A 70551-nucleotide genomic window follows, 5' to 3' on the forward strand; every position below is an offset into this window, starting at 1 on the left:
TGGCTAGTACTTGTCGAAGGCATGAATTGAGATTTTTTCTTTTCTTTTTTTTTTTTTTTTGAGGAAAAGCCAACTTTTAATAGCCACTGAAGTAGTATTTTATAGGACGACAAACACTGCAATCATGTTTGCATTATGACTTCATTTCATGTATAATTTTGCGTAATATTTTATAGACCGACAAGCACTACAATTATGTTTGCATTATGACTTCATTTCATGTATTACTTTGCATAGTGTAAGAAGTGTTTGAGAAACAATTTCAATGTAAATTTGTCTATCTGTGTTTGTTGGTTTTTGGTAAAAAATAATTATGTGCGCCTATTCTTTATATATATATATATATATATATATATATATATATATATAACATTTAATGGATTGCTGGAAATCGTCTAGTACGATTGATATACATTGTTGCCCTAATGAACGATAAAACATGCACTAAAATCATAGATTTCAACATGCACTAAAATTGTAGATCTGCAATTTAACATATACAAAAGACCTGAAAAATTAAGAACAGATTTAAAAAGTACCATCAATTTTAAAATCATCTCCTCGTAGAATAAATCGTTGCAGCTCACTCTGTGCATGCTGCAATTGTCAGATCTGCTAATCAACAGTTATAAGCTCCAATAAATATGGTGAGATCTGCCGACATAAATCTAAATCTGAAATAAATTCAAAATTAAACAACAAAATAAAGAAAAAATAACACAAAATCTCATTAGGAACTCCTATTCTTTTAACCATGGAGAAGTGAACTAGAATAACAGAAATTCTTAATACTTGGCTAATCTAGCCCCACTATATTCACCTCACTAGGTACTTTCTCTTCCATACGTATATTACAGGTATTCCAAGATGCCTCATTTCTCGTTTACATTTTGAAGTATAAAGGAAGGATTAATCTTTTATATACTGATAGTATATACACCATCACCATTAAATGCATAATAATTCATCTGAATTTAAAATTTAAATTCAAATTTGCTCATGTGTCATGCATCTAACCATGATATGGCCATTCTGATTTTATAATGGGATCGGTATCAGGGAATCACTAAGCATCAGATGGTCAGCTGTAATTAAGCCAAATAAAGCCCATAAGTCCAGCATTCTTGATAAAATTCCTTTTCTCCTCCACATTATGTCCAGCGTTTTGTACGAAAAAGCTTTTGTCATTGTCGCAGAGCTAATGACACATGATGATATTAAAATGGAGTAAAAATTAGTAAAGCAGAAATAAACAAAGAATTTCCATCCAAAGAAAATTCAAAAGGAACAAAAAGAAGATAGTACAGGACTCGAATAATCTTTTTTATGTTGTTAATAGTTTTTTTGTCTTTATTAAGGTATTACCCCAGTTTATATTTTGTAATTTGGCCTAATCTGTTTAAAATCATTAATCCTCACAAAAAAAGTGATTATTTAATTTCGTGAGAGAATTTAATTGATTCATCATTCCATGCAAAAGAAGAATTAGAAAGGAAATACATTCTTTTTTTTGGGTTAGGAGTCCTAATATCTTGTGATCACATTGGGTCTCGACTAATTCAGAATCGAGTATTGTAAATATATTATTGATTCATTGGTCAAAGAGCCAAACTTTATCCATAGTTCCAAACAAATAAGACAATGGTCTTTATCAAGAGCAGCCAACATATGTATAAAGAAGAAGAAGAAGAAGAAAAATAAAAGACTGCGTATTCATAAAGTTTAGGCTTGTGTCATTTTTGATCATCAATTGACACGTATACGGAATTAAGAGCATAAACCGTTGTCAGATCAATCGTTCTATAACGATATTATAACACCGCCTAAACAAGATATATTGCTTGCTTTTGTTTTGACAAAACTAGAAAAATATATATATATTGTTGATTCATTCGAACATCTTGACTGCATTTACGTATGTTTCACGGGTCAGATGTCTGCCACCAATCTTTGCCGCATTAACTCTAATAATTTTAGTTCCAAAAAAGAGAGAAAAAGAAGGAAGAAAACTCTCTGTTATTTGCATGAATGTGAAATCTTCCCATCAGAGCCTTCCTTGTAAAGGAGTGAAAGGTTGTCTCGCCAATCACGATAAGATTGAGTTTCATTCGACTGGAAATCTTGAGTAGTGACAGACATTCTTGTATACTAAAACGGGCAGCATTTCACGGATTAATTTTTCCTGTACTAACAGTGCATACGTTAGATAAATGATAATTATGTAAAATTTAAATTTGAAATTTAACTTTTACACACATATCATGAATCAAATGGTGATAGTGTATATATTGTCAGTGATAAAGATTTATTCTTAACTTATTCACCACGTTGTTAAGGTACACTATTTTACTGTTAGTAGCTTTTCATTTAAACAAGAACGTGACATTTTATTTGCTAATTAACTTATAGATTTTTCTAAAAATGTAACTAAATTGTACCTATCTTAGCATGTAAATAGTATCCAATTTATGATGTGAATACGTACAATCATAATTATTATACCCCTGCATTTTAAAACTTTTTCGAATTAATTACATTTTTCAAAAGACTTACACTTAAAATCCTTTTTAACGAGTATTCATTGAACACTCTGTTAGTCAATTTATTAAATCAATTACGATAACTTGTTGAATCATCAAGACAGAGGGACTTTCTATGTTGCCACTATAAATTTGATGGTTCATATTATGAATTTGAAATTAAATGCACGAGATTGATAGTAAAACACAATTTTTACAGTTTGTCTAATGGGGCACTCGTTAAGACATATTTCAAGTATTATATTTTTAAAAATATAAGATTAATTAAGAAAAGTAAATAAATATAAGGGAGAGTAGACGAGATTAAATAGAAAAAATATATAAATAATAATTATTAATATGCGTATATATCTGTCAAGTTAATTGAACGCTAAGTGTGTTAATGCATGTTGTACATGCACCCGTTCGAAAAATCCAAATTTTAATGTACCTTTCCACATTGGTGCCTTAATGGACATTTATTGCAATAGTGCTTAGACTGCATGAGGCACTGTACCCTTGTAAGTTGCAGATCCAAATAGCGGCGGCTGAAGAATCATGGCGAATTTGTAAGAGGCTTTAACTCCAAAGTGGCCTTTTCATTTCGTCTAAAATTTTCTGTTATCTACATAAATTGCTTTCATTTTCAAGATAATTAAGGTGGATCTTTCAGCTTAAATATAAAATAGAAGAATCATCCGAGAACGAAGAGAAAGGAAAGATGAATTAAAGCGATATACAAGTCATCAAAATTTTATTCATGAAGGATATTTTGAAACAGCATAATAATATTGTCACAAACCTATTTTCTCATGAGTCGATTGCCCATGTCAAATTATGAACTAAATAAAGTAATTGCAGTGCTCCATTCTTAATCTCTCTTTACATCAAAGTTTTCGAAGTAACCTTGCAATCATATGACATATAAACTCACAAACAACAAAAAGTTCAATTTATAAATATGAATATTTCACTTGAAAAGAATTTTGGAGTAATTTGAAGATACTTGGTTTAATCGTTTCTATGTGACATTTTTTTTGTTCATTAGACAATTGATTAAAGTAAAGTATCACTGTCCATCAATTTGCTAGGCATAATTTCAGAAACCTCCTCCCCTGAGGTTTCTGATTATTTCATTGGCTTCTCTCTAAAATTTGAAAATTACATTAACTTCCCTTGAAATTTATTATTTTATAACATCTAGATTCAACCAATAATTAAAAAAGTGATATTAGAAGGCAGAAGATAATGTAATTCACCATTACCCCTCATCTACTAAATTATTTAATTAATCTAATACCAACCCAAACATTAAAAAAAATATTAGAATTTGTTGTTTATCATCAGAGATTAAATCACATATGGCATCAAAATAGCATATCATTATATATATTTAACTTAATATAAGATCCAAATTACTCTTTTCAGTTACAAACCCTTCGTCAAACATGATCAACAACAGATAGTCAACAAAATCTATAACCAAAAAATTATAAAGACCAAACATTAATACCAAAAAAATCTTAGCAACTAATCTTAATATGTTAACAAAAATATTTGTGATGTTAAAGTTTGTTCTTTGTAATATTTTGGTTGCAAATTTTTTGATTATTTATTGTTGATCATGTTGACGATGAATATGTAACTGAAAAGCATAATTTGAATCTTGTATTAAGTGAAAAAAATAAAATAATATACTATTTTTTGATATTATATGTGATTTGATCCCTAATGATAAAAGGCAAGTTTTAGTATATTTTTCTTTAATGTGTGTGGTAATTAATTCAATAACATGGCAGATGAAGGGTAATGATGAAATCATATTATTTTCTCTCTACTGATATCACTTTTTAATTATTGATTGGGTCTAAATGTTACAAAATAATTAACCTCAAGAAAGATTAGTGTAATTTTCAAAACTTAGAGGGAGGCCTGTGAAATTATCAGATACCTGAGGAGGGGTTTCTAAAATTATCCTAGTTTGCTAAGATAAAGTATTGGCACAAGATTTATACATCAAAAAAAAAAAAAAAAGTTTTGGCACAAGATGGATCAAATCGAGTTGACGCAGTCAAAGTCAGGTCAAATTCAAGATTCGAATTTTTCTTTGCAATTTTACAAATGCTTTGTTGACTACTCATATTAAATATTTTCGCATTGTCATTTTTCACTTTTACAAGTGTTTCACGAATGTTACTCACGAAATTAAATAATAAATACTCGAGCTCAGCAATTTTGAAAGCGCGGATTTGTTGACCTGTGAAGTAAAGGACCTTTTTTTTCTTCTGGACCTTGATTTTCCAAAGCGGTACGCATTCTCGACTTTCCTTGCCCCTGCATTTGCCATCAACTTGCAATAATATCTGCATGATCCGACTCGCGCGATGCTGGCTGTCCATTTGCTGCTTCTTTTAGCCTTATCGGCTGCAAATATGATAATGAAAAACATGTTGATGAGGTAAGCAAGTCAGTGTGTAAATAAAGCGTAAATAATGTGTAATCTAAACAAACTCTCTATTTGCGGCTTCCACGAAAGCTGCAATTCCTGATTGTGGTTCCAGTCTTGAAGATTTGGTTCTCCATCTCTTTTGCAAACTACGGTTTGAGTTGGCATTTGTATAACTTCCATTGCAGGTTATTTGCGGCTTCCACGAAAGCTGCAATTCCTGATTGTGGTTCCAGTCTTGAAGATTTGGTTCTCCATCTCTTTTGCAAACTACGGTTTGAGTTGGCATTTGTATAACTTCCATTGCAGGTTGGATAGTGAATTATTTGTCACAATTTATTTGCTTGTATCATCAATATATTTTCTAATCACCTTTTTATCCCTTATAGAGTATATTAAAAAAGCGCTATATTAATTTTTTTTTCAAAAAATTATCCCAATTAATATACTATCCAAACACACTTGTACGATGTTTTCCCTGCTCTTTGAATATGCTCGTTGTTGATTATCTGTCCCCATGCAAACTAATATATACTAAAAATATCTTTTGTTTGGATACCTCATTTTTCCAAATAATATTTCACTTGTATCATAAACACATTTTCCAACTTACCTTTTTATATTTTCAATCACCTTTTTATCTCACATACATCACATCACAGAAAATGCAACAGTAATTATTCCAAACTGATTAATATAACAGATTATACCATTTATAGAATGATGAAACTTTGTTGCTTATATACCATTTTTAATCTTATCCTTTTTGCTGTTCGTGACTCTATAATTTCCAACTTGCTCATTCTTGGTCATGTACTTCCATGCAAACATATGTATCTTATTAGATACTTTGCCAAATTTTGTTTCCACAACTCTTCGAATATGCTCATTGTTGGTTATGTATTTCCCCATGCAGATTAACATATCTTATTACATACCCCGTCAGTTCTTATAGAATAATAAGCCTGGCCTCTATGACTTATCTACTGAAGCACGAAAAGCCTCGTTTTTTATGGTAAACTACCAATTCAAATTAATTGCCAGATCCAACAAAGATTCTACTTGGCGTATTGCTCTCTGCTTCTCATGCTGCTTCAACATCCTGGCAACAGATTCAGGATCAAGCCCTTCTTCATGTTGTGCTTCAGTCTGCTGAGAACGAACTTCTTGGAGCAATGCAGCAACCTCCCTGACAAAATCTACCCTTAAGAGAACATTATCGGCTTCGACAGGCATAGCTGGCGCCAACGGTCCTTCATGCTGAGAGAACACACAATTCAAGCAAAAGGAACATCCAATCAAAGGAAAGATGTCATGGGCAAGGTTTAAGGTCTGGGATATACACACACATCTCATTACCAAATTAATTAGCAAATTATAATGTCCAATGCTCACGCTACATGATTAAAGAAAAATAAATGAAGCCATATTGGAGCTCCTATAACAAGAATAATAGCAATAACAGTTATAATATTGATAGCAAAGCACATACCATCGCCGCATCAAATCCTGAAAGGATAAGATGTGGAACAGAGATCCAACCATGAGTATAACAACATTCTATGTAAGAGATCGAGTACAAAGAGTGATTCACTACAAGAACTTCTGAAGTTTCCCATCACGTTCTAATCTCTAAAATTATGATTCATTTGGAATATATTAAGCAGCTGTCAACGCTATACCTTATCAATGTCAAAACCAGCTGGTGCAAGGATAGTAAATGGGTCCTCCCGTGGAAAGGTATCAAACATTCGCTTTTTGCATGCCTTTAGCCAATCTTGATCATCAAATCCATCATGCATATTTAAAAGATCATTAAGCAACCTCATGGCAGGTGTAGCCTCCCGTTTCAAAATCTCAGTCTAAGATGTATGCAAAACTCGGTTAATCAGATACCAAAGATAGACAAAAAGAGGAAAAAACCGCTAAAAAAGAGTACCTAAAGAAAAACGAAAGAGACATCCAAACATGAAGCTAGGGCACATCTTTTAACGAATGTGGAGTAAACTGCTGGTAAACAATGACCCTAAATTCATGATAATCAAGAAGCAGAGATACAAATTGGAACAAATTTGTTTTAATGTGTTGTTCTTATCCAAACATTATGCCTACAACTGCAACAAGATTGTACCCGCTTAAAGTTAAAGTGCATTTCATCCTGGTATTTGGGTTTTTCTTATATGTGAAGAATCATTTCAGATAGTGAAAGGCATAGAATTAGGTCAACAAAAACCAACAAGTTCTAGAGTTCAACCTTGCTCATGTTCTATATAAGAGTTATAGGACATGAGCTGAATCAAGTTATAACCCCACAATTCATGTCACAGTCACTGATTAAGTTCCATTCATCCAAGCAAGACCAAGAGAGGAAACTCAATAGAAATATCACAAAAATCCTGTACTTTGTGTCTAATGCAGCCAGTTAGTACAATTTTAATACCTCAACCCGCCTGTACAAGAGATCAAGACTTCGAACTGCATCTTTTTCATCCTGGGAAGATGTATGAGTAATCAATCACTAGTTTCACAGCTGATCAGATAAGAAGAACAAAATAGGAGAGACAGCTATATATATATATCAGAAAATGCTTCACAGATGTAATTTTAAGTCCTTTAACAACATTGTGTGCCACTGCAATATGTTTGCTGGTTAAAGAATATTTCTTCAAGGCAGTAGGATGTAATAAATAGGTGCTCTTGCACTGAATTGTTCAGATATCTTTCAATAATTAACTACTACTTAGATTCCATCAGAAGAAGTGTCATGATGAGATCCCTGTTAAAAATTCCAGAGGGCAGTAGCAGAATATTTTGTCCAGTACAGCATATGCCACCTTAAAGGAAAACCATAGATAACCAGGAAAAGTTGCAATAAGTGAAAAACGTACATCACGCCGAGCAAGATCAAGCCGATTCCATATGACCATCAGAACAATTTCATTAAGCTCCCCTTTCTCAGCAGCTTCCTCAATTTTCTACTTGCAAAGACCAACAAGTAGTATCAATATGTTTTCAAAACACAGGAAGAAAGGAAGATACTACTTGCTACAGAAAAACCTCCAACTTTGTGAATAATTAAGAAATAGCTTAGGTAAGCCTATAAACTTGTAAGACACTTGCTCAAACTCGCTCTTGCCAGATTATCACAGATTGGAGACCAAGGAGGCCCATCCTATTATCAACTGATTATACAATACATAGTGATATACCTCTTCCACTTCCTCAGCTGATTTAATAAAGCTGGCAACCAGTTTCTTGGCCTTGAGAAGCTCTTCCTGGGGATAGTCTTTCATCCTCAATCCAATCTCCCTGTATTCTTCAACCTTTCTTTCTTCTTCCTCTTCCTCCTCTCTACGCTTTTGATGAAATTCCTTAGTTTTCTCACGTTGCCGGGCTTGCCATTCCTAACCTGATAAAAGTTAGACCCCAGCTCTCAAACAACACCTAAAATGACTACATTTTTATGCAGGTACACGCACTATTCACCAACTAAAGCTTTTATTTTTGTTTTGTTTTTCTTTTCAAAAAACAAAATTTAACCCAGTATGCAAATTGCACTGTTAACCAAAGATAACAAAATATAAACCTGAAATCAGATACTCAAGAACAAAAAGAGAGAGAGAGAGAGAGAGGGCAATGCACATACATCATCATAAAACTCTTTGGGAAGCCCATAAAGGTCTTGCTCTTCTACGTTCTTGCTCCTACAGACCGCTGCTTGGCGAACCAACCCAAAAAAGGAAAAAAAGAAGAGTAAAAATAATTAGAAAGGAAAAATGAGGATCGGGGTAAATTGCCAAAGCAAATAGGGGGATACAAACCTGGGGTAGGGGGGAGCCTGATCCTTTCCAAAGAAGTTGGGCATAAAACAGGAGTTAGAGTTGTGCAAAGGGCAGGAGTGGATGGCGGCAAAGCCGAGAAGATGGGAGTAGGAGCGCCACCTAGCCGCAAAACTGCTGCTTCCATTTGGGAGTCGCCTAGGGAAGAAATTAAAGAGTATTATTGCTGCGGTTCTAGAGTTATATCACTAAATCTTTCCATTTCCAGTCGTAATTTAAAGAAAACACTGACACTCTAAAGCTAGGAACTCGACTTCCAGAAAATGAATTTCAGCTGAAATTCAGGAGACATGCTTACAGTGAAATAGATTTTGTGGAAATCTGGCTTCAAATTCTTGAGGAAATGGAGCTATTTCGCTGCTGAATGAAATATTTACAGTGGCTCAGAGATGATGAAGAAGGCGAGACTAGGAACACAAGGCAGCTAGACTTGCACCAAGCAAAACTCAGGGAAGGCGCGAGTTAGCAGAGGCTAGGCCTTGATGGCGAAGGAAGCTTTTTCTAGAATTGTGTTGGGCCGCTTCGCTTTTTGGTAGAAATACGGGAGTGTTTGGATATAAAACTTATCTCAAATAATATTTCGCTTACGTCATAAACACATTTTTCAACTCATCTTTTTATATTCCCAATCATTTTTTTATCTCACATACATCACATCACAAAAGTGCTACAGTAATTATTCCAAATAATACCCTATATTGAGAGGTGTTTGATAAGTGATGTTGGTGCAAATGGAAGGGATTTGAATCCTTTAACCATGAAATTTCGAGTTCAAAAATCATGGAAATGAAAAAAATAACGTTGGGAGAACTTCCCTGCAAGGGATCCGACCCAATTCGAACAGGATTAGTCGCAGATCGTAAAACGGACGCGGACACCTGTGGGTTATACCTAAAAAAAAAAAATGAGTTTCAAGACAAGGACTATTTCAATCATGTTTTTTTTTTCTTGAAAGGTCAATTAATAGTTTCATAAATCCCTTCTATTGATTTTATTATTAATTACTATATGGTAGGGTTTAACTTATCTATTGTTTTATTACATAAATTCATTCTAAAATCACTCTATGGGTTATAATTAAACTCAATATTATTCTCCAATTTATTTATACCCATAGTGTTAATAATTGTAGAATTTGAACCAAACAGTCCTTTTTTATTGCACTGGATAAAGTGCTTATTAATATAATATTGTTTGGATATGTGTACAAGTATATCATTGGTGCATACAACTTATTTCATTGACTAATAGGTAACTTTAAAATGTAATTATCTCTTTATTCAACTCATAATTCGTGATGAATTACCAAAGTTGATATTTTATGTGTTGAAAAATAGAATTTATTCAAGAAAAGCACCAATTGTTTGCTTTTGCTAAAAGTGCTCTTGAGACCTTATTCTCGTTTGTTTTAAATTTTGTAATATCTGATTATGAAAAATGATTATAGAGAATAGTGAAAATAAACAAAAGTTACTTTTTGATGCATTATGAATTCTAACTTTTTTGGACCATTAAAAATCTATAATTTAAATACAAAAGTAAAAGACAACATTTAAAAAATTAATTATTTATAATCAGAATCTATAAATGTTTTTTAGTTATGTACCAAATTACTAATTCACTTTTGTACATTGCTCTTTGACAAACAATTTCAACATGCATTGCCACACTTAGGGTCCGTTTGTTTCGGGTGAAAATGTTTTTCAGGAAAATATTTTCCTAATTTTCCGTGTTTGGTTGCACAAAAGTTACTGAAAACATTTTCCTATGTAAAATATTTTCACTCATCTTGTGGAAAACAACTTCCCTTCCAAACTTACTGAAGTTGTTTTCCGAAATGCATGCATCCCGCCTGTAGTATGTTCCAAACTTACTGAAAATCTTGTAATATGTTCTTTTTTTTTTTTTAGTATAAACAGACGGATTCGAACCCAAGATCTCTTCCTTACACTCCCTCCCCTGTACCACCCAACCCAACCCAACCCTCCCCCTAGTATATTTAAAATTAAAAAAAAAACCTCATTCTGCTCATCCTATGCTAGTAATTAATTGTGTATAATAGGGACATTTTTTTCTAGAGAAACTTTCAGCAGTGAGAGTGCAAGATATATGTCACAATAAGTATTGCATGTGATTGATATTTGACACTAAATGGCCAGCAATTTGTTTATTGCTTAAGGAGATATTTTTTATTCATATATACATTTCTCCAAGATTTTTTAAAGTTAAACAATGAGATAAATTTTCTTATTTTGCATGGGAAGAAGTATGTAGTTATAATGTGTAGAAAGTAAAGATAGAGATAAAAGTGAAAATATTTCAAAAGTTAAACAAACACCAGAAAAATGAAGTAAGAAAATATTTTCAATAAGCTAACCAAACACCTGAAAATGATGAAAGGGAAATGATTTTCATGAAAAATTACTTCCACGGAAAATATTTTCCCAAGAAAAACATTTTACTTCCAACCAAACAGACCCTTAAGTGAGTCGTTTTTACCTATTCTCGTGTAGTGTTTTGAAAATATTTCTAAATACATGTACCATCGTAATAAATTTTTAATCAAACTTTCGATTTGTTTTTGAAGCAAAATGAATTATTGTCATCCATTTGGACCTTCATATTGTCTTCAATCTTAATATTACCTTGGCTTTGCCACAAAAACAATGACTAAAATGTAGAAAGCCTTTTTTCTATCAATTTTTCAAAAAAAAAAATCAATATTATCAACAATAGCATGAAATCTCAATCCTTTTCCAACAAATTGTGGAGAAAATTAAGATAGATTGAATGCCAAAGAAAAAAAAAAAAAAGGGATGGGGCTAAGAATTCTGGGTCGGGGATGATGGGCCTTGATCCATCGACATAATTTAATTTATGTTCGGACGAAAATGCCCTTACAATTTCATCAAATTTCACCTCTGCATCTAGGGTTTAGATATTCTTCAACAAGCGTGTATTTGTAGGCAGCGAAACCCTAGTTCTTGCGGCTGGAGAGATACAGAGAGGAGGAAAAATGGTGTCGCTGAAGCTTCAGAAGCGCTTAGCAGCAAGCGTACTCAAGTGCGGGAAGGGAAAGGTGTGGCTTGACCCGAATGAAGTCAGCGAAATCTCCATGGCCAATTCCAGTTAAGCATCATCCTCTACTAATTTTGCCGAAATATGGAACTTTTTTTTTCTATATTTTTATGATATTCTCTTATTTTCTTCCTAATTAGTGTTCATTTGACAAATTTTCCTATTTTTATCCGGATTTCGTAGGTTTTGTTTTCAGAATATGGATTTGAATTTGTGAAAAATTGGATGGTTTAGTTCCAGGATTCCCTTTTTCGGGGGAAAATTAGGTGTAGTCTAGGAGGGGCTTGACCATAATTGATTGGTTCTGGGCACATGAATCGCTCTGCGATACTCATCTACCTGGCCAGCCTAGTACATCGTCTGCTGCTGACCCCAAGGAGGATGATTTCTGCTTTGGGATAAATTACTAATTCAAAGATTATCTTTTTGGTGTGAAATATCTTGTCAAACTATTTGATCAGTGTAGCCCTTGAGTTTGGACGACTTTCTGCTTGGATTTTCTTTCAGAGGTGTCATCAATGGCAAGCTAAAGCCTCTGGGTGCATTCTGTTGCTTTATGTTGTTTGACTTATTCATTTGGGAGTTTAGAGTTTATCAATCTTCTTCTGGACAAGGATAAAATGTTTGGGGTTGGAATTGCAACTGGGGTTTTGATATGCAATTACAATTTGTAGCCTTTTTCTCTTTTCTTTTTGGTTTAGCTTTTCAAGAGGTACAGTTTGGCATGAGATTTGTGAAGATCGGTTTTAACATGGGGTTGAGGTGGTAGTGCTCATGCAATCAAATTGGTTTTGAAGCAGTTCCATTTAGAGTGTAAGACTTGAACAAGGAGAACTTGGTGGGATGACCTGGTGTGGTTTTCTGTTGCAGCGATGGTAGGTAAAATTCAAACTGAAGAGAAAGAATGAGGAATATGGAGGATAAAGAAGGAGAAATTGCTACCTAAAAGCTTGTTCTTTTCCCAGGTTGAATTATCTATGCAGTCCATGTTTCTTTGGACAATGACTACGTATGATATTACCTTTAGTACAGGATGGCTATAGAATTAAAAACTTAAAATATCTCCATCATATACTTGATAGATGATGTTGAACGTGTTCTCATACTTGCTATTGTGCTCTTCTTGCAAGCACCTTTGAATGAGTTGATTTCAGTTCTCGTGTTTCATAAAGTTTCTTCATACTAAGTGTTCTTCTATATCGTGGCAGTTTCATTCTTAAATAGCATTTATTGGACTAACATTAAATGGAAACTGAGCTTTTGTTTCTTGCTAATTGGTTGTGCTCATGGATTGAGTGACACTTTCATCCTTTGGGTGCAGGGCAAAACATTAGGAAATTGGTCAAGGATGGGTTTATTATTAGAAAACCGACAAAGATTCATTCTCGCTCTCGTGCACGCAGAATGAAGGAGGCGAAGAGAAAGGGACGCCATTCTGGATATGGTAATTGCTGTTGATAATATTGTGGAGCATTTTGCTCTGTCCTCCTCTTTTCATTACCATTGTCGAGCAGTTGCTGGCATGTTTATGCACGTGTATCCAGTGGATATGCTGCATTATAACTTCTTAAACTGGAAATGTCTCCCTCACTTTTAAAGCAGTTTTTGTGGATGACTGATTATCAATGTTCTAGGTAAACGCAAGGGTACAAGGGAAGCAAGGCTTCCTACAAAAATCCTCTGGATGAGGAGAATGCGTGTCCTCAGGCGTTTGCTTCGGAAGTACAGGGAGGCCAAGAAGATTGATAAACATATGTATCATGACATGTACATGAAAGTGAAGGGTAATGTCTTTAAGAACAAGCGAGTGCTAATGGAAAGTATCCACAAGTCAAAGGCTGAGAAGGCAAGAGAAAAGACATTGTCTGATCAGTTTGAGGCCAAGCGAGCCAAGAACAAGGCAAGCAGGGAAAGGAAAATGGCCAGGAGAGAAGAGCGTTTGGCCCAGGTATGTTTGGCATTTGAAACCAAAATTCTTTCAATCTAAAGCCACAAAATCTATTCTTTCCCAGGTTATTCTCTGTATCCACAGTGCTTTTCATGCCTTTGCGTTCTATTAGTATTTGTTTAGAAATTCGATTGTTGAATATCATGACACATTTGATATTTAGTTTAAATGATGCTGGCTATTTAATCATGCTCTTTCCAAGTCTAAAAGCAAGTTAATTCATTATGTTACATAATGCCATGCGGATTTGTCAATGCATTTTGTCTTTAACTTGTTAACTGGATATGCTCTTTAATTGGTGACTCTGTGCAGGGACCTGGGGCAAAAGCACCACCAGCACCTACTTCTCAGCCAACAGAGTGAGCAATTAGTCCTTCAAACATGGTATAAAGTAATCATTCTTGTATGCGATTTTACTAAGAAATACTAATTTTCTTCTTGCAGGGGAACAAAGAAGTCGAAGAAGTGATCTGTTGGAATTAATTATATATGGCCGTGCTGAAGCCACCTATTTGGCTAGTCAAGTTTTGTCTAGTTTCATGTTACTTTTATTCCTAAATTATGGTCAAGGACCTCTCTATAAACTTGGAAGTTTGTTTGTAAGTTCAGATTGTTTTTGTTGGTGAATGGTGAAACTTATTTCTGTTTACTAATTGAACTCGTATTAGGTGTGAGTTTATTCTGCGAGACTCTTGAGATTTTTACTGAATGCGCTTTCCTTATTTTCATTTGTGCTACTGGTACCCAGTACCCACCAACCCGTTTTCTTCCTTTTTTCCTCCCCTCATCCCAAGTCTTAAAGGCCTTAGCTTCTGTAACCAAAGACTTCTCGTCTGATAATATGGCGTCAAGATGAGTTTTAACTCTGCTAATTGAGACATAGTGACGAGTAAGTTTTTTGTCGCGTAAATATTGAGAAGAGGGAACCTCTGTTGGTCTTGAACTTCCCAAGACATTTGTACATTTTGACTGGCCTTGAGATGACGGAATACACATGGAGAGATGGAAGTTTATGACTTTTTATGGAAGCTTAATTCTGGTGAATTTTAGTCCATCATCCAAAGTAAGATTTAGACAGTAATTCGCCATTGAAGAGCCATGATTATGTTGCATGCCCAAGTCCAATACTTTATTTACTACTGCACAAGTCTTGCCCTGCTTGGTAAGCATATGAATGTTGGCGCTGCATCTCCTAAAGATACTATAAATGATCAAATCCATCGATCAAAAAACTCTGCTGGGGCGGCCGGAAAAGTCTAGCTTCATTCTGCAACTCCCTTTACGCTAACATACTAATCGAACAAGAACTCTTTTATGCTGAAAGAGTTGTTGGTTCTCCTTGTGGGATTAAAATCTTTAGTTGCTGAAATGAGGTCCCTCGAAGTGATTTCAATAATCTATGAGACCAGATGCTTCATGGGAATTTTTTTGACTTTTCTTTAAAAGTGAACTCTTTTCAGTTAGCCACCTTAAAACAGAATAAAGCATCGAATCCGGTAAAGAGCGCGTGAAATCGTTATTCCAAAGTTCGTGGATTGTGGCGCCTTTTACCCACCGTTAGCCATTAGGCAACTGTCATACGCGCCTTATCATCTCTCTCTGTAAAGGTTTCTGCTTTCGTAGGTTAATGGCAACAGCCCACAATTTGAAACCTGCAATTGTAGTCTCCAGCATCCCTTTTCCCCAATGCTCTTCATTTACTAGTACAACTCCCCATCTCTCTAGATTCTTTGGTACTGACCTTTCCAAAATTAGCCGCCCACAAAAGCTGCTGCCATCAATGCTGCTTCTGTCAAGGAGACGATTGGCTCTGCCTTCAGTTTCTGGAATGTGGGAGGCCTTGACCGGCGGTAGCTCAGCTCGTGAAGCTGTGATGGCAATTAGACGTGGAATGCTTCTCTTCAGACAGGTAGTTTTTGGTACTTTCTTTAATTTTTTATGCTAATTGAATTCTTATTTATCTTGGTTGATAATCTTATCTCTGTCAGTTGCAATGTTTGTTTGGTTGAAGGGTGATGTGCTGGGGTCGTTGGTGGAATTTGACAGGGCAATTGAACTTGATCCTCGACAGAAAGCCCGTGAGTCAACCGTAATATGGGATAGCAAAAACATAAATGTGTACAATTTAACCCCAAAATGATCAGTTTACAACGGCAATCAAACTAATGGGAAATTCGAAGTGAATGGTTTTTTGAAATTCACTGGGATTTCGGAGAAGTATATAACCAGCCGCTGACGTTGTGGGTTTTAACTAAATATGTTGTTGTCCGGAATTTATGGCGAATATCCAACACCGTCATGCATCAAGCGTCCAACTTCTCTGTCTTACTTTGTATAATTTTCAAAGTTTTATGCTAGGGGTTGTGCAGGGTTGATTTCCCGAGTTTTGATGAATGTTAAGATTTGTGGAAAAGCTTTTGGTTATATAGTAATTTAGGTGCTTTTTATGACTAATCAGATCTTTGGCAGAGGGGACTGTCGTTATACTACCTTGACAGGTATTGGATTGATTTATTACCTGCGCTTTGCATTTTGATTCTTTTCTCTTTGCTCTCTAGCTAAGATCTTTACTTCATTCTCCCTAGGTTTGAGGAAGGTGCAGAGCAGTTTCGGTTGGATGTTGCTCAAAACCCAAATGATACAGAGGAATCAATATGGTGTTTCCTTTGTGAAGCTCAATTATATGGAGTAGATGAAGCAAGAAGAAGGTATCTTGAGGTAAATCAACAATTAGCAGCTCGATTCAGAACCGTCGTATCCTTTCCAAGAAGGAAGATTTTAGATGACCGTATGTGCTCGTTAGAGTCATTTTAGACACGTCATCTAGATTAAGAGAACCTAAAGGGCTGCTAAATATTTAGATTTCAATATGCACTATGCTCTCTTGGACATGTTGCAGCCGCAGCCTGGAACTACTACGTGTAAAATACTTTAGTCTACTCCTTGAGGTAATTTTGTCTTTGAAAAACGAAAGAAGATTCAAGCTTTTAAAGACATTTCTGGGTTTAATTCTGTTTCCGATTTTCTGAGCCCTTCATAAGACATTTTGGCTTCCATCTTTTCACTTGAACTGATAAGTACTGCATTTGAACAGTTTAGTTAATACATGCAGGTTGGTAGAGACCCTCGTCCTGTCATGAGAGAGGCATACAGCCTGTTCAAGGATGGTGGTGATCCAGAAAAGGTCTGGACTGATGTTGGTTCCAGTTTAGGATAACTAATCAATCTGTAGCTCGTCTAAGACCTTGATTTTCCTTGGGAATACATAAAAAAAGTTCTATTTTTCCTGAAGTTAAGTGCTAATTAAATTGTTACTTGGGAGTAGATTCTTCCATACAAACAGTGTGTTTTGTACATGGTTACTTTATCACCTAATTGATATGGGGATACTCTTAGTCTATGTGTCTAAGCTATTCAGGGCAATGCTTTAGCTAATTAACCGATTTCTTTGCATAGCTTGTGGCTGCATTTTCTGGCGGACGGGAGAATGAGTATTTCTATGCTTCTCTATATGCTGGACTTTATTATGAATCCCAGGTATTACAGTTGCGGTCCTAAAACATTCTTCCAATTTGTGATTTAGGTATCATCAGAGCCTTCTGCAATAAGTTTAGAACAAGAACTTTTGAGTAGTGTAGGTGTTGATTCCAAGATATATTGAGGGCTGATGAAATAACTTTACGTCATGTTGACCTTTGCAGCCTTGATATATTTCTGCAATGAAATGTTTCCAAAAGTAGCCCGTTAATGAAACTTTCGTGGTCATATAATGTATAAACATTGAAGGAAAATGACACACATTTAATCAATTGCTTATACAATGTTTGCTGTATCTAATCACTTAATCACTTAGTGGTTTAAGGGAACAGACAAATAAGGTGGTCCACTGATCACAAAGGAGGATGTCGTCCAAGTACTCTTCAACATTGACACTTTGAACCATCATATTCGGTGCACATTCTGTCACTCAGTTGTTGGCTATCCTACTTGGGTGACACTTGGAGCACCCCTTTGTTAAACTAAGATTTACCAATAGAGACTGAACAAGTTTATTTCTATGCTTGATGTTCTACATGGAAGTGTTATGCTGTAATTGTGAAGGTCAATTACTTGCCTCGTTACTATGTTTGGAAGGTCATTAGCATGCAGTTTTCTCTTACGCAGGACAAACAGGATGAAGCAAAACGTCACATTGTTGCTGCTTGTCAATCTCCTTATGGACTCAGGTCTGCTAACAGAATATCTGCCCATAGTCTATAATTTGCTCAACTTAAAGCTTCATTTAAATGGTAAAATACCAAAATTTTTTTATTCTTTGGTATCCCTCAGGTCCGATGACTACATGGCTTCTCTTGCCAAAGTGCATTGCCTGTGTAGAAATTGGGGCTCCACTTGAGAATACAACCATGACCCGGCAAGGTTTGATCAATATTTTCCTGAGTGCTTTCAACAGATTCTGATTCTAGGTTCCCTATGTATTGCTTCACTTGATTAGGAGGACGCAATCAGGATACTATTGGAAATGAATCTGAAGGATCTCCTTAGCATACATCACGTATGATCTTCAGGCACCTCATCATAGAAACCTGAGCTCTACGATCTGTTGTTAAGAAGGGTCCATAGACCTCATCGTGGAATTTTACTCGTGACTTCTTACAGAATATCAAAATCTTCTGTGAGGAGGGGATATAAAAACCATTGCGTATGCTGCATCACTCAGTTGTTGCAGAAAGTACCATAGATGAAGTTGTTTCGCGCAAGTTCAAAGAACACCTCGTTAGGAATTTCTGTATTGTGTAATATGCCTAGTACATGCTCTATCAGTTGGTGGTTAACTAGCTCAATTCTGCATATCTAGTGGCTTCATACACGCAGATGTGTGAATGTATCATGTAAATATTTTGATTTCGATAAATATCATGCATTACAATTTTGCACCTTTCAGAAAGCAGAATACTTGCAGTGCAGCAACTAGCAACTAAAGAGGAAGATAACTGACGAAACTGGCTTCTTGTGAATTGTGATTGTGATTGCAGGGCTTCTTTTTCTTTTGCTTTTCCGTAGGACAATTGGCATCACCAGTTTGTAAGACCAAAACAAATAAGCAGGAGGGGCCGTGAGGATTTGTGTATTCATCTGCCTGAGCTTCTTTAATCTCCTCCTCCTTTTCTCCTGTCTTGTTTGAGAAAAACATGACAGTTTAAGCAAGTCATAGTGATTCGGAGGGAACTGTAACAATCTCATTATCATCGTTTAGAGGGCTTTTGTATTCTGCCACCCAAAACCATAAGCATATCAAAGAAAGCACAAATCATTCTAATGCAACAGCTCTTTTTCCTTTAATATGGTCTAATTCGTGTAATTGAACCACGATTCTACACTTAATGGATGCTTTCTGGTCAATTCTTAATTGTTCCCTTTAAGGTTATGATGATATAAAATCTTGCTCATTATGGACTCTATCTAGAATGGATGAACGCTACAGCTGAGCTGAACAATACCAAGGCTTTGTCCATCTCTATCTGTTCTTTCTACTCTTCAATTTGCCGTCATTTCACTCAAACCAAAATTATTTCTTTGAGGGTTGCATAAATGAGCATCTCACAAGAAAGTACTCCGTAGATATTGGCTGGAGTGAAAAGTGAAAAGGGTCTTCCCTAATGGGAAAGGAAAGGCCAACAATCAAGCACTTCAATTATAATAATATGACTAGGAATCTGGAATATGCTCTTCATGATACAAAATGAATTTTGCTTCTTATTGATTTGGCTCTTCAAGCTATTCTAAAGGTAGGAAATAAAGAAAAGACAGTTTAAGTTAGGACGTCTTTGCCATTATGTACATCAAACACTATATACTACTATTTATTTTCATCATTTATGTTTCTAGTCCTAATGATTTTAAATGCGAAACATGAGCTATAAATTACCTCAAAACATTAATAAGCACTGCCTGCCTAGGTCCCCATAATTAGAATGTGGCATGCTAGTATTCTTTTTGTTTGAATGTTATATTAAAGCATGTTAGCTTAAAATTTTCTAATGCCCTGTATGATTCGTACAAATATCACTACAGAGTTTTTTTTTTTAGTTAATTTTTCTCTAATAGGAGAGGGGGATGGAATTTAAAACACTGGAAAAGGAACAGTATGACTCGTTCTGAAAGCTAATTCCTCGATGCCTATAATTTTTTAAATCTCGACTTTAATCACTTAACTGTAAAGTTATCCCCACACAAACTAGCCTAAACTTTTGTTACATTATCCTAGGAATTCTTGCTGTGTGCACACAACAACAATCTAAATAGTTGATGGCAATAGAAGAGTTTGTGTATCATATCCATTCTGATGATTATCCTGCCCATCTCCATTAACATATATGCACACCAAATTTCCCTCTCAGCACGCAATATTATAGAATCCCTTTAGTGTTTGGTGGGAGATGTTGTTACTTGCGGGTGGAAAACATAGGAATCGGTTGGCTAATTGAGACAGACTACTAAAGGATTGGATCCAAAGATTATTACTAAAATACTAAAGGCATAAAAGGGTACCTAACCATGAAAAGCAATATACAACCTTTATAGCATATTCTCGGTTGTAAGCACAAAAATATTGGATATTCCGTACTGGATTCTACTCGGCACGTTCCGTATTCGACAATTCATTCTTGAAATGACTACAATTGATTCATTGTAGCCTTGAGAGTTTACACTTTCAGTCCCAGCCCCCACTTTCAAGAAATTTGACCTTTTCCTTTTTTGAGTGATTGGAACTAGCCGAAATCTGATTCAGCAGACATGCTAGCTCCCTTCAACATATGAGAATATTCCAAATCAAATTCCAATGCCATTACTTACTTTAAGGAACCTTCTATGCCATGCTGTTTGTCATGATGGGGTGGGAGGTCAAGATTATACTTGTCATTTAATCGTGATTGTTGCTTTTAAGTGATTTTTTTGGACGGAACTCCGTCGATTAGACTCCCACTTCCCTTATGTTAGACATGAATAGGTTATACAAATGTTATCGTTGCAATAAAAAAATAGTAACATTTCTGTACTTTTAATGTTGTCATTTCTTTTATATAATCACTTTTTTCATATATATATGTATATATATATAACTAACTCAAAATATTAGATTAAATTGTATAAAAAACATACAATATCAAGCGCAAATATGGCCCCAAATATCGTATGAGTGATAATATATCATGCAAATTTTTATATATTTTATTATTCATATAATCCTTTTTTTTGGTTTGTTGTTGAGTTACTTTAAAACTTCATTTTAGCTCCAATATAATTCTAACCCCAAATAATCTGCAATCTAGTTAGCTCAATAAAACCGAATGATAAAAATCTTTTTCATTTTCCTCGTGAGTTTTATAACTTGCTTTTTACTATCTATATATTAATTCGTGCCAAACTTGGTTCACCTTTTTTTTTTCTTCTCTTTGCTTTTATTTTTGTGAGCTAAGACCTGATTTGGCAATAAATCATAGTATATGCTACAAATGCCAAATGAATACAGAAAAATCTCAATTTTATCAAAAGAAAATTGAAAAAGCAACTTGCCAAACTCATTAATAATTTGCTCCCAAGCGAATCAGTACCCTAAAAGAATATGCGAAAAGAACACAAGGACATAATCGTCATTTCACCCATTTCAGTTAAGACAGTTTTCCACCAAAGTCTCACTATTCCATTCAAAGAAGGGATTTAAAAATTAAAACAGCTCATTTCCCATTTAATCACATGATTACTCCTTAATCTCCCCAGTTCAAATGCTCGCGAACCACTAAAACCGCCCCCAACCAAACCTTATTTTTTCATGACCGCCATCCTGCTTGCGCCACGTGTATAAAACAACCTGATCACGATGTATGGATCATACGTGTCACCATCTAAACCTTCCTTCCCAGAAATCCCGTGCACCCGCACCCAAAGGCTAAAACCTTACGTCACCTTTTCTGTCTTTCTTCTCCAACTATATATTACGCTTCTTTTTTTTTTTGTTTCTTCTTTCTGCTCTTAGAGCTCTTTTGGTTTTCCTCTGAATTTATTTGTACGTTTACTTATTTATTTTTACTGAATAATTCAGAAAAAGAGAAATGTTGACGGAGAAACTTATCCCGGAGAAGCTTCCATCGTCGTCGGCGATGTCATCGAGTCACTCGCTCCGGTGCCACGGGGAAACGACGACGAGAATGTTTGAAGAGTTGCCGACGGCGACAATTGTCTCGTTGTCGAGACCGGACGCAGGGGAAATTAGCCCATTGCTTTTATCATACACCATTGAAGTCCAATACAAACAGGTCCAGACTCTTTTTTCGTTTCTTTTCCTCTTCTTTTTTTTTTTTTTGGTTTTTACGTTTTCTCCAATCAGAATATAATATATGTGATGCATTTATGTGCATGTTTGTATGTGGCATATGTATTTGAGGAAGTAGCTATGTACGCATGGCGCGAACGGCATTTCACATTTTTTTTTTAGAATTTAATACTATAATACGCATATGGCGGGGTCTCTTTTTTTTTTGGGGCTATTTTTACTATATTTATGCGAGGGGCAATTTTTTTATTGCTCTTCTTGTTGGTATTGAATAAGTTTGCAAAGGATATAAGAAGAAATGTTGTTTTATCTTTTTATTTTATTTTTTTTGTGTGTTGTTAATGGAAAGAATTTGAGTTTTTTCTCTTCTTCTTTTTTTACACCTTTGTTCCAATGCAAATATTTGGTTGGTCGATAATTTACTTGGTTATGTATAAGCAGCTTGGTGGAATTTATACTTGAATTAAATCTATATTTATTTCTTATACACTAATACTTATTTATCGGAAATTGGGCTGCTAATTGCTTGTTTGATGCATTCCAACATTTTTCGACAATTACATAATGTTCATGTACAATTATGAGTATGGATATTCCATGCATTTTTTCGGTTGTTGGTGTTATTGTTGGGGGTAGGTATACATGGAGGATGTGATTAGTATAATAAATCATAGCAATATGAAAATTCTCAAGTTCTTTTGATTGTGGAACTTTTGTCACGATGCAGAAGGTACATTCTGAATTTAAATGATGCTGAAAGTACTTTTGGAAATTGTGATAGAGTTCCTTTTGAACCTGAAGATGTTTTTTAAGTTTTTTGAGACAAAAAGTGAATCTTTCAAATGTGTTGGTTAACAGTGACAAGGTGGCTTTTTTCAATCCCGTCAGCACATCATGCTTGTGAAGGGAACTTCAGTTTGTAGATTTTTAGGATTTAATGGAAAAATAGCTTTGTTTTGAGAAGGAATTGATAATTTTTTTAAAAAAAATTCCATTAATGCATTAAGGTCATGGTGAATGCCTGGAATTGAATATTAGAGACAGAAAGGCAGGTGGAAGCATGAGTGTTACGAAATGTATGAGAAGATTCAGGACCAGAAAAAAAAAATGTACTTGCAGTTACAGGAATTTATATTTTCTTTCTTTTTTCTTTTTTGAGCAAGTCAAGGAAATCATGACTGCAACTCATGTGATGGAAAACACTAGCACAGTCTCTCTTCTCCAGACCATTGAATCTTAAACTGTTATGTGCCTGTAGAGGCTAGATAACTCATTCTTTAATCCTTACTGGAGCTTTTGAGCTGGGCTATCCCCACTTCAGATGTTCCAAACTAAGCTGATTGGTTAGTGTTTTGCTAGTGTATGTTATAGTTTAGAAGAACCAGAAACTGATCATGCTAAGGTTGTCGGATCTTTTTGTCTTTCATGAGTTAACATTTAACAACACACTCCTTGCTGAAGAATATTTTACTGCTTTTAACCACTTGGTATAATTTCTGAATAATGCTTTTGGTGTTAAACATGTTATCGTCAAATTTCTTTACTCAGTATATGCTTCTATCCTGTGATAGCTTTTATTTGAAGGATGTTTTTCATATGCTTCTTAATCATAGTTGCTTTAGCAATGAACTTCTCTCATTTCCTTCTTTCCTTGCCTTCTCTCTCTCTCTCTCTATGTGTACTGTGTGTCCGTCTCTGTTGTCTGTTTCTTTTGGCAGAAGGAAGACTTTAAAGTCTGTCTGTTTGGGTTTTACTGATTTCAATAGAGTTCAAATTGCATGCTGATTAAATGTACTTCAATTGACAGTTTAAGTGGTCACTATTGAAGAAGGCCTCAGAAGTTTTTTATCTACACTTTGCACTGAAGAAGCGTGCCATTATTGAAGAGTTTCATGAGAAGCAAGAGCAGGTTCTCTCTCTCTCTCTCTCTGCATTAAATCTAAGCACAGTTGCAAACAGATAACTATTTATTGTTCTTAATCTCTTACAGTGATGGTACGTATTATATAATTTCCTTTTGTGGATGATGCCTAAAATATGCTAAGGTTTGTATATAAATTTTGCACAAAAAGGTTAAGGAATGGCTTCAATACTTTGGAATTGGAGATCATACAGCTGTAATGCATGATGATGATGAAGCTGATGACGGAGCTGTGCCTATGTTCTCCGATGAAAGTGTTAAAAACAGGTGATTGCAAGGGTATAATCCTTTAGCTTTTCAAGTAGAATGTTACACCTGAGTAATTTGGGATGTTTTAACTCCTAGAGTTGGTTTCCTGCAGAAATGTTCCATCCAGAGCTGCTTTGTCAATCATTCGTCCTGCATTGAGCAGACAGCAGACTGTCTCAGAAAAAGCAAAAGTTGCAATGCAAGGCTATCTAGACCATTTTTTCGGTAACTTGGACATTGTCAATACTAGAGAGGTGCATAGAGAATGTCCTTGTATTGGTCTATATATGAAGTAAACAGTTGAAGTTCTTAATCTCTGAATTATTTGTTATTTCCTCTTTATTTATGAGATAGATTCAGCTATATGTATAGTTTTTGTTAAACTTTCTCTTCACAATTATATGTACAAGAAGTAGTGTGAAATTTCACTTTAGGACTGAAAGCTTTTGGTCAAAGTATGGCTGTTCTCACTAACGTTACCAGGAGTAGGAAATTAAACTTTGTATGTTATCTTGCCCATTTCTTTATCTGCGATATATTCAAGCTACAAATCATGAAAGCTTCTCTTTTTGCAGTTTATCAAATATCTGAATAAAATAAAGAAGACCCAAAACTAAGATAAATAGTTTGTGCTCCAATAGTAAACCTGAAAGTAGCTGAAATTTCCACTTATACATCATAGTGACAGAGATTTTATGGTATTTTAATCTCTTTTTCCCCAAGGATATATTTTGAAGATATTCTTATTTCATTTTCATTTTAGCAGTTCTTTGTGTTTTATTACTGATATATTTTGATAATCATGCAACTTATCTTCTTAATTCTAGGTTTGCAAGTTTTTGGAAGTTTCTAAATTATCATTTTCACAAGAATTTGGTCCTAAGCTAAGAGAAGATTATGTAATGGTTAAGCATTTGTCAAGGACGCCAAAGGAGGAAGCATATGCAAGGTGTTGCTTGTGTCATTGGACTGGCTGTTGTAATAGCAAGTGGCAGAAGGTAAATGCTCTTGCTAGTATTGGTATAAGCATGAATATGTGTAAACTAGTTAGGCATAGTTTTTGTAGCAGTGGAGGTTCAAAGAGTACTCATATAGTCTTCTACAAAGTTAATGAGCTAACAGTGGATCTTTTTTAAGTTAAATTGATTCAGTTAGTGTTATATAATCTTGATGAAACATTCATCTGTTGCTGTGACTCTTTCTGCTGCTAGTAGTCCTCTGTCTGTGATATTTTTCCAAAGAAAGAATCTTTTCCCAGTTTTTACCTAGTGGTTATCAAAACTGGAGGTTCAAATCAATTCAGGCTATATGAGATATTTGCTGAATCACGTCGTTTCCTCAACAAAACAAATTTGAAAATTTGTTTTGGAAAGCCAAATAGTATTGTCGAATTACATTGTTTCCAAGGGTATGGATATTTTTATTTGTAATTCTTGTTGCGGCTACTGGTTTATGTTCAAAGACTAATATACTTGAGTGATGTCCTCTCATTTTGGATTCAATGACCTGTAGCTGATATTCAGATATTGTATTAACTATGCTCTTCTCTAAAAGGAAATACCATATGGAGATATTTTTCTTATGGTTGATAAACAAAGACAGAATTTGTTAATTTGTGACTTTAGATTTTTATGATGGAAATATTTGTCCGTGCTCATAACTTTTTCATCTTATTCATCTGTTGGTCACAGTTACTTATGCTGCCATTATTCTATGCTCACTATTATTTGTAAAGCTGATAGTATCTCACTAAAATTCAGATTTTTGTGTTCTGTCATGATTCTTTTTTATTTCACTCTGTGGTGGATGGATATACATATGAGCAGGATTGGGTTTGAAAACATAGGCATTTGAAGGTAATTTTCAGGTTTGGATTTGATCATGTCATTATTGAATTTACTGTTGACTGAATGGATCAACGAATCTTCAATTAAGTGCCTTGAATTGTTGTTTCAATAATGTCTCCTACTTTCTGGGCTTTAATTTTCAGATTGTTTATTTTATTGCATGACAAAAGACAATCTACTTACAGGTTTGGGCTGTCTTAAAGCCTGGATTCTTGGCTTTGCTGAAGGATCCCTTTGACACGAGCCCATTGGATATAGTTGTCTTTGATGTACTTCCAGCTTCAAGCTTAGATGGAAAGGATGGATCATGTTTGGCTGAAGAGATAAAGAAACGAAACCCATTGCATTACACGTTTAAGGTACAAATGATGGTTTAGTTTCAAGACATGAAATATTCTGTGAACTTATACTCTAGCTTGTTCTGTCATCATGCTAACTAGCCTTCTTTATATTCGAAGTATGTTAGACTAGATTGCTCTTGCTATGCTCTTGATGTGCTTGGTATAAGATAATCATGCATTTTTGAATTGCAATTATATAATAAGAAAGTATTTATTATTCTTTGCCACACAATATACACTAACTTAGGTTTTTTTTTGGATCTCTTATGCCTCAATTTTATTGTGTAAATCATGACATTAGAAAGGGCCTCCTTAAGGGAATTTGTTAGCATTAGAAATCAAACAAAATTTTTTTTCCCAAATAGTTTTCATGCCTGTCAACTTTACTTACAGGCTTTTAACTTTTTATCATCATTGTAATGGACAAAGGTTTCCTGTGGAAGTCGTAGAGTTGACTTAAGAAGCACGAGTTATGCTAAAGTCAGAAATTGGGTTTCAGCAATAAATAATGCTGGTCTTAGTCCTCCTGAAGGTTGGTGCCATTATCACCGTTTTGATTCGTTTGCTCCTCAAAGGGGCTTGACTGAGGATGGGACTCAAGCTCAATGGTTTATAGATGGAAAAGCTGCATTTGAAGCAATTGCTTCATCCATAGAGAAAGCAAAATCCGAGGTTTAATATTCATCTTGCTATATGACATTCTGGCTTCAATTTGTGCCAATTTTAACCGCTAAGACCTAAAGTGACGCGAAGTTGCCTACAGATATATATTACTGGATGGTGGCTTTGCCCTGAACTGTACTTAAGACGTCCCTTCCACGAACACTGCTCTTCTCGCCTTGACAAGCTGCTTGAAGTCAAAGCAAAGGAAGGGGTTCAGGTGAAAATAGAAGACCAACTTTTTTTACTTTCTCTATTTACATGATAAACTATGCATTTGAAAAATTTAAGATTGCAACTAAAGGAAGTGCTTCATATGAAGGGTAGCTTTGTAGTTTAGAGGCATGAGGTTTTTGTTAGAGCATAAGAAGTATCTGAGTGCTGTGGTACGAGCTTATACAATTGCAGGTTCTTTTGAATACTGATGACATCATCCTGCAGACCTAATTGTAAACTATCTGGGTAAATAATCTTTAGTATTCTTATGAAAAATACTTAGAGAAGAAGTTGATCAAGTAAGAGTTTTCGGTATCTAATTTCACTACTTGCCTTAGTTCTCTGTAGTTGCAGAATAGGTAGCCCTCCTCAATATATATGGTCATGCATCTGTGATTCAGAGAATTAAAAGTCCTTTTTTCCTTTAGGGATTGAAATCTAATAACAATGATTGTGGACCCATTACTCTTAATTTCAACTAAATGTGTATCTTGATAGCTACACTAAACAAAGGAAATTTACCAATTGGACTATATTTGCATGTTATTTTGTATTCTCTTGACTTTGAATAAGTCAGATAAATGTAACATAGCATTCAGCCCAGCCTACATGAGGTATGCTATGTGGATCCTTTTGTACAATCAAATTTAGCAACAGCCATGCTCTTGTCTTAAGTCAGGAGCACCTTTTTCTTCTCAATGACTATTTAGTCTTTCACCTTCTTACTACTCTATAGCTCATCCATCAACATGTCAAGCAGCTCAACTTTTGATACTTGTAAGGATGTCATCCTCATGTTTGAGAGCTGCATTAAAATGAAATTATCTAGAAGCCTTTCTCCTTGGGTGAGGAGATATGAAAGATGTATCTTTTTATTTTTTAGTATTTTTAACGCATATACCATCAATGGCCACAAGTACTTGGTATTCATGAATTTGTATATTTTGTGCTTTTGCAGATTTACATTCTTCTCTACAAGGAGGTTTCTGTAGCTTTAAAAATTAACAGCTCGTATAGTAAAAGGAAGCTTCTTAGCATCCATGAGAATATCAAAGTTCTCCGCTACCCTAACCGTTTTCCAACTGGTGTTTACTTATGGTATGCAACTACTTGAGCAGTAAACTGAAAATTTTCGTGTGATTTGACTTCAAATGTCCATATTGCAGCTGTTGCAGATTTTTTTTATTTTTTGGTCATTAAAGCTTTCCAGTATTATCCTTTTCCCCCTTTTCATGTGAACTCATTCAATGCCTTGTAAATAATCAGGTCACACCATGAAAAGCTGGTTATTGTAGATCACTATATTTGTTTTCTTGGAGGACTGGATTTATGCTTTGGGCGTTATGATACGAATGAACATAAAGTGGGAGACTACCCCCCTTTTGTATGGCCTGGAAAGGACTACTACAATCCCAGGTAAAAATCTTGTACTTCTTTACTCAGCCAACTGGTACTCTAGAATTTCTGTGAGCATGCCAACCTTTTAACTTGTCAATTGATGGTAGTTAGTGACAGATGAGATTCATGTGGACTTCTATTTTAGAAGAGATTGACGTAGAGCTGGAAGTTGATCTGTAGCTCATAGATGATTTATTATCAGCTGAATGGATGCATTTGAGCAATAGTTATGCATTTATGGCATATGGTTGACTGATTATCAGGAATCAGGAATCATTATTGATGCATATATATATATATGATTGAGTCAACCTAGCGAAATGTCTAGAAATGGTTGAACTATGATATTACTTATTATAGAAAAGCACTTGGCAACATACTTACCTTGATCTCTTGATGCCAAAAATGTGTCAGGAATGGAATTGTGTACTCTCACGTTACATCAGTTTGTTCATAATATTACCTAGGATGACTTAATTTAACTTAGTTAAAAAACAAAAACAATGACTTCTTCTTGGAATGGCCACTTTTTCAAAATATGTTGTAGAAGTGTGCAATATCACTCGTCACTAATTTAGATTCCATTTTCACAAACTCTTGAAAGCTAGTGTGCTGTTTTCAGTATTTATGCATTCAAGTGTACTTTTGTCCTCTTAATTCTTCACAAATTTCATATGAACCTTGTCTATCAGTTCTAAGGTTTGCTATCAGCTTCCTTTTTAACAATTACTATTCATTCAGGGAATCTGAACCAAATTCTTGGGAAGACACCATGAAAGACGAGCTTGAGAGAAGAAAGTACCCTCGAATGCCTTGGCATGATGTCCATTGTGCTCTATGGGGACCACCATGTCGAGATGTAGCCAGGCACTTTGTTCAGCGTTGGAACCATGCTAAGGTTTACATCTACATCTACTATGCATTCTATGTAAAAAATTTCAATTGCTCATGCATTGATTATCCATCCAGAGGAACACAGCTCCAGATGAACAACAAATACCACTTCTTATGCCTCAGCAGCATATGGTTCTTCCACATTACATGGGAAGGAGTGAGGAGATAGAGATAAAAGATAAGGCTACTCCAGTGAATAATAATTACTTAGACAGACAGGATTCATTTTCTTCACAGTCCCCTTTAGAAGATGTCCCATTGCTATTGCCCCAGGAAGCTAATGGCCCTGACTTTTCCAGCTTAGATGACAGATTAAGTGTGCCAGCTTCCGATCAATACCAACCGAATCAGCATGAGGCCAAAGAAGGTTTTATATTCGCCTTCCATAAATTCACAGTTGGATCTTCTGTATCAGACCTTAAATTGAAAGTCGTTTGAGACGAATTTTGATCACATACTTTTAACCTGAAACAGAAAAGGATGAAGCTGGAGCATCTGACTTGGAAAATTCAGATGACTGGTGGGAAAGACAAGAGCGAGTTTGTCAGGTTGTTTCACCTGATGAAGCAACTCAAGTGGGTCCTCGTACTACATGTTACTGTCAGGTTAGATGTAGTCCCCATTAAAATTCAATTACATGTTTCTTTTACTGTATTAACCGCAAAATTGATCTCCTTTTCCTTTTGACTTCCAGATTTTTATAGTATTGTTTGAAGTTAACTATTTTTAAACTTACAATATGTAAGAAAAGAAACTCTATATAAAATATGTAAAAGAATTAGTGGTTTCAGAAACAGAGTTCTTGACTAAGAATAAGGTTCTGTATCAGAAACAAGTTGCTCTTAATTTTCAAATTTCAACTGTTTAACCATTTTTGTGTTCAGATTCTGAATTGAACCACCATTTCAGATCTGAAAGCCTTGTGAGAAGAGAAAGTAAACTACAGGGTAGAGGAATATTTTACAGAATGAGAAATTGGGCATGAAACACAATGCTGTTTCTTTCCAACTTCAGGAAATGGCTCCTATATCAAAAAGTTTAACATCTTGTCGTATAACTGTTTCTAGTCTTGTTACACTTTTGCTTTCTGGAATGTTATGTGCTGAATTTGAGCTCACTCGTGGTTTTCATTCTGATAAATTGTAGATCATTAGAAGCGTAAGCAATTGGTCTGCTGGAATAAGTAGAACTGAAGACAGCATTCACAGAGCTTATTGTTCTATGATAGAGAAGGCGGAACACTTCATTTACATAGAGGTGAAATCAACTATCTGAATTACTATAAAAGTGGTTATATGCTGCTGTATCTGAGTCAGTTTTGGAGAAATGACCAACATATCTTGGTCTGGCTTCAATCATTAACATATCAATGGCAAAAATAGCGACAATATGGATAATAAATTGGACTTTTAAGTTTTTTAATTCTTTGCAAAAGCGTCTTCCATGTATTCCTATTAGACAGTTTTCTTGGATTAGGAGTTACAGAAAAAAAGCTTGATGTTTTAAATATCGGGCATTGGAGTTAATGAACTGTCCAAAAGCAACTAAATATTGATTAACTTCATGAGGCAAAATCCTCGTTGTGTCAAATGCAGAGATCAGTAATAAGACCTTTGTGATCAAGAAATGCTCTGAGACGCTCTGAGACACTGGATAAATTTAGTTGATCTAGCACAGGGATTCATCTTAGGTTCTGACATTAGCACACTGATTTGTGATGAAATATTTTTGAACTCAGATGTGATGTCTTCTCTTTATGGTTAACTCTTTCTTCATAAAAGCTTCTGGCAATTAGAAACCATGTATACTTGTCAAGGAGGTGCATAGATAAGTGAGATTATGGAAATACTTGCAGTGTGGAAAGTTTGTATGTTGTTAGCTGATACAGGGTCCGTTCATCCCATTCAGATTTCTGAGGCTTCTTAAAGAAGGCTAATTGTATATGTTTTCTGAGAATGTTAAGGGAACTTTCAACTTGAAATCTATCCTGAAAATGCACCTTTAGAGTTTTTTAATGAATTAGATATTTTCAAATTCTCATTCGGCACAAGTACTTAAAGGTGGTGTCAGAAACAGGTGCATCTCCGCAGATATTTTTGCTTTATTTGTTTAAGAAAATATAGCATGCCGTGACAGTAAGAAAGTGAGTGCAGGCAGTTAAATGTTTTTATGGCTAAAACTCTCCGGAAGTGAAAACCTTCAGTGGCCAAAATCTCTAAAGGACCAGTTCTTTAAATCAGTAGAGAGAAATTTGTATTGAGTCAGTAAAACAAGCATATTGGTCCTTGAGAAAGAAGACAAACTAACCAGAGGACCCAAGAAAGTAATATAATCTTGTAAGTTAATTCATAAGCATGTAGCTTGGCTTGTGCTAGTTTCCTTGCCTAGATTGGTCATTAATTTTTTAATTTCTTGTCATTTACACGAGTGGTGGAAAGAAAAAATGTAAATGAATCTAATTATGTCTGTCATTTGTGGGATTCTGCTTTTAGAATCAGTTTTTCATATCAGGTCTTTCGGGTGATGATACCATTCAGAACCGTGTATTGGATGCTCTGTACAAGCGTATACTCCAAGCACACAAAGAACGTCAGTGTTTCAGGGTTATAGTTGTTATTCCTCTCTTACCGGGCTTCCAGGTAGGGCTGATTTTCATTCCACAAGATAACATAACTCTGTATTGTTGCCTCTTACGGCTATTTGTCATGTATCAGGGAGGTCTGGATGATGGTGGTGCTGCAACCGTACGAGCCATCATTCATTGGCAGTATCGAACAATTTCCAGACCAAAAAACTCGATATTAGACAACCTTTATTCTTTGCTGGGTGATGAAACAGATAACTATTTATCTTTTTATGGTTTAAGGAACCATGGCAAGCTTTCTGATGGTGGTCCAGTGGTCACAAGTCAGGTAATATCTTGCATACAGATTTTCAACTGATTAATGTATTATGCTTCCTTGAGTGGGATTGCATACTTAAAGATCTACATACTTTAGCATTTCATCACATCCTGACGGAATACCTTGCTTTTGATCCTTTAGCACCACAGCCACACCATGCCAAGCAAATACACTCAACTATTGGTACTCTATGGAGTTTTTCCTGTCTGTCTTCTTAGTAATTCTCTATGTTAGTGGTATTTTTTTCCTTTCTCGTTGTCTTGCACACTCCCAGGACATTAAGTAAACTGCCTTGATCCACAGTTTAGGAGTGCCCTAGATAATCCTAGCACAGTACTCTTCTGGTTCTCTTACTTTAATAACGTCAGTCCTTGATCTAGTACTTAACAAAACAACTAATCTAGGAAGTTAGCCCATCAACACATTCAGACTTGCGACATACTCTAGCACAAATTACTTCCAGTACTCCACTGGTGAAGTCTTCATAAGGGATGAAATATTACGCTAGGAGTGAATAATTGTTTTTGTCAAAAATTGCTTGTCCAGATTATTCCCAGATGAAATTAATGGTTTAACACTGGATTGTTGGCTATTAATTATTCTCTTTAATCAACTCTATATCATTTTCCTTCTAGGTGTATGTCCACAGTAAATTGATGATTATAGATGATTGCATAGCCCTGATTGGATCAGCAAACATTAATGACAGAAGTCTACTTGGGTCAAGAGACTCTGAGGTGAGCACATTCTGTTTTGGACAGACTTGCAGAATGAAAGTTCTATCATTTCATGTGTCATAGATACCATAAAATTCTGCTACTACTTATGAATGAAATTATTCTTCCTGTATTAATGAAATTTATATGGGCATGTGCAAGATACTGTGAAATTACTTTTGGCAAGTTTCTGACAGTTGGACATGAATACTCACAACAACAAAGTTCTTCTGTAAATGCTGTTAAGATTGAAAGCTAAACAGCTAGTTTTGGCATGCTACTGCATACTAATTTTAGTTTTATATTCAGTTGCCTTGAGACATGAAATCAGTTGATTTGATTGGTTCATTGGTTTGGTAATATGTCACTAAGATAACGTTTATGCATGTTTAAGAAATTGCTTTAGCACCAAACAATCTTCTATGATATCAAACCAGTGCTTAATTTTTTCAATTTGAATGTATCTTGTGTAGTTGGTTTTTCACCTTACCCTGTAGACTCCCTATCTCTGCCAGAACTCAAAAATGCAAAATGTATGATATTTTCTTGTTCTAGGTTGTCCATAAGTTTCACTGGATAAAGAAACTGCAGCTTATCTATCAGCATTCTCCTGAACCCAATCATCTCTACAAGTCCACTTGCTGAACTCCTTTGCCTATACTTAGTGCAAGTAAAAATGATAATTTTCACACTGACGTTCTTTTCTTAGATTGGCATGCTCATTGAAGATAAAACTTTAGTGGAATCATCAATGAATGGGAACTCATGGAAGGCGGGAGAATTTTCTTTCAACCTACGGATCTCTTTGTGGGCGGAGCATCTAGGCCTGTGCTCTGGGGAGGTTAGTGCTATTGACTGTTGACAATTTAACTTTGCACGCTAGTTCAGATTTTAGAATTTTTCTTTTTAAAAACCTCGCGATAATTCTTACGGCTGTTCTATAAGCTTAAATCAACTTTACCAAAAGATATTTACATGCATCATCCATCTTTTGATGTTTGCCAGATTGATAAAATCAGAGATCCGATAATTGACAGTACATACAAGGATTTGTGGATGGCAACTGCAAGGGTGAGAATATTTTGCCATTAAATGATAGCTTTTCGGTGTCAAGTACTCATACATTGTCTACTTGACAGTAAAAGTGTTTTTGTCCCTTCTGAATATAGGGTGCTGAACAGTTGAACATACAGCATAATGATTCTCCGTCTTACTCACAAACTTTTGAGTCGCTGCTGAATATAGGGTTTAGAGCAATTGAAAGCATGGTAACATAATTCTACACACTAGTATCAAAATTGTGTCAATATCCTGCCTTTTTCCTTGGCATTGAGAGGAAAAGCAGTCCACAAAGCTTCATATAGCTATATGGTCATGGAAGGGGTTATAATCTGCATGTCACACGGTTTAGCTTTCTCAACTGCCAATAATCATCTTATCCACTACGTGTTCTTGGAGCTTTGAAATCTTTGACAAGATCATATCTCAAATATGAACCACAAACATTGAGTTAATTTTCAATGCCTAAATCTATTTGCCAAAAAATGTTGATGTCCCAGACCAACTAGGGAGAGGATTCAACAGATTGAGCATCACACAAAAAATGTAAGGTGTGGTGATGCTTCAGAATTTTATTCCACAAAGTTTAGGGGAAAAAAATGAAAAGATCCTTGGGTACAGAAGCAGATTGTAGAAGCTTGATTAACTTTTGATATTTTAAGCCACAGAATTCTTAAGTTATGCCTTTCCCTTTTAAATAGAAACTTGATTTCTCTTCACCTTCCAAAGAAGCAACTAATGATGTTCTTTTTAACAGTCAAATGCCAGGATCTACCAAGATGTATTCGCTTGCATCCCAAATGACGTTATCCACTCAAGGTAAAAAAGGGTTCTGTGTCTATATTCTTGCTTTTCTCTTTTTCCTTTGTTTTGTTGTCTTCACTCGCTTGGATGGTTTCTCACATATACAACTGACATGGTCCAAAATGCAGGTCTGCTTTTAGACAAGCTATGAGTAACTCAAGGGAGAAAGTTGGGCATACTACCATAGATTTAGGAGTAGCCCCTGAGAAGGTAGAACATTTTGAGAATGGGGAAGTAATTCTTATGGATCCAACTAGAAAGTTGGAGTCAGTAAGAGGATTTCTGGTTTCCTTTCCCTTGGAGTTCATGTGTCAAGAAAAAGATTTGAGACCAATGTTTATTGAGAGCGAGTTTTATACATCCCCTCAGGTCTTTTATTGAGATAGCATCATAAAAGAAGAAAAACGCACTGTACAGGAAGTGTATATAATGCAGAAATGAGGATAGTTAGATGTGTGATTTTGTTGATTATGATTTTTTTTTCATTTTGATATTATTTGTCTACATATGTAACATCAATAGCAACATTGTAAATCATTCTTTGAAACTTTTAAATAAATATTCGATGTGAAATCAAGGTTAAAAATCATTTTGATCTTTCTAATTCATTTCTTCACATTTAATAGTAAATATAAATTTATAACCATCATACTGGTTTTTATTTTTTGGTAAACAACTTAGAATATGTTTAAAAAAAATTCACGTAAACTTAAAATAACCAAATTATCATTTTATTATACAAATGAGATCTGTAGTTCTCAAATTATAGTATAGATGCATATAATATTGACATGTAATTATAATGTGTGTGTATATATAATTAAATATAAATATTTACATTTTTTAATTTATTTTAGTGGTGGGGGATTGAGGACGGGGCGTCCTTCCTTCCCTTGCCCTATCTAAAACGGAAAGAGAATCCCCTTAATTTGAACCTTCAGTCCACCCAATTATTCCGTTCAATTATTTTACCTACATCTCTCCCTCCCCCTCCCCTCGATTACCATCCCTAGTTGTCACTGGCGAAGTCAAATGTAGTTGAGGGTAGACAATTATCTCCCTCCACCTCAAATTTGAGAAAGTTTTATTTTAGACATAAAGCTTGAAAATTTTTAAGTTGCTCCTTTATTTGCCCCCTAAGATATTTAAAATTCTCATTCTTATCAACTTTGCCCCCCAATGTTTTTGAAATTCTCTTTCTTATCTGTATTGTCCACTCTAAAATTTTTTAATCCCTCTTTTTTATTTACATTGACCTCCTTAATAAATTAAAAATTCTTAATCCTTACACTTCGCTATAGTGCTGGATCTAATTAAGATTAGTTATTGATGTAACTTCAAGAACAAACTCTTTTTACGTTTTCAAACTACCATTACATTATTACACAATTTAGATGTCAAAATATAATTGACAAAATGGAAAAAAGTATGTTTAACATAAGCATCTTTTGATTGCAAATTTACTATGATCATATTTGATGTAGTGTCGAATATTGAACTCCCTAACCCTAGGGTTCTGACTCCACCACTACTAGCTGCTAAGTTAGTTCAGCTATGGATTAGGTGGATTTGGGGACCGTCCCTGCACGGTTAAGGGCCAAGATTTGCCCTCAAAATTTTGTGCGGCTGAGATTACACCATGTAACTCGATTTCCGCGCCAAGTGTGGGGCCCACCACTATCTGTTGTGAAAATACATCCTGTGAAAAAAAAGTTACATGATGTACAAAGAAAGTTACGCGCAGTTGATAATGACTAAAATTGCTCTGGACGGTTGCACCTGCAACCGTCCGTGCCCCGAGTCCGGATTAGGTCGACCAAAACTAAGGCCACACAGCGAAGGACTCAAAGATTCAATTTTGCTTTTACCATGTTTTCTTTTCCATCCTCATCATTCTTACCTCTAACTACTAGACTCAAGATTCGAACCTAAAACTTGCACCGGAGCGAGGTCATAAGGAGCCAAACGGAGGATTCACTTACTAGTGGGAAAGGAAAACAAATTTTTTCCGTTCATAAAACCATTCAACACATCTGCAATGAAACATTTTGTCTTTTTGTGAGAATACTATGATTGACCTAACCATCATACGTCTTCCCTTTGAAATATTTCTTTCCTCACTGAACCCATACGTCTTTATGTGATTATCCAGGGATCTTTATTATCTGATAATTGAGTAATGCATCCCTGCGAGATAAAATGAAGTATTAATTATCAGAAAGCATACTAGCAATATGGACGGAGAGGTCCTATGGTGGAATGTTAAAATACAGAATTTCCTGCTTATTAGCATCTGAAGTCTGAACGTTAAATCAGTCGTAAAATTGTCGGCAAGCACAAGTACGTAACAGTACAGTGTCCTTTGGCGGAGTGAGAGTGGAATTACATTCTGGTTTCATTAGCTAATCACGTGACTACTTTATGCTTTTTTTTTTCCCAAATTTTTCTACTCGAATTAGGGCCAAAAACAAGGCTCAACGAGTCAGACAAAAGTATGTTCAAGATTGGCTTGAAGATTAAAAGAAATGTTTGAACTTGGCTTTTGTTTGAAAATTTTTTGAGAGAAACTGATCGAGTTTGGTTTGAAATTTCAGACGTATATTCACAGAAAATTTGGTTTGACTCGTCAAAATATCGAATTCAAGTACATACAATCAAAGTTTGGCTTGACTTGAAATTTCATGTTGTATAATATAGAGATTTTCACCCTAATTTATGGTTTTTTCCCCTTAATTTTTGCTCTGTGATATTCAAGAAATCTATTATGATGAATTAGAGATGTAATTAAAGTCAATTATGCCTATTCAAGAGACAAAAGTATTATATGCTTGCTATTGTAGAAGATAAGCAATATACGGGAAGGAAAGAAGTGAAATTAAGAAAGGAAACCATAGGTATATTTTTATGAAATTTACCGGCCTTATACATTCTTAAACATATCGAGCCAAATAATATGAAGATCGTGATTAGTTTGTTAATATTTTCAAACTTGAAATCATGTTCAAACTTGGATTGATACCTAAATAAACAAGCTTGAATGAACCTGGTTCAAACCGAGTTCAAGTCAAGTACCAAATTGTTTGATTCAATTTACAGCCCTTACTCGAATTGAGTTTTAAAAAGCCTACAAGAAAGGAAAGCTTTTGCCAATTTCAGAGATGCCATATTCTTGGGTATAATCTGTGAAAATGGTAACAAAAACTGAAATGATTTCTTTTACCTTTGTCATAACTTGTAATTGAGGTGCCAAATAATTAAGATAATCAACCTAGTTCATCCTCTCTCCACTTGTAAACACATCTTGTCCAAAAGAGAGATTAATATTTGCCTGCGTGTGGTTCATGTCGACCAATAAAGATAGGTCTGAAATCAAATCAGCAGATCTCAATTTAGTTCTAAAGTTCTCCCTTTTCTCCTTCTTCTTTCTTGTTTAATTAGGCTGCTGCATCATTAATCATCTATGGATTTTCAGCCAGAGAGAGTGAGAGAGGCCAAAAGTACAAAGAAAGATAAACGAGCAATATTTTCACTCTTCTCGAATGCTATTTGGATGAATATACAGGATAGATTTGCTGACAAAGATCAGAATTATGGAAGTAGAGAACTATAGCAGAAATATCATCCATGGCAATACCCCTTCTCTTGCGTCTCCATGCATGGGCAGCACATTCAACTAGACGTTTGGCTGATTTTGCCCTGTCTGGAGTTGATGCTACAATTTGCACTGCTTCTTGGTTGGAAACCACATCCCATACCTTCAGACAAATGCAAACTTTACTTGTTAGTATCTATTCAAAGTCTTTCATATCAAAGATTGAAGATGAAAAACGAGTACAAGGACTTAAAAAAAAGGGTATGGAGTGCATTCATATATGCATATACGTATCTGCAGGTGAATTTTGTTCATTGTCATTAGACATCAATTGTGTCAGCCCAATTATCATTAGTAGTTTAAACCAGTCTTGGTTTTATAGTTTGGTTCTTCCAGCAGAGACATTTTGAAGAGAAAAAAATAAAGGGCAGGATTATGCATACCCCATCCGTTGCTAGCACAACAAATTGGTCATTGCCACTTATGTGCGTCTGTGTAACTTCAGGAACGGATATCAATCCAAAATCCTTAACACAGTAGTCCCCAAAGGCTCTAGACATTGCCAGTCCAGGTGACTCTTCATCCGGAAGCCACAATCGGTGTACCCCAGGCTCATCCTCTAGACAGAACACACGACCTCTGCATTTTGTGATTCTCTCAGCCTCCTCTGTTCAAATGGTTAGGAAGGCCATAATGAGTTACAAAGATGTCCGATATGGTGTAGAATAAGAGAAAGCAGAAGAAAAGAGACTTACCGGGTAGATTGGGCTTGAAATCAATCGTCAGCTGCACTGGTACTAAGTTGCCATCATCAGAAGTTGTAGCCAATACTGCACGTGAGTCGCCCACATTTGCTACGTAAATAAGGTCACCCTGGAGATACCACAAGATTGAGGAAAATAAGCAGATAGCTATGATCTTATACATAAAGTAGCATGGGCTTATTACACTAGAAAATATGCCCTAAGATGCTGCGCTAAAGGAGAGAGCTGGGAAAAGAAAAGAAGGGAAATAAGCATATGAAGCTCATACTGAGTAATTACCGTTTTTGCTCTCTCCTAGATATCCATCACTGGGGTTAATATAAAGATTGAGGTTGAGATAAGATCTTTTATGTATCATTCTACTGACCTTAATTTGAAACAGATTAAGAGTTATTTGCCAATACATATTAGGCTGAAGAATTTCCATAGGCCATTTTAAAACACAACCAATGTACTATATTGTGGAGTTGCATTAATGCAACAAGAAGATTTAGCTGCCAAATTCTTCATGACAAACAATGACTTTTTAGTACATGGAGCCTGCAACAGGCCTCCTCATTTAGATAAAAGTAAATCATTCTACAAATTAAGGGCTGATGATCAAGTGGAAAAGACATTCCTGTTTGTCCATTCCCATTACAGTGTGGCCAATCCAGAATAAAGCAAACATTGGTGATAGTACAGCAGCAGCAGTTATATCAGTTTGGTTACCTGCCTAACGATGGTCAAAGCAGTAGTGCCGCTGTTGAATGTATCAAATTTACGCTGACGCTTGAGCTGCTGGTCCACAGCAGCACAAGTTTTTATATAGGATTGCTTCCATATATTAAATCCGTTAAGCTTCTTCTCTGATGCCAAATCAAAACTTGGGTCAAGCGAAGCTTCAGCCAATGTCTCCTGCCAATTGCAGAGTAGAGAAGACGGCATTGATTCCCTAACACTCTTTGCAACAAAATGACCCCATTGACCATGTCCATCAAATACGCCACAGAACACCATGTCTTTTTGGCCACCAAACTCCTAGAAAACAAGTGCAACAAACATCCATCAGTCTTAAGAGTATAGAAGTGGAATCAAGATTTATCTTCGCTGCCACATACATTAATTAACTAGTGGGTAAACGGCCAGGAAAAGGTCAATTCTGTAGGATCGAGTCCTAAGTAAATTACAAAGAAAAATGCATGTTACTAACAAAACCATACCTCCCAAACAATGCAACAATCTTGATTCACACCTTTTTCTCCTCTCTTGGAGAAAACAGCTGCAAAATTCTTGGATCCATCAACGTTAACAGTACCCGAGGTCCTTAATATCAAGCCCTCCGTCTTTGCTTCCTCAGTCATGGCTTCCATAGCCTCTCTTCCACGACAACTGCCAAAATAACTCCTCCTTTGCTTGATAGATAAGGACCTTGCCAATCCGTTGAACATGGTTGACAACTGCCCCATAGAACCCTGACTTCACAGTTCGAATTTTCTGAAATATATACAAAGCGGAATTCTTGATCTACATGGATCTAACATCGCAAAGCTGCCATATATAGATAAATATTGTTTACGCATGCAAATTTCCACATCAAGCATGTACTAGAACAGGGAGGTGGTTGTCAGAGAATAAAGATGTAATCTGACTCAGAAAGTTATGAATCAAGTTTAAGAAAATTGCAGATACTATACAAAAAGGATGCATCTGGATAGAGATTAAAGAACTTCTTGACCGTACGAGAAAAGCAGTGAATATTCAAAATCTTACAAGGATTTCCAACAATAGATGTCCACTATTATTACTGAATTTGTTTCTTCAGGAAATGTCAGATGGAAAGAAGATGCACCACAACATTCACTCTAGAAAATTCTTTCTCAATCCAACCAACCACGCTAAGACAACATTAAAACAGTTTAAAAATAAAGTAACCTTTTCTTCACTTCTTAGATTACTTTCATTTCCTCATAAACTCACAACCTAAGCAACGCTCTAGTTGCGATGAAAACCAAAGTCCGATGACATACGCTGAAGAATCTAAATCTTTTCTCGACAAAGTACAGAGAGCTCGAATGAAATCTGATCAAAGACAAAAAAAAAAAAAAAAAAAAAAGCCATCAAAACCAAGAATCCCAGAAATTTCAATGGCTGAACATGATCCAGGACAACAAAACAAGACCAAACCAGATAACCCCAGAAATCATAAGAGCAAACAAAGCGGAAACAGAGCTATAAGAACCTGTAAATTTCAAGTAAGAGATGGTAGGGTGGAAATGGAGAGTAGCTAGGCTGGAATAAAGTGAAAAACAAGCGTGAAAGATGAACCCTGTTACCGGAATGGGGTGAGATTCCGACAGGATGATCCGAGATATCGAGAGACTTGAGTTAGATGAGGATCGAGTTCCATAATTTGGAGCTTAGCTAAAAGATGGTTTTATGGTAAGGAGAAGTTAACAAAGAAGAATTTGTATGGAGCTGTGTAGTACTCGTGATACAAAAGTCGCATTAGACTTGAGAGAGTAATAGGAGTAATAACTACTACTAATACGTGTAATAATGCTTTGTGGTGAGGAATGCAAATCCAACCACTGTCTACCACTAGTTGTTTTATAACCGTTGCGATTCACAAAGTATGCTTAATGGTTTATGTTAGTACATTTTGCCCTTCAAATTTTTTGGATTTTTGTTGCTGGGGTACTTTGAAAAAGTGTTTGTGCTCTATTGCAACTTGACCAAATATATGGTTCTCATCATTGATCATCCTATGTACAATAATTGAGGAACACACTTCTGATTTTTGCAACATAAGATGAGATGACTTTTCAGCATCTTGAGTCTAAATTAGTATAAAATTCGTCGGTGAAAATTAGAAGTTTATTCTTTGTATACTAAAAAGAATTTGGAAAGATAAAGAGTTTGATTTGTATTGTTCAAGGAAACAAGAAGAAATGCTTTAGGACTTGGGTTGCCAAAACAAATAGATTGTCAAATTGGTGGAAACTTCAAAAGTTTCATTACATGGGTGGGCTGCTAATGCCTTTATTAATGTAGTTTGAGTAGCTATAATTGTTTCTTGTAGAAAAATAGTCAAGAAAAATGTTTTTGCATTAATGGTTGGCAATAAATGATTCATGAAAAGTATAAATGGACAGGCCTTCTAGTTTAACGAGAGGGCAAATAAAGACCTTAATTTGGCTCTTGACTAGTAATGCAGGATAATGAGGTTTTGACCCAAATGCCAGACTAACAACTGGAAATGAAGATTTTTTGTATATAATGCTTACATATCATTGTGATTTCTTTATAAATTCAAGCACTGTCATCAGATGCTTGATCAGACAGACTTGCATATTTAGAATAGTTAATCTAGGGAGTACCTTCTTTCTCCGATAGGTACGGCTATTCATGGTATTAATTTTGTATTACTAACCAATCATATTCTCTAAGCATTATAGAATTAGTGTTTTAATTCAAAATACTTTTTGCAATTAAAATGGCTTTTATCACTTGTTTGGGAATGCTCCTCGCAGGTAGTTCGACCGGTTCCGTAATTTAGTAGTTACCAGCAGGTCTTGTAATTGACCTTCGTGTGCTAACTCGCTGTGTATTTTTGGAACAAGGCTCTACACAATATTAGGGGATTAGTTTGGCCGAAAGGTCAGAATACTCCTAAGTGAAAAAAAAAAAAAAAAAAAAACTTGTTTGGGAATGCAATCGAGTGTATTGTTTGAGGTCTACAAGTTAAATTTTCCATTATGGTAAGCAATTCATCTTTCTAAATTTTGGTTTATTTAATTTGTGAGAGTTTTGTTTTCTCCTTAATAAGAAAAGAAGATGAACACAAAGGAAAAGGGATCATTAAATGAGTTTCAAAAAATTCGATTATCAAATAATTGAGAATATTTATTAAATTAAAGAGATAAACTTGGTTGGTGAAACAAGAATTACTTTGTTTAGTCTATAATTTACTTTGTTTTATAATGAGAGATATAATTATTACGCTAATAAGCTTGCACCATTCGCTTAATTACCTAAATATTAGTAAAAAAAATTCTGGGTTGATAGAGATAAGGAGATATAAACTGAATACATGATGGTCTCTTTCACAGCACAAAGTCACAAACATAAATGAACATGGGCCATAATAAACGATTATTTTTGCATCTTCCCTGTTTTCTTGGAATTGAATATCTTATTATCTGTTTGAAAATTTGCAATTTTTGTCCAATAGACCAAAAGCAGCATTTCATTCTAAACCTTAACAGTGAAAAAAGAAAGGATTCACGGGATGGACACTCATTAAAAGGAGTTTCAGGTCTAAAGATTTTAGAAAATCAATTTAGTTCAAGAAAAGTATTTTGATGAAGGGCATAATAAATGTGAGGATGTGTATTCAATTAAGTATAACAAATTATGTGAATCAGAAGGGTTGAATCTTGAATTTAAAAGGTTATACAGAGCTTTCTTGTTGCACTCACCATCTTGCTTGGTAAAAGATTCCTACTTATGGATGCTATAAATTTTTTTATATGTTTACATCAGTAGAATTCAGTAACACCACCATTTGGTTAGAATATTAGTTTTAAGCTATTTCAAGCCAACTACTACTTCTATAATCTTATACTATAAAGAAAGCCACTTTCAACATCTCCTTTATAATAGACAACTAGGTAGTCCCCTAGCAATATTATTATTCTATTCTTTCATGTATTATATTTGACCATCCTAACTTTTTTTATTTTGAAAAACAAAATTGACATATTCTGCGAGTAAAATGACTAAAATATAACATTATATAAATACAGCAGATTCAAGACTCAACTCTTTTTAAATTTTTATTAGTTAAGAGTTTACCTGTATTTTTTTTTTAGCAGAGGAAAAATCAAAATATGCGTCGAGGCTTAATCATGCAATAAAATAAAAGTAGTAGTTTATCAGTTGTATTTTGACTATTTTCTTCTGCTCTATCTTTTCTCGTATGTGAAAAGAAAATGACACTTCATTTTCTGAAATAACTTTGGGTGGTTCTAACTTCCAACACATTATTATTGATTAAAAGGAGAATCCCATGAATATCATCATTTGGAATTCGTCGTTTATAAGCAAGGTCTGGTTAGGACCACAAGCAAAGACATGATAATAGTATATGATGATGAAGATGTCACAAAAGGATGAATTTGTCACCTACATTTGATAGGCCCCTTTGGAATTATGTTAACCTATATATAGACTAATTGTTTTCAAGTTAAGTGATGATCAAGAAATTTGATATCCATTAAACTGCAAGTCCTAATCAACTAAAAATTGTGTCAAGCATTTATTAAAATTATAAATCAAACTCCCAACTATCTTTTAAAAAAAATAAATAATCAAACACCAACCCTGAAATGCGAAATAAACACATTATAACATTTTATAAAGAAATATTTGACACAGAACCTGATGAGGTTTATGTTAAAACTTTCCAACCAAAAAAATGAAAAAAGAAACAGAATCAATTTGCAAATATATATATATATATATATATGATTTTTATGCATGAAACAGTTGTACTAACCGTGTTCGTTTTTTTTTTTTTTTTTTGACAAGAAAACCTGCAGTCACTATTCAAAAGTGTGCACTGAATAATCCCGTCTCGTGCAATAGTCCGCCAGTAATTGACTCACAGATGACCAAGGAAGAAATGGATACAAAATGTAGGAAGAAGAGAGACAATAAAGAAATAGACAATTGTTGTATACCAGTAATTCTTACCATGTCTTGATGAAGATGTGTGTGGAGCAAATAGAAAGGCCGGCAGATACATCTCAACAATGGCCAGAAAAGTGACATTATGCCCTTGACCGCCACCACCATTAAAATCATTGCTGCACTTCTCATTTCTCACCTATATAACATTAATTACCAGTCATAGATTTATTCCCTTTAGTGGACTTTACACCATCTTAATTAATTGGTCCTACATTTATATGGTCGGTGATGATAACAGTGACCATTGTAGTTTTTTCCATGATCACAGCTCAGCACAACAAATTTGCTCTTAGAAACTGTGATGATTAGTGAATACTTATATATGGTAAAGTCATTCCAACAAAAATTAGGTGACAGAGATTAGTTTAATCATTATATGGTTTAATACTGTGGGAAAACTTAAGGACACATCTCAAATTCATTTAACCGACTTCAGGGTTTTTGTGATTTTTAGTGTTTAAAATAAGAAAAATAATATTGGCACGTCTTAAAATGTCTCTAAAATTCTTCCTTTAAAAGCATAGAGGAAAAAAGATAACATCTCCCTAAAATATCATCTACTGCAATAAGTAATTAATAATGAAAGTAAAAGGTTTACCATATAGTGCTTTCCAAAACTATGTACTATAAAAGCCCTTCTGATAGTAATACATACTCATATTTTCCATGGAGATTTCCTAATAGACATGTGTTTTAACTATTATGGCAATGCGCAGAAGGAAAATGATGATTGCCATATAACACAACTCTTTCGATGTTTCCAATGAGGACAAACATGAATTTGTCTTTGGCATATGGATGTTTGTTGTGGTTGCCTTATTCCTATGCTTTCTATTCTAGTATTGCAATTAGTAGATCGAGTTACGGGAACTTGGAAGTGGTCTGACGAATGATTCTGTACTAAATCACGTTCATTTGTGTTTGTAAATTTTGAAAAAAAAAACAAATTCTATTCTAATACAGACCATACAAACAAACAATCCGGTAAAGATTTGCTTTTTATGTTAACGAGTATTATTAGTTGTTTATAAATACATTTCTTCGATATCTTTTCTACGTTAACAGTGTGAAGGTTACCGTAACAGTATTCGAACTCTCTTCCAACCTCAACATCAATTCGAAAAAAGACATCAATAATCTATCCTAGGATCAAAGTTTAGAATCTTTTTATCCTAGAACACTCAACTATTTTGCCCCATCAAAAAAAAGAGAAAATACATAAAATTTGTGAACTTTATAGTAATAATATTGACGCACTTCAATAGTCATTGCTTATAAATATCATTTTGCTTTCTTTTTCAATCACCCTTTTATCTTATATATATAACATTACAAAATATGTTATCAATATTCTAAATAACTATTTCAAATAATTGTTTCAGCAGCATAATTTTCAACATTCGAAATTTAGCTCAATCAAATCCCTTACCTAAAAAGAAAAGGCTGCCAACTAATTTATGACCATACCCTCTATCATCATCGTAAAAGAAAAGGCAAAAAAAAAAAAAATGGTGCAATCAAAGGAATGTACCCTTACCTAAAGTAAGGGTAAGACACTTAGAAAACTGGGTCAAAAGGGTCCAACAAATAAGGGTCAAATCATTTGACTCGAATGAAATGGGGAGGTTGGACCCTATGCAGGAAGGATAAGATATACTCGTGAAAAACATAGATCCGACCCATAATGAGCTCCTAATTCTAAAGACGTCGGTCGGGAGAAGAATCAATAAAAACGGTGCGGTCCCATTTTGCCTGGGGATCCTCTGGTCCACAATTCACATTTCTCTAATAGGTGACACGTATCACCAAACAATCGCATGTGGGGCGGCTGCAGCTGCAGTACTGAGAAATTGGAAAACGACATCACTTCTTGGGAGTTTCTCCATTCTCCGGCGAGCACTTTTCCACGAGAGGAGTTTCTTTTCTCATTTCCAATTTGGTAGGGTTTGAATCGTGAATTTTGATGCATTGCACCGCTGCCCTCTATCGAGACTCTCCGGAAATAACTTCTACTAACAGTAATACTACTATAAATTTGGGGCCTCTGCTAACAATATATAAATATGGGGCTTGAACTAGGGTTGCAGGGACAAGCACAGAGCTAAATGAAGATGACTCGATTTGGGATGTTTCTAGTTACGATTTTAAAAATTTGAAATGAACGTACCAAATTATATATATTTGTATTTTTTTTAAGTTTCATTAGACTTGATTGAACTCGAAATAAGATCGATTGGTTTTGATGAGCATGAGATCGAGTAATGCAAAATAAAATCAAACTCGAATTCGAGATTGACTTTCAAAAATTCGACGAGTTTGAATTCGAGTTCAGGTTTTTTAACGTAAGTCAAGGTTTTTTAACGTAAGTCAAACTCAAGACTCAAGTAGTACATTACTCGAACTCGAGTCGATTCGATTACACCCCTAGCCTCGTTCTCTCAATTCAGGACGTGAATTAATTCCATGATTTACTATTAGTGATAGATTTTTTGGGCTCTCCGATCATTAGTCAATGTTGGTGCTTAATCGTGCCGGGTTAGGTAAAGAGTGACTTCTACGACTATTATTCTGTTCAAAGAAAGTGGAAATTGAAAGTAATCATGCTCACATTTCCATTGAGCATGTGGGATTTCTCTCCTTTGAAGTGGCATTAACACTTGAGAGTTTTGAGTCAATAATCAACTTTAGAGATGCATATGTGATGTGGGAGTTACTTGAGCCAAAAACATTTCCCCTCTGATAGAAATGACTACCATCTTCCCATACTTTTGATATTCTCTATTCATGTTGTTGTGAAATTTAGGGATGTGTGAACTGGGCAAAACGTGTATGAATTTGTGTACAGTATAGCACTGTTCTGTGCATATACACTGAAATAAGGTGGGTTGACCTAAAATTCTTATTCCAGGCCATTCCTGGGTATACAGGTGAGCAACAAAAGTGGAATAACCTGTCAATTTTTATCCTTCATCTTGCCGATGAAATCTTCTTAATTAACACTTGTAAATTAGGTACGTCAAAGGATGGAGGTGTCTGGTCTAAAATTAGGTCTAGACTTGTTTCTTGTAACAATGGTAGAAGTAATCTTACATGTGGATGCAATCAATCTAATTTCAAATCAATTACTTTTATCCCAAAAGGAATTAATAGCAGACAAACCTTTTTCTCTTTTTTTTCTTTTTTTTTTCCTTTGTATGTGTTTATTGACTAGTTTATCCTAAAAGTGGACAATCATCTAATATTTTTCTGAATGCCTTCATTCATTTTTTTAGCTTGAAAATGGACAAATATTTTCCGATTCACCTAGTACGAGGTTTTATGAAGGGTGCAAACGTATACGATAAATGAATAGTAAAAAATCGATTTTATATCGCGATTTTAATTACCAGACCATCCTGTTCATGCAAAATTAATCTAGCGATAGATGTCGAGTAATAGCCAGACTTAAATCTAAGCATGCGTTTGATAAAACTGAAGTCTAAAACCATTAAATTATTGAATTGCTAAATATTAAATCAAATATATTTGAGTATATATCACATTCAGTGATAAGTGAATAGCTTATCACTTATGTTTGAGAGCAAGTTTTACTTAAGAAATTTAGTGTCACTTAATTAATTCAAATGTTTAATTTTTTGTTATCAAACGTGTCTGAAGATATTAAGATCTGAATTTTTTAAGTTTAAGTGCTAAATTGGGTTATCAAACAGGATCAATTTTTAAAAAAAAAAAAAAAAAAAAACTATCAATATCTTGGAAACATTATTGTTAAATAATTTTTTTCTGGAGTAATTCCAAAAGTGGGTTCAACGAAACATGTAGTAGAATTAGTTAAATCAGTCGGCCAAATTAGAAAAAGCCATCAGGATGCTCCAAAATTGTTGATGCAAAATGCTCTTAAGCTAGATTTGGAGAAGTATACCTCCAAGTCTCCGACATGCAATAACTAACATATGACTCACAAAATACTTGGTCTTCATCCGATCAAAGACCATACCTAAATGGATCCAACTCAAATTAGTCGGCCAGTGATGATGAAGATGGGGCTAGGAATAGACTACTGTACTGAAACATGGCACTCATTTGCTCAATTGACTTTCAGAAAAACTGAAAAGCAGCACTATATATAAGTGGGTTGGACCCGGCAGGAGCAGGAAGTCGGCTTACAAAGTCTTACCCATTATTTTTTTTTTTTTTTTTGTCAAAAAAAAGGACCTGGCCCCAACCCTTATTCGGGTTGTTGGGTTACCCCATTTTCGTTACTGGGACTCGAACCGGTGACCTACGGGATACTACCGCATGTGGTCACCGGCTGAGCTACCCAGGAAGGGCAAAGTCTTACCCATTAGGAACCTCCAATTATTGATAAAAAAAAAAAAGTGCTTTAGATTTGTGTACGTCAATTTACTGCATGATCCTCTATTCTGCATTAATACACCATCGTATTCCTAAAAAATTGAAGTACCAATATCAACTCTATCCTTTTTAAACCTAACTTATATCTTCTTCTGTTCATCTCCACCAGATGCTCGAAGCAAAGCTAAAATTAATTTGTAATATGTTATAATTGTGTTTAGAACATAATCGATTATTCAACCAGTGAATTTTATTTTTGTTTTAAATAAATATCTAATTGTGTGATGCGTTCATATGAACAAGATTAGGAGTAGATTATTCAATTGGATGAAAAATATTAATATGTTCAGACTATTACGATCATTTTTAGGGCCAAGGGAAGTAGGTATAATATTAAAAACCTCGAGGGAGGTTTCTGAAATTATCCCTAAAATTTGAAGTGTAAAGCAAAAAATAGGTTTTGGCAAAGTAGAATTACTCCCGTCCCAATTGATCATTGTACTGTGTCTCATTTGATCATCAAAGACCGTATCAGAGTTAAATTCCACCTCAAATTGTTTCCACCAGGTAATGGTGAAGCTGGGGAAAAGACTAAGTGAAAATTACATGGCAGTCCATTTGATCAAATTAACTTGATGAAAAGAATGCTTGACGGAACCTGCATCTTCTTTTTTAAGTATATTGGAGTTGTTTACCTTTTGATTAAATTCTTGGCTGTGATAAAAGAAAATCATTTCGATGGGACATCAAATGTTCCCCACATTTATCAACCAATGCAAGACCAAAAGATTTCTTAACGGGAAATGGAAGCTAGAATCATTTTCATTGCTCGTGCATAAAGTGAACTTTAAGAGTCAAAACTTTCATCTTCAACCAATCATTAATCGACTCGCAGGGCTCTTTGTTCAAGAATTTCAGCTGTATCTAAAATGGAGGGAAAGTGGAAGAAAACGAAAGATTTGGAAAGAAAGTTCAAGAGATTTTCTAGGCACGTCAGCTTTCCCTGGTGGAAGCCTGTATTTTATAGTAATTTATTGTGCATTTTTTTTCTATCTGATTTAAATGATTTTATTATAATTTTTTTGTTCATATCTAGTACTTGTTAAAGTACCCAAATTGGAAATTACTCTACAAGAAAATGTCAAAACACCTCATCTAATGCCTTTACATCACATCAATTTTTCCATCACATGAGTTGATTCTATACAGTTAAACATCTGCATTAAATTGGCTTAATAAACATATTAATTAGAGACTTTTTTTTTCCCCTTTAAGGAGTATTCATCGCTTGTTTGGCCACTTTTCAGTCTCCAGAATCCAAAATAGGGTAAATTTGCTTGCTGTACTAATATATTTATATATATATATATAATTAGTCAAAAAGTTAATTATCGAGACACAGAAATCCTAACAGACATGAAAGACTTAAATTCAAGAAAGAAGACAATGGCAGCAATGACACGAAACAAACAGTAAAACACAATAATTCAGAGACAACGACAATGGTGATCAAAGATTTAATGCCAAGTGTTCAAAAACAAAACATAGAATCGTAAAAGCACAAAAACCCATTTATGGAGACGGCATAATACTAAGGAGATGAACAAAGATCGAAGCACAAAGGTATAAACGGAATGGTACTTAGTAGGCATTGAACAGATGTTGCCAGAACACCAGATTCTTATCCATCCTTATCATTGTTAGCATTATCACAATTGCAATGAATAAAATCTGTTCCTAAACAATTGGTAATTTGATTGTTGAGGGCTACTAACCTCGTTATCTTTTCAGGTTCTGCTGATCAGTTCTCTATTCTCACAACCAAAAAATGAAGGGTTCTGCAATTGTTCTTCTTCTTTGGTTGATTGGCTTCTGAAGTTGCTTTATAGCGCAGTGAAATATGCTTTATGTTCTTGATAGTTTTCCTGAATGACAACCAAGAAGAGAATGATATATAACATGTCTAAATCATGTAGTCAAGATGAGGAGGAGAAATTAATCTCTATAGTTTCGGGGAAATTTTGTACTCTATAGAATAAGAAAGAAGAGGTGATAAGATAACGCTAACCTCTTTGGTTGATGAACATGGCAGAGAGAAGTAAAATTAAGCTCAAGAAAGCATAGCATGCATTCAAATATTGCATTGCATCCAAAGCTATAGATCGATGCGTTTGTTGATCTGCAAGCATTATAATGGAAATGTGCATGCATCTTCGCAAAAAGAGTCTAGTTTAGAGAACCAAAATTAAAAAAAAAAAAAAAAAAAAGAGTAGATATGTGAGAAATTACAAGATACTTGGAAGAGTTGACTTGATTTTCTTTATTAAACTTTGATGTTCTAAGTTTCTAACATTATGTGCAAAAAAATGCACTAGATCTATAAAAGCAACAACCCTTTGGAAGAAAAAAAAATGAATGCAACAACCGAATATCTTATGGTGCCTCATGCTTTGATGATAGAAATTTCTACGATTGCACGGGCCAAGATGTTTTCCAGGTCAAGCCAGCCTTTATTGGCTAAATATAGACAACTATATCACAGCATTAAACTTGTAAATATACCAGTACTCAATTATTTGATTCATTGTTGATGGAGTTCTTCCAGATGGGAGATTAGATGATAGAAGAGGAGCATAATTGATTATCTTAATATGTATTGGAGATATAAACAGAGACAATCAAATCAGTAGGAATAAATTTAATCTGTTTCTGGATTAGGATAAAATCAAGTTTCGACACGTGCAAAGACCAGACTGTTGAGTGATTAGTTGTTGGTCTAAAGTATTAATCTGGATATTTTTTTAAAAAAAATTCCAAGGAGTCCATTTTTTGTTTATGCGAATTGCCAAGTTTGTAGGACCTTTGCTTCTGCACCTGGCATGCTGGCTCCTGGTCCTTGGCTCTCTTGGGACATCTAAATATAATCAATCCCTTTTAATTTCAATTGAGCACCGGATGACAAAATGGTTACCAGCAGGTTCTAATTTACAAGGAATGAGACAGAGATTGAAGGGCCAATTTTTGGATCACTACCCTATCATTTACTCAGTTCATTGTTGCCACGAATGACGACCTACAAATGAGAATATGATTGAAAGATGAATCAAACTATTCGATACTTGAATCGAATTCAAGTTGGTAAGAGTTCGTTCAAACTTAATTTGCTGATTAGTTAAGTCAAACTTCAATAACGTTTTATATTCAATAACATTGAAACTTGATTATAGGTCCATTCAAACATAATTCGGCAAATAAACAATCCAAATTTGAATAAAATTTCAAATTCATTAAAATAATCAAATAAATTTTGAACACTGAAGTATTTGATTTGATTAGCATCATTTACACTCCTAAATGAGAAGTTGTAGGAACAGTTCGAAACGGCTCTAGCTTGAGTACTTAATAGTATATGCGCACTGTGTGATTATTTCTATTATTGATTTACTCAGAATTAAGATCTAAACTTTTTTTTTTTTTTTAAAAAAGAATTAAGATCTAAACTTGAATATATAAAACGATTTTTAACATTAATTTTATTTTGGTCAAGTGAGAAGATGTCTGTAGTTCATACAGGTAATCTGTAGGATATCTTTACAACCTGGAAGTGACTTGACTAGCAGACTGCCAGACAAGTTGCAGGTTTGAGTATTTGTTTTCAAATGCTGATATCCCACATCGGAAACTTCTCCAGACCTTGGCCACTCGGTTCTTCTATTTATAGATAAGTTGGGCCAAAAAACCACGTTAATCCGTCCTGTCGGGGTTGAGGATCGACTCGTCAATGATCGTTTAGTGACGGCGGGTCGTGCCGACAACCCAGTAATGAACACAATCTTACCTGGAGGCGAGTGAGTCCGCCCTACTTTGGTGGACTTGCCCGTCAATTTTTGGAAGCCCTCAAATCTTTTGGGGGCTAACCCAATCCAATCCAACCGAATTAAAAAACTCAAAACATTTAACCGAGAAATGAATCGTTACTAGTAACGCTGGAGCCTAACTCATATTAACAATTAGTTATATAAAATCATAGGAGCATAGGCCCAACTTAAAATCAAATCATGAGAGGCCCAACTGATTATTGAGGAAGAAACTGTCAGACGACCCATTGTTGAAAAATAGTAGTACAAAATTGTGGAAGCTTTTGATGTAGATAATCTTTTATCTTGCAAACGACAACGAAAACGTGCATTTTCGTGACTTTTCTTCTTGATTTACATTTTTTCTGGTTTGATTTTTTTCAAAAGATTCTTTTCAAACATTTCTCTTTGACCTTTTAATCATATATATACTCTTTTCAAAAAAATGCTAAAGTTATATTTGTTCGAATTCTCTTCCAGGAAAAAGAAAAAACACAATCCAAACGAAAATTTTCTCACTTCCTTCATTTATCCTTTGAAGCAAACAAATAGAATTCCTTGCCCTTCAAGGCACATAGTCAAAGGTGCACATCTATTAATGGTGCAACAAATTGTACATTTTGTAGAAAACAAGCTTTGACAAGGCCCATGAAAAAGATATATAAAATATGTGTTGACAAATAAGAACTTATAATCATCAAATTGTGTGTAGTAATCTATAAAGACTTAGAAGTTGGAATTAACCATTATCTTTAGCCTGATGTTTCTAGAACAATTTTTGGGGGTCAAAAAAGAATTATGTGTTCTCTCAAGTCCTTCCATTTTGTCTTCCCTTTTGTAAAGTTTGAAGTAATTCTTAAAAAAAATTATACCATTAAGCGCTCAGTATGATAAGATAGAAAGGTTTGGCAGCCTGTCATTGTTTGTTTCTATAATTGAGGCAGATGGAATGTAGCCCCCTCTTCTATTCCAATATATAGCAACAATCTAATGATTTAGGATGCATTTGATAAAACTGAAATTTGAAATCTGAATTTATTAAATTATTCAACTGTTAAGTACTAAATCTGATAAATTTCAGTGTATACCATATTAAATGATAAATCAGTGATAAGTGAGTAACTTATTACTTATTTTTAGGAGCTAAGTTTTGTCTAAAAAATTGAGTACTACGTAATTAATTCAGATGTTCTATTCATGCTTATCAAACACGCCTGAATATATTAATATTTTAACTCATTAAATTTAAATGTTGCATTGAATTATCATACATTAACTTAATTCCTTTGATCCTTTCCGTACCACTTCTGCAATCTGGTGAACTAAATCAGTTGGACATAAATCACTAAGAATTCTCAAGTGTTTGGTGAGTATAGCTGGATAAAAAAACTTGCTCCCAAAATTAAGTGATAAACTATTCATATATCACTGAATGTGATATGTAGAGATTTAATACTTAACAATTCAACAATTTAATGGATTTGACTTCAGTTTTCATATTTTAAAGTTTAATTTTATCAAACGGACTCGATAAAAAAAAGTATTGAAATATTGGGAAATGTCTACAAAGTGATTAAAAAAAGGGTGATACTAAGTTCACACCCCTAATGCATTAAGTTTTAAAATATTGGGAAATGTCTACAAAGTGATTTAAAAAAATGGTGATACTAAATCCACACTTCTAACGCATTAATAACTTGTACTACGAACATTGATAATTTGTACCATTAGTATTGAAAGTTATACACCCTAATGCATTAATTGATAACTTATACTATTAGTATTAGAAGTTATACTATGTGTGAATTTAGACCATAGGGATGCAGATTTAACCCATTCTTAAAAGAAATACATGAAATTTGGCATTGAAATTGACCTGAATTGTGTAATCCAGATTGTCAAGTTGTAAGGTCTCGATGAGATAATTGAAACTTCATATATAGTGCTGAAGATTGCAATCTTATCATAAAAGCATATTTCAGGAAATCTAAGTGTTTGGCAAAATTTACAAAATCATCTCTAATGTATCCAGGATACCATAAAAGCAAAGCTGGAATTGGAAATTACCTGAAAAGCAATAACAAGTTGCAAATTGGATAAATTTATATGCATTCGACAATTAACTTACTTTGAGGAAACACCTAGACTTCATTAAAACTAGATGAATAGTTGGAACAACAATCCTAAAAATTACTATTGAAACAAAATCACCAAAAAAAAAAAAAAAAAAAACAAAGTGAACAAAAGGCCCATATCTGTTGAACAAGGCCTAAATTTGAAACTTTCAGGAGCTGTTCATCATATTGTAAAGGCCCTGTTTGGCAAATGAATTTATTACTAAATTTTTCTCTTACAAGTTTTTTTAACAACTTCAATTACAATACTCTTAAAAAACTCTCCAAAATTTTTAAAATACATACTTTACAATAGCCAAAAAGACACAAAAAATCCATTGTTTCTATTTTTTTTCTTCCTCCCCCACCATAACCCACAACAGTCTTTACCACCAGCCAATGTCCGGCAACTCTATTGGTGCCAACCACCAGTTACCTTTTTTTTTTTTTCTTTTCTTTTCTTTCTCTCCTCACTCTCCCTCTTCTCCTTTCTCCTTCCCTTTCCTCTCACCTTCCCCTCACTCTTCCCTGCCATCCTCCCCTTCCCACAGGCGTGATTTGGTAGCGCAAAAACCAAGTCGTGCATTAGGGAGACGGAGAAAGTGGTGGGAGAGAGCGGGGACAGAGGGAGAAGGGAGGGGAAGAGGAGAGGAAGGGAGGAGGGATGAGAAGGGGGGAGGAAGAAAGAGAAGGGAAGGAGAGGAGAGAGAGAAAAAAGGTACCAGTGACGATGATTGGCAGTGGAGAGGGAGGGAGAAGAAGAGTAGGAGAAAAAAGAAAGAAAAAGAAAGGAAAAAAAAAAAGAAAATTTTTAACTATCTCAAAAAAATTTTCTACAAATTTTATAGTATGTTATGATAAAGTTTTAGACAAATATCCAAAAAATTCATTTGTCAATTGGACCTTTGTTTTCCAAAGTATCTTTGTCAAGCTTGATGCAATATTTTATACTGGAGTGCAAAGTCTATTGCTAATCACTTTTTTCTGTCTTGTAGTGAGAGGTTGACGTTCAAGAGGGTATCAAGAAAAAGTAAAACAAATTAAAGAAAATGTTCAAAAACATGTCAAAGCAATTCTATTAGTTAATTTGATTTTTAAAAGAGATATATATATATATATATAAATATGTATGTATGCGGTCTTTATCCTTTTTAGTGTGTAAATATTCTATATTTCTAATTAGAACGTTTCATTTGGTACGTCACACCAGTTATTATCCTTATTCATATTCATATAGAGTTATGTAGTTGTACCCACTTGACACGTTTAATATCTCAATATGACCAAAACAAGCTTTTGGCATTTTCTATTCCGTCCCATTTATGTGAAGGTACCGAAAACCGACTTCAGTGAATGAATTTCCACAAATGGTGACAAGATATTGGAAACTTTTATTAAAATGCAATTACTTTTTGGTAAATGCAAATAGTCAAAGTTGGGGTGCATGCTTGATTTGTCATGCACCGGCTATTCAAATAGAGTCACATATAGAATACTACATATACATAGTACTATATATTTTCATAAGAAAATGTTAAAAAGGGGATGACTAACTTCATTATAAGGTCCAGATATAATACTATCAACGCACTAGATGACTATCATGACTTAGGGTGAGTTTGATAAAATTGAAATATGAAATGTGAAATTTGAAACTTGAATTCGTTAAGTTATTAAATTGTGAAGTACTAAATCTGATACATTTGAGTATATATCACATTAAATAATGAGTGAATAGCATATCACTTATTATTAGGAACAATTTTTATTTAAAAAATTTAGTGTCATTTAATTAGTTCAAATGTTCAATTTATGGTTATCAAACGCATCTGAACATGTTAAAATCTGAAATCTATTAAATTTAAGTATTGAATTAAATTATCAAACGAGGGCTAAGAATTGTTTTGTATCAACAACGGTGAAGTTCAAGTCTGGCGACAAGACTTTAGATTCAAATAATCCCAACACAAAGATCAAGTCCTTATCAATTCAGCCACAACAACTTGGCAAATGGTATGCCTTAATTCATTCTACTTGTGCCATGATAGGTTCTCCATTGACGTGGTGTCATTATCAAAAAAATGGTGACTTTTGAACAAAGCTGGGGACGGCAATTGTATGACAACACAAAATCAACTAACTTCAACCAAAAAGTCACTCCAAACTTTTTTGAGTTTTCTTGCTTTCACAGCATTGCTCCGATTCAAGCTCCGAATTACTAGAACCAATTCAAATAAAGGGCACCAGCCGCCAGCTCTCATCGAAGTGCTTCTATATATATATATAGTGCATGTTGTAGGTCTCGAATCCGAACCTCTCGCTTAGACTCTCTCTCCTTATGCCAGTCAACTCATCTCTTCCCTTATCGAAGTACTTGAGCTTGCGAAACTCAGGAATATGTGTTTAATGGCCGACTTGGCCAAAGATGAAAAAACTTATGACCTTTACATGCATGAATATTAATGCTTCGATAGTATCTTTTACCGTTTGATTATGGGTCTATCTAACGTTAAAATATATTTCATATGTCATATTTTTAATAATATCAAATTAATTAGAAAAAGTAAATAAATTTCAGGAAGAATAGGTAAAATTAAATAGGAAAAACATATAAATTCAAGGGATAATAATAATTGTTAGTACGTATATATAGATGATAGGAGTTAGGCGAATATTAGATGTATTAACGAGTATCCATTAGAAAAATCATTTGTCCGTGAACTTAATAATCTTAGTTTCACTATTGAGTTATGAGACTTGAAAGTTCAAGCTATGGTGACCTGGATTCAATTAACCTTTCTTCTTTTTGTATAGACTTGCGCTGATTGATCTGTTCATTTCGGCTACCAAAAAGGGTAAAATTTGCACACTGACTAAAGTCATTTGCAACTTTGCTTGACATGCATTTTAATTGTTCAGTAACTTTGCCTGGTCTGCTCTTTTTTAGTTGCTCGATATGGGAAAAGAGTATAAAGTTACCCCATTCAAATTGATTTCCCGAAAATGACTTCAACTGGCAAATTTAAGTGATGTGCATTTAATTGGAATCACGTTACTTGCCATATATGAATTTCCCACACATATGGACAGATTTTTCAGAGCTTGCAAAAGGTTCATATTAATTTGTTTTTTTTTTTTTGGCATATCCTTCCTGCAAAACATTATCCTAAAGTCATAGTCATAATAAACAAAAACTTTTGCGTCACCACTTACCATTTTATGGGGTATAAAAATCCAAGTCACCTTCAAGTCATCAATCGCTTATAACTATAGAACGTGTGCCACTTGTATGACAAATTTCACACGAAAATTTTTGTCAAGGTGCGGGTCTTGATGAAAATCTGGTGCTTGGATTGCAATGTTTTATCAAAAAAATTTTACGTTTTTTATGAACACACGTTTCAATCTTCTTCTTTTTTTTTACATTTCTTTTACAAAAGTTTCAGAAAATAGCAATTCAGACGGGGTTAACTCACAAAAATTATACAATCACATCTTGGAAACAGCTTCCTTGACAAAAATAAAAAATAAAAATAGGATAAAAAAAAATGAACAACGGAAAAGAATGATTTTTTTTTCTTCTTTTACTTTTCCCCAAACTGCTAGGTTCAACGAATGAGAGAATGGAAAGCATACATGGGGTGTAGATAAAAACAAATTAATCAGGGATTCCATGTCCCCAAAAGCGCATGGACTATGTATTCAGCTTAGCTATTTCGCTTGAGGTCCAAAAGGAAGCAAGATGGCAAACGTTCAAATAAGACAAAAAATTGATTACTTTTCTAACAATGAAGAAGTAAATATCACAACCAATAAAAATATTGATGTGATGGTATAAAATATTTGCTCCAAAAATTCATTTTGAGTGGTTTATCTTTGCTTTAAATCACATTTAATTAGGTACACATACCATACATGATATCCATTTAGACACATATTTAACAAGCCAAATGGTTAGGTTGAAATTGATATTTTCTTCCATACCATTCAATTGATACCAGCTAATAAGTTCTTGTCCCTTCTTTTAATCTTATGGAGAATGGAGACAATTGGGTTCACGAGTCATTTGAGTGAAGCAGAGGGGGGCTTTCGCTTTCTTTTGTGTATACAAAATCAAGATAGTACAAGCCTATGTAATCATTATCGTTTCAGCTTCTTTCTTTTTTTCTTTCCCCCAATTTTTCCCTCTAATATATATATATATATATACTGCCTCCGTCCCACTTTGATAGTCCTGTATTCATTTTTCATCTGTTCCAAATTATAGTCCACTCTCCAATTGAAGAATGTAGTTGTATTTTAATTTTTCTAAAATACCCTTATTCAATGTAAGTAGTTGTTACTATAAATCTACCCCATTTAATGAGAGTTGATTCTTTTTTTACCATCAATTAAAGTTCCCATAAAATTGTATCATATTTAATGTGAGGGTATTTTAGGAAAATAGCAATCTAAATTTACTTTTCCAATAAAATTAATTACTTTTTCTTAAACTGTGTAAAAAAAGAAACTGGACTATCAAAGTAGGGCGGAAGGAGTATATATATATATGCTCTTTAGTTTTTTTTTTTTTTTTTGGTGGGGTTCTATTTTAATCCCTACTGACATGGGGCACAAACCAACTTTGCGTGCAAGTAAACTAGAAGTGCATGTAATGTTGCATCAATTGTGAAATCAACTAGTGGAGATCTTACCGCCCGCACCTGGGCTTGTTACAGACTTCAGTCCTAAGCCATTTTTGCAAAAAAAATTCTTAGCAACGGAGGGATGGGATTTAAGCAGCGGGGAAGGAGCAAGAGGAATTAAAATCCAAGGTCCCTAAATTCTTGAGTTTTAAACTCAACCATTAGACCAAATCCTAATCCATTGGGCATTAGTGCATAGTATTGTTTTGGCCAAGTTTTGTGATATGCTTTGCCTTTCGAAAACGGTAGTGTCACAGCTGAGATTTTAATATTAGCATAATTTTGCTTTAAAAGATTACATTATCCATATAAAAAGTTCCCAACAGATTCTCACATATTAGTATGATAATCCAAATTGCTTTGAGAATAAAATTATTGCTGTGGCAATATGGCCAATGTGAAGGTATATAAATAGTGAGGATGTTAATCTATATATATATATATATATATATATATATATATATTGATCACAAAAAAATTGACTACTACCAATTTGGCATGTTTCCGAATCCATAAATTGATTACAAAGATTCTTATAGATCATTTAACAACACAGCTCTTATATTTGCTGTAAGATTCAAACACACGACTTTTTGTGACAAAGCGACATCCAACTGAACCAACACTTGTAAGCATCTATACATCTGTATGACTCATGATTAACCAACTTTATATTATGGTAGAAGGTTTTCCTCGTTTGTTAAACCACGTATTCCATTGTGTCGTATCGGAGCATTAAACTGAGTTAGGATAAATCATCTTCTAAGTAAGTACCATAATGATTTATTTATACAAATCCAAGGCAAAGTCATCCAGTAAACAAGTTCATTCTCGCTAAATTATAATAGATCAATGCAAAGATTAAAATAAAATTATTTATTATCTTAGGTTTCATTTGGATTGATATTTTTTGGTAAAAATTATACTATAGTGATTTAATGTATGCGAAATAAAAAAAAATATTTGAGAGACGTAGTCATAGAAAACGTAAAAATTTTATGTGGAAAACTTTAATCCAAAAATTTCTCTATCAAAGAAATTTCTCTATCAAAGAAATTTCTCTATCGAAGAATTCTTCCTTTTCCTTCAAAAATTGTTTGGATTGCTGTTTTCTATCAAAAAAATTTTATGTTTTTTGTGAACATTTTTTTAATTATTTTTTATTTTACATATATTAAATCGATATAGTAATTTTTTTTATAAAATTTACTAAAAATAGCAATCCAAACGGGCTCAATCTTTGAGACTCTAGAAAGTGAGAATAAGTACTACACTAGTCCTCCTTACAAATCTAGGCAAAATCATCCTCTACATAAGTTTGTTTACACTAAAATATATACTCCCTCCCTTTTTTTATAATTGACGTTTAAGAAATTTGCTCTTAAGTACTTTTATCTGTCGTTTTACTATCCCCATGCAGCATTAATTATTTTTTCACAATTTTACCCTTTTATCTCTCTTTTCCAATACAGGGTTCTTAATTACTACTCCTAGTTAGTTTGTATTGCTTTTGGTCTAGTAAAACAGCACCATTTAGTACTCTAGTGAGAGAAAACATGGGTGAATTGGACAATTAATGAGGGTACAAAAGGAAAGTAGTGTATAGATTTAAACAATGAAAATTTTTTCTTAATTGGTGTGCAAAACCTTAAACGTTAGTTATAAAAAAAGGGAGTGAGTACATGCTATAGATCAACGAAAAAAAAATTAAAATAAATATTTTAATATTATCCTTTTTTTTCCTTCAAATTTTTGATTTCCACTTTATAGAATTTTCTTTTGGAAGGGGTTGAAGAAAAACAAACGTGCCCCTATGTTAGAATAAACATCGAAATTAGCAAGAGGAATTGGAGACCTCTTTTAATATGTTGTCTTTTCGATTTATTAAGGAAAAAACTTGTTTTTATTGGTTGTATTAATTGTACTTGGCTGCATCTAAGCATCCCGCGTCGCAACATACCCAACGCGCTTGTACGTTGTGAGAGAGCCCCATCGCCATCAATCTCCCGTTTTTATCCGCCAAACAACAACGTGCGCCCCATACGTTACTTCACCTTTCCGTAAAAAAGGACGAGAGTTTTTACCCCACGCGTTACCCTTGGCGCGTGGATTAAATAAAACTAACTCCCTCCCCACCAAAAGACATCGATCAGACAGGTGGCTGTGTAAATTGAAATGACCTCTTTTCTGGGACCCACCCCTGACACCAACACTTCTCCACAACCTCCCAAAAAAACACGGAGAATTTTCCAAACTTCTTTTTCTCGTGCTTTGTTGAATTTCTCCCGAAAAGTTCTTGAAATTTCGTGAGATGGGAGGAAATGAGGTGAGAGACGTAGCGGTTCGGAGCATTGACCGGTGCTATTTGGGAGTTGCTATATTCTACGGCTGCCACCTCTTTGTTTAGTATTCTTTCCACCACACATTCGTTTGAAGCTTGAAATTATTATTTATTTAGATAAACTCGGTTCATATGGTCACTTATTAATTGCTGTGAGATATTTTCAAAAGTCAAAAGCTGCAGAATCATAACAATAGTATATTTGAACTCTGCAAGAAGGATTTGGGAATTGTAAATGCCAACATTGTTCATTGGATCTAATACATGTCAATATGGTGTAGTGTTACAAGAGCTGTGAATTTAAAACATTTGTGCCCGTGACTGAGGCCTTATTTGATAATTCAATTAAATATCTAAATTTAATAGGTTCAGATCTTAATATATTCAGACGCGTTTGATAATCAAAACTAGAATATTTGAATTCATTAAGTGACACTGAATTTTTTAGATAAAATTTGCTGCGTCATTTATCTTAATGTGATATACACTCAAATGTATTAAAGTTAGTACTTAACAATTTACTAATTTAATGGATTCAGATTTGAGATTTCAAACTCCAAAATTTTAGTTTTCAAACTTCAGTTTACCGAATGCACCCTAAATTTTGATCATTAACTTATGGATAGTTGTCAGCTGATAATCGACAACTGTCCATAAAATTAAATCATATAGGATAACGACACAAAAAAAAGAAAAAAATCCAATTCAACACTTAACGGGTTCAGATGCGTTTGATAACTAAAATTAGAACATTTGAATTCATTAAGTGACACTGAATTTTTAGCTAAAATTTGCTCCGAAAAATAAGCGATAAACTATTCACTTATATCTTAATGTGATATATACTCAAACGTATCAAAGTTAGTGCTTAAGAATTCACTAACTCAATAGATTTAGATTTCAGATTTTAGTTCTTAAATTTTAATTTTATCAAATGCACCCTAAATTTTGATCATTAACTTATGGATGCAGGTTGTCAGCTGATAATCGACAACTGTCCATAAAATTAAATCATATATGATAACGAGAAAAAAAAAAAAGAAATACCCATTAAATATACCACATAATTTACAAGTGATTTTTGATACTTAATCGACCTAAATGGAGTCTACCCTTTGACGAGGACAAACTATTGACAGTTTTTCTAGATCAAATTTTTTGAATGGCATACTAGCCTCCTTGTCTGCCCAAATTTTGAACGGCAGATGTTCACATTTTTTTTGTTTAAATTACTGCTATATGAATCTAATTTTGCCTAGTATTCACGTCTAATTGGAACAAAGACGCTTAATTATTTGTAAAGAATAGTGCATGATGGCAAGTCTAGTAGTAAAAGAAAAAGAAAAAGGAAAAAAAGGACTCAGATGGCGAGCCACGTCATTGACCTAGGAGTGTTATTTGGGCTTGCGACGTAGGTGATCACTACTACTTCCACATTAAATGCTAGGGTTTTGGGAGCACTGGTTTTAGTGGGAGGGTTTGTTTGTCACATGCAAGCCATTATAGAAAAGGATCCAAGGATGTGATCGATTCTTCTCTTTCAAACTTCAAAGTCAAGTTTGCAAATTGGCTTCATTGGAAAAAAAAACAATTAGAGGATTATTATATACATTAACTATGTGGATTATGGACAAAAGTTATGACTTAGTTAGATGCAATTGACTAATTGTTCAATGAATGTCTGGAACATGAGAGCGAGAAAAATAAACATGTTGGAGCAAACGTCAGAGTTTGAATTCAATTTCTTTTATAGCTCTCCATATTTTCAAGAAAGGTACGTCTGAATAATTCTCTTTATGGTGCATTAGGCAAGACTTCTTAACAACCTCTTTTTTTTTTAATAAAAACTTTTTTGTTTGGCCTTTTTCTCATTTTATTTTCTTTCAATGCCAACAAACTTAATGACAACAATAAGAGTGAAAATGATATTTGGAAATTATGGAAAGGATTAGCCGTTACTGCATAATGCATTAGACTGATGTCAAATCAGGTTTTGTTTTGAGGACCACATATTATTAAATGGTTGTTGATAGATAACTACAGAGAAGTTATGCACAAGAAACGTTGGGCTATTTAATTAAAGGGTAATAAATTAATAATTAACGTTTTATGCACTGACAGTGTAGTGAATTTTTTACATTAATAGCTATGGATGCATGCCACATATGCATGATTTTAATTTTAAATTTATATTTATATTACATGCCACATGTACATGATTTGAATTTTTAATTTAAATTTATATTACATGATTTAAATACTGTAGACAATGGAATTTTAAATTCCATTGTCTACAAATACATGCCACATATATTGTTTGGAGACATAATTCAATAAGTACTCATTGTATTAGATAATGTGTAATTTGAAAATTTCTAAAAGTGTTTATGTCTTTATTTAGTTCATAATATAGGATAAGATGATTAAACTTGATATTTTATTTTTTAAATTACAAAAGTTACTCTAAAAGTATCAAATTTGAACTTTTGCTAGAAGTGCTTTTAACATCAAAAACTTTACTCCTAATTTTATGGAATGATAGTTACGAAACACTTAAAAAGTACTTTTAGCACTTAAAAGTACTTTTTTACCAAAAACACTGCAATCCCAAACGGGGCTTAGTCAAGTGACTGTGAGATCCTATTTGATATTCAAGCTCTTTTTTTTTTCTTTTCTTATAAGTTTTGAAGTATCTCTTTAACAAAAAAATGTTACATTCTTAAGACTAATATTTTTGGGAAAAAAGCATAAAATACTACCGCCTTTATCCCAAAGATGACGTCGCTTTCAATTCTGACAAAAGGCCAAAAAGGTTAATAGAAAAATCTTTGGATCGAAATGTCCAGTAATTGGAAGCTTTAGTTGCTATTACACATAAATTAAGACCTCACCGGTTGATAATTATATAAAAAAAAATTTTGATGGGTGTCCAATGAACACTCCTTATTATATCTAAATTTCATTAACCTATCATGTATGCACACACATTAATAATTATTATCCACCATTGTATTTATACATTTTTCCTAATTAATCTTACTTTTTTAAATATCTAACATCTAAAGTACATATTAGCTCTAACAGATGAATCGGCAGGAAGAATAAGATTGCAGTGATAGTTAGAGAACGTAGGAAAAATTTACAGAAGCGCAGCGACTTCACACATTTTAATTGATTGCTATGAATGCAATTTTTAGGACCACTAATTAATTGGATGACCTCTTAATGGCGATTGCCGAGAATCATGGATATTAGAAGGTTGGGCTACTCTATAGACTATAGAGTAATAAATATGTAGACAATGGGATACAATCTATATATATTTGTGTGTATGTATTTATATGTATATTTAGTATGAGAGAGGGAGAGGAGATTAGAACCCATGACATTTTAAATTTTTTTTAAATGGAAAACTTGATGAAATAGTGGAGATAGAATTTCAATTGTAGTTCCAATTTTCTCCTCCATTCGTAAAATCATGAGGGATGGCTCATAAATCTGTCTAAAATTTTGAACAAAATTGGAAATATAATTTAAGTATCCTAAAAAGCTTTGCAATTGATTTTTATCTTTAATTTCATCAGGAAATTTTCTCGAGAATTTTAATGAGTTGCAAATTGACTTATATTTTCCTTCTTCTAAATCATGTCCTGAGAATTATATTTGACAAAAAAAAGTCATGATTTCGTTAAACAATGAAATTTACAGGAATGATAGAAATTATATTATACATATAAAAATAAAATAGATCTAAAGAATAACAGATATTATAGATTTGAAAATTTGAAAAAAAAAATCTACTATAAAGGTCCAAACACATTCAAACATCAAATAGAACACAATAGCCTCAATAATTTTGTGAATATCTCCAATTGCCAAATCTATTAATCAACTCAGCTTAGATTGATATATTTTGTTTTGGCAACTACAAATTCAAAAACTTTGTCTAAAAAATATAAAAACAAAATTTTGAATGAATCCTGAATGAAATTGCAAGGGATCGTCAAAACTTTAAATCATGTGTATAGGTGATTTATGAAGTTGAAAATGCTGTCCACATTGTTTCATTACTTACATTATTTATAAGTTCTATATAATATGTCCAAGTATCCAATAGACACTTATTAAAAGACAATTGATGTCATTTTTTCCTAAAAAAAATTATTATTTTTCGTAAACATATATATTCCAATCATCTTTTCGTCTCACATATATCAAATCATTATAATTCATTTTTCTACAAAATTTTCAGAAAATGACAATCCAAATAGGCTCTTAGTTTTCTAAAGAAGTGTAATTAACTTGATCCTATATATGCCTCGTGCATTATTTAAGAGAAATTAACTTGACTATGTTTGATCTACTTTCTATGGTATAAATATAAAAAAAAAGATATACATTACTGTTAAACAACTAGAAGTGATCTAAATTTACATAGATCTGTTCTAAATTCATGATTTCCATTCTCTAATTAGACAAATAACGTCCTTCAACTAAACTATACATGGACACAACACATCAAAGAATAACGGTCAATTTTAAATTCCTCTCTTTTTTTTATTTGTCTTTGTTTTATCTAAATCAAAGTGAGAGTTGGGATTTTCCCAAAATGAAAATCAATAAAATAGTCCTTTTTGGTAACACATTCATTTAATTTTTTCTTGTCGAAGAAACATTTTCAAATTATTATGGAGCATTAATTAAGTCATGTGGCGGGACATAATTGCCAAAAAAGATATATTGATTTGGTGAATGACGGTGTGAATTTGAAGTGAAAGGATATTAATTCAATCCCAAAAAAAAAAAAAGGCAACATATACATACATATATATATATATATCATATACGACGCAAATGGAGAATTCTACCTTTTATTCACAGTTCTTACCTAAAAAGTGGCCTTTATCATCCACATAAATATAAGGCAAGTTTTTTCAAATACTGTATGAATTAACCTTAAAAACACGTCTAGGTTGAGAATTGTACAGTTAGACAAGTAACTTCCAAGGCCCCACACCTTATCTCAAAAGGATCGTGTACTCCACGCGCCCACTCGCAACCTCAATCCTCCTTTTCCGGCCTTTTTCTGAACTCCCAAACTCCTTCTCTGACACAAATGTCGTAAGACCAATCTTCACACACACTCACACACAAAAAAGAAAGAAAGAAACCCAATCCGAGATAACATCACGCGAATATAACGAGAAATTAGCCCCGTGAATTAAATGCTCCCCGAAAGCGACAGTTCCCCGCCACATCTCATCAATATCTCCTCAACCGAAAACTCGGGAAGAAAAAACGAGGCAAAAGAACAATTACTTACTACGACTGCTATAGTAGTACCACCACCACCACTAAACCCTGACGACTTGGACGTAACTCAACCTGAATATTCAACTCCATTTGAATCCCCACTTTCAAATCCGCTCCACCTTTTTCCCCCACTTCACGCAACGATAAGTGCATTGCCCGAAATGATAAGTCCGCTTGCTTATTGAATAAGCTATGCGGATCATCTTGATAAGCAGTTATTCTTATCAGAGATAGGTCAGTGGAAAAAGATAGACTCCTGCCAAACGCATCGAAGATAGCGAGACCAAGTCCGTCCCCCACCACCATCACCTCACCCCCCTTTTTTTCCTTCCTTCCTTTCTATAAATCTCTCGACTTTCTCTCTCTAGCCAACCCAAAAACCTCTCTTCTTAGCTCTCCTTTCTCTTTCTCTTCCTCTCTCTAACTTTCTCTCACTACTTTTGCCTTTAGCTTCTTCTCTCTGTTGTGTGAGAGGCTGGATACTTGTTCGAGCGGCAGCTGCTTTTGTGGTGGTGATTTTTTTTTTTTCGGGAACCCTAGAGAATCGACGTCGGTGGTGCGTCGGGTCGGCTTGTTCGGGTTCGGGCTGGAGCTCGGGCTTTCTAGGGCTTCGATCTGATTGCGAGTGGTTGGGGATTTGGATTTGGTGAATCGGTGGTGGAGGTTTGAGGGGTTTTTGGGGTGAAGCAAAAATGTCGTCGTTGAGTAGAGAATTGGTTTTCCTCATACTTCAATTTCTAGAAGAGGAAAAGTTTAAGGAATCTGTTCACAAGTAAACTCTTTTGCTTCTTTTTTCCGTTCCCTTTCTTTTAATTTTTAATTTTTATATTGTTTTGTTGCTTATATTTGTTGAATTTTTAATTTTTTTGTTTACATTTCTGTTTTGATGTTAACTTAATTTTGAGACTGTTTAGTTGAGATTGGATAAATTTTGAGCGATTAGTTATTGTTAATTTTGGAAATTCGGAAATGATGAAAAGATTGCTAATTTTAATAATTAGTTTTTGACTTGGGGTTTGAGGTTTTAGTTCAGCTGTAAACAATTTTTAAAAATTACTGCTCTGCATGGATGTGAAATGAATGTTTTTTGGAATTTTTTTGATTTTAGTAATTGGGTTTATGCATGTGGATTTTGATGCGGATAAAGAAATGGAAATGTTGTACTGAAAGCTTCTTTTGTCTTTTTTGGCATTTTGGGAAAGTGGTAAACAGTTTGGATATTTAGTCAAGTTATGAACTTTTTGTAGGGTTGTTGTTACTGGAGAGAATGTTGGTTGGTTTTGTCCATGAGAATTAAAAATAAAAAAAAAGAAACTTGGAGAAGTAATTAAATTTGAGTTGTGTTATGTGAAAAGAATTTTTTAAGTACAGAAGTGAATGGTTTACGACTGATGAATAATATACTTATTGGTTTGAATAAAAAATGAATGCTTAGCCAATGATGAATAATGTACATAATGGTTTTGTAGGCTTGAGCAAGAATCAGGGTTTTTCTTTAACATGAAGTATTTTGAGGAAAAAGTACATGCTGGTGAATGGGAAGAAGTTGAAAAGTACTTGTCTGGATTCACCAAGGTCGATGATAATAGATACTCCATGAAGATATTTTTCGAAATAAGGAAGCAGAAGTATCTTGAAGCCCTTGATCGGTATGTCGAGATTCATACTACATTTTTACCTTGGCTAGGTTTTTTCCTGGATTGAATTTGATCTTTTATTGTTCTTTTGGTAATATTGACTTCTTTTGCAGGCAAGACAAGGCAAAGGCAGTTGAGATACTGGTCAATGATTTGAAAGTCTTCTCAACATTCAATGAGGATTTGTACAAAGAGATTACTCAGCTGTTAACTCTCAATAATTTCAGGTAGTGTGCTTTTCTTACGTGTTATAGGATATTTATTGCTGCTGAAAAGACATGGCCCCTCTACTGTTTTTGATAGATACTGGCAGGAAATCTTTGAATTGGCATTAAGTTTTTGATCTCTATTTTTTTTTTTTAAAGATTGAAGACAGTTCTAAATGCTTACAATAGCTTGATCTTATTGTCTACATCATGTGGCCCACATGGACAGGTTGTGTGTGCATGTGTGTCTTGCTTGTTTGACGAAGGACCTAAAGGCTCAGTCACTGAGGAGAATGTTGTGCCTTGAATTTTTTGGAGGCCAAGTTGTTAAGAGTTATTTCTATAATTTATTTTAGTTGAAGAAATAAAAAGCGTTTAACTAAAACGGGTTCTGATGCACAGCTGGAAAACATTTCTTTGTTCTCAACAGCAAATAATGACTAGAAGGGTGAACATGCAAAGGATGGGTCTTTATGTTTTGCTGAAGATTTTATAGATTTGTTTAATTAGTTACAGCTATAGCTGTATCATATTTTCTGTTCAGAAATTTGATAATATGTATTATGTATGTTTCAACTTTATTAAAGATAGATCGGTCTTTAATGAACTTTAAAACTGGAAAATGATGGTTGGTTGCTGCACAGTTAATGGTGCATTATTTTGCATGCAGTTTAGCAGGCACGGTTTCTCCCATTGCTCTTTGTTTGTTTGTTAATCTGTATGCACTACCTAGGTTAAGTTACTTATTTTGAATTGAAAATTCTGGAGTTTTTCTGTGGA

The 70551-nt window shown here is 34.1% G+C and overlaps 6 protein-coding genes across 16 annotated transcripts in view; 4 read left to right on the forward strand and 2 right to left on the reverse strand.

The window, feature by feature from the left end:
- Positions 1–5838: 5838 nt before the first annotated feature.
- LOC113732915 (protein PALE CRESS, chloroplastic) lies at positions 5839–9313 on the reverse strand. Its single transcript, XM_027258957.2, has 8 exons — positions 9103–9313; positions 8787–8942; positions 8612–8679; positions 8175–8369; positions 7854–7940; positions 7406–7456; positions 6648–6827; positions 5839–6225 (listed from the first exon to the last, which is right to left on the reverse strand). The coding sequence occupies exons 2-8, from the start codon at positions 8929–8931 to the stop codon at positions 5986–5988; spliced, it is 966 nt and encodes a 321-aa protein (XP_027114758.1). The 5' UTR covers positions 8932–8942; positions 9103–9313; the 3' UTR covers positions 5839–5985.
- A 2429-nt stretch (positions 9314–11742) lies between these two features.
- On the forward strand, positions 11743–14509 carry LOC113732916 (large ribosomal subunit protein eL19y). Its single transcript, XM_027258958.2, has 5 exons — positions 11743–11932; positions 13204–13326; positions 13517–13830; positions 14143–14189; positions 14275–14509. The coding sequence occupies exons 1-5, from the start codon at positions 11821–11823 to the stop codon at positions 14297–14299; spliced, it is 621 nt and encodes a 206-aa protein (XP_027114759.1). The 5' UTR covers positions 11743–11820; the 3' UTR covers positions 14300–14509.
- Positions 14510–15066: 557 nt separating this feature from the next.
- LOC113732917 (uncharacterized) lies at positions 15067–18778 on the forward strand. Of its 4 annotated transcripts, XM_072080920.1 has the most exons (10): positions 15067–15739; positions 15842–15908; positions 16289–16328; positions 16416–16548; positions 16692–16778; positions 16943–17014; positions 17287–17367; positions 17995–18056; positions 18160–18249; positions 18326–18778. In XM_072080920.1, exons 1-9 carry the CDS (start codon positions 15458–15460, stop codon positions 18224–18226), a joined length of 891 nt encoding a protein of 296 aa, XP_071937021.1. In that variant the 5' UTR covers positions 15067–15457; the 3' UTR covers positions 18227–18249; positions 18326–18778. The 4 variants fall into 4 exon arrangements, with proteins under 4 accessions (XP_071937021.1, XP_071937020.1, XP_027114760.1 ...); XM_072080919.1 differs by having other exon boundaries at positions 15070–15739; positions 18160–18778; XM_072080921.1 differs by having other exon boundaries at positions 15610–15739; positions 15819–15908; positions 18160–18778.
- Positions 18779–21651: 2873 nt separating this feature from the next.
- LOC113732918 (phospholipase D zeta 1) lies at positions 21652–35762 on the forward strand. Of its 3 annotated transcripts, XM_072080922.1 has the most exons (22): positions 21661–22148; positions 23973–24074; positions 24238–24353; positions 24448–24589; positions 25163–25333; positions 26368–26541; positions 26953–27195; positions 27287–27403; positions 28358–28497; positions 28666–28815; positions 29539–29695; positions 29767–30058; positions 30166–30296; positions 30838–30948; positions 32184–32330; positions 32406–32603; positions 33230–33331; positions 34020–34151; positions 34316–34381; positions 34480–34578; positions 35127–35188; positions 35302–35762. In XM_072080922.1, the coding sequence occupies exons 1-22, from the start codon at positions 21945–21947 to the stop codon at positions 35552–35554; spliced, it is 3309 nt and encodes a 1102-aa protein (XP_071937023.1). In that variant the 5' UTR covers positions 21661–21944; the 3' UTR covers positions 35555–35762. The 3 variants fall into 3 exon arrangements, with proteins under 3 accessions (XP_071937024.1, XP_071937023.1, XP_027114761.2); XM_027258960.2 differs by lacking the exon at positions 34480–34578 and having other exon boundaries at positions 21670–22148; XM_072080923.1 differs by lacking the exons at positions 34020–34151; positions 34316–34381; positions 34480–34578; positions 35127–35188; positions 35302–35762 and adding an exon at positions 33866–34013 and having other exon boundaries at positions 21652–22148.
- Positions 35763–38671: 2909 nt separating this feature from the next.
- On the reverse strand, positions 38672–42116 carry LOC113732919 (probable protein phosphatase 2C 34). Of its 5 annotated transcripts, XM_072080925.1 has the most exons (7): positions 41751–42116; positions 41539–41590; positions 40732–41005; positions 40241–40549; positions 39521–39638; positions 39209–39432; positions 38672–38928 (listed from the first exon to the last, which is right to left on the reverse strand). In XM_072080925.1, exons 3-7 carry the CDS (start codon positions 40975–40977, stop codon positions 38716–38718), a joined length of 1110 nt encoding a protein of 369 aa, XP_071937026.1. In that variant the 5' UTR covers positions 40978–41005; positions 41539–41590; positions 41751–42116; the 3' UTR covers positions 38672–38715. The 5 variants fall into 5 exon arrangements, with proteins under 5 accessions (XP_071937026.1, XP_027114765.1, XP_027114764.1 ...); XM_027258964.2 differs by lacking the exon at positions 41539–41590 and having other exon boundaries at positions 41845–42115; XM_027258963.2 differs by lacking the exon at positions 41539–41590 and having other exon boundaries at positions 41751–42115.
- Positions 42117–68298: 26182 nt separating this feature from the next.
- The window catches only part of LOC113732920 (topless-related protein 3-like), a 9702-nt gene continuing 7449 nt past the window's right edge, over positions 68299–70551 (forward strand). For both annotated transcript variants that reach the window (XM_027258965.2, XM_027258966.2), the window contains exons 1-3: positions 68299–68700; positions 69398–69577; positions 69679–69792. In XM_027258965.2, the coding sequence (XP_027114766.2) occupies positions 68621–68700; positions 69398–69577; positions 69679–69792 (374 nt within the window). In that variant the 5' untranslated portion in view covers positions 68299–68620. The remainder of the gene's footprint in view (positions 68701–69397; positions 69578–69678; positions 69793–70551) is intronic.

The sequence above is a fragment of the Coffea arabica genome, chromosome 2e, assembly GCF_036785885.1.
Source record: "Coffea arabica cultivar ET-39 chromosome 2e, Coffea Arabica ET-39 HiFi, whole genome shotgun sequence".
Classification (NCBI taxonomy): Eukaryota; Viridiplantae; Streptophyta; class Magnoliopsida; order Gentianales; family Rubiaceae; genus Coffea; species Coffea arabica.

Excerpts from the sequence above, each read along its gene's own strand:
- LOC113732916 (XM_027258958.2), top strand. The coding sequence starts at position 11,821 with ATGGTGTCGCTGAAGCTTCAGAAGCGCTTAGCAGCAAGCGTACTCAAG. Across the intron at positions 11,933-13,203 it reads AATCTCCATGGCCAATTCCA|GGCAAAACATTAGGAAATTG; the intron begins GTTAAGCATCAT and ends CTTTGGGTGCAG. Across the intron at positions 14,190-14,274 it reads CCTACTTCTCAGCCAACAGA|GGGAACAAAGAAGTCGAAGA; the intron begins GTGAGCAATTAG and ends TTCTTCTTGCAG.
- LOC113732917 (XM_072080920.1), top strand. The coding sequence starts at position 15,458 with ATGGCAACAGCCCACAATTTGAAACCTGCAATTGTAGTCTCCAGCATC. Across the intron at positions 16,779-16,942 it reads ACTTTAGTCTACTCCTTGAG|GTTGGTAGAGACCCTCGTCC; the intron begins GTAATTTTGTCT and ends TAATACATGCAG. Across the intron at positions 17,015-17,286 it reads ATGGTGGTGATCCAGAAAAG|CTTGTGGCTGCATTTTCTGG; the intron begins GTCTGGACTGAT and ends TTCTTTGCATAG.
- LOC113732918 (XM_072080922.1), top strand. The coding sequence starts at position 21,945 with ATGTTGACGGAGAAACTTATCCCGGAGAAGCTTCCATCGTCGTCGGCG. Across the intron at positions 22,149-23,972 it reads TTGAAGTCCAATACAAACAG|TTTAAGTGGTCACTATTGAA; the intron begins GTCCAGACTCTT and ends TTCAATTGACAG. Across the intron at positions 30,949-32,183 it reads AACACTTCATTTACATAGAG|AATCAGTTTTTCATATCAGG; the intron begins GTGAAATCAACT and ends TTCTGCTTTTAG.
- LOC113732919 (XM_072080925.1), bottom strand. The coding sequence starts at position 40,977 with ATGGGGCAGTTGTCAACCATGTTCAACGGATTGGCAAGGTCCTTATCT. Across the intron at positions 40,550-40,731 it reads ATTGTTGCATTGTTTGGGAG|GAGTTTGGTGGCCAAAAAGA; the intron begins GTATGGTTTTGT and ends CTTGTTTTCTAG. Across the intron at positions 39,433-39,520 it reads TTTCAAGCCCAATCTACCCG|AGGAGGCTGAGAGAATCACA; the intron begins GTAAGTCTCTTT and ends CCATTTGAACAG.
- LOC113732915 (XM_027258957.2), bottom strand. The coding sequence starts at position 8,931 with ATGGAAGCAGCAGTTTTGCGGCTAGGTGGCGCTCCTACTCCCATCTTC. Across the intron at positions 8,680-8,786 it reads CAGGCTCCCCCCTACCCCAG|CGGTCTGTAGGAGCAAGAAC; the intron begins GTTTGTATCCCC and ends TTCGCCAAGCAG. Across the intron at positions 6,828-7,405 it reads TCTTGTACAGGCGGGTTGAG|ACTGAGATTTTGAAACGGGA; the intron begins GTATTAAAATTG and ends CATACATCTTAG.